Source organism: Loxodonta africana, chromosome 24 (genome assembly GCF_030014295.1).
Source record: "Loxodonta africana isolate mLoxAfr1 chromosome 24, mLoxAfr1.hap2, whole genome shotgun sequence".
NCBI lineage: Eukaryota > Metazoa > Chordata > Mammalia > Proboscidea > Elephantidae > Loxodonta > Loxodonta africana.
In genome coordinates, this window is record NC_087365.1 from 48178822 (window position 1) to 48241578 (window position 62757).

At 41.7% G+C, this 62757-nt stretch overlaps 1 protein-coding gene across 12 annotated transcripts; it reads right to left on the reverse strand.

The window, feature by feature from the left end:
• Positions 1-5101: 5101 nt before the first annotated feature.
• Positions 5102-58442, reverse strand: STAU1 (staufen double-stranded RNA binding protein 1). Of its 12 annotated transcripts, XM_064276189.1 has the most exons (17): positions 58243-58441; positions 46133-46229; positions 45548-45619; positions 38748-39036; positions 36961-37085; positions 33596-33752; positions 31521-31659; positions 30081-30246; positions 20202-20300; positions 14866-15096; positions 13520-13663; positions 11325-11471; positions 9962-10037; positions 9428-9747; positions 8698-8820; positions 7752-7837; positions 5102-6660 (listed from the first exon to the last, which is right to left on the reverse strand). In XM_064276189.1, exons 4-17 carry the CDS (start codon positions 38950-38952, stop codon positions 6645-6647), a joined length of 2034 nt encoding a protein of 677 aa, XP_064132259.1. In that variant the 5' UTR covers positions 38953-39036; positions 45548-45619; positions 46133-46229; positions 58243-58441; the 3' UTR covers positions 5102-6644. The 12 variants fall into 12 exon arrangements, with proteins under 12 accessions (XP_064132259.1, XP_064132258.1, XP_064132260.1 ...); XM_064276188.1 differs by lacking the exon at positions 46133-46229; XM_064276190.1 differs by lacking the exon at positions 46133-46229 and having other exon boundaries at positions 14866-15078; positions 58243-58439.
• Between the last annotated feature and the right edge of the window lie 4315 nt (positions 58443-62757).

The window sequence follows — 62757 nt, forward strand, 5'->3', positions numbered from 1 at the left end:
CAGGGCATGACTCTAGGGGGAGGTTCTTTATTTCAGCTTCTAGCAGCTGCCAACAATCCTTGGCATTTCTGGGCTTATAGGTGCATCTGCCATGTGTGTGTGTCTTCATATGGCATCTTTCCCGTGTTACTGCTATCTCTATTCTGCTCTTGAATCTCCGAAGTAATGAGACTTAGGACCCATCCTACAAGATTGGATTAATTAACACAACAAAGAAAGCCCTATTTCCCAACCCAATCACATTCACAGGTCTAGGGGGCAGGACCTCAATACGTATTTTCAATTCAATCCATAACAGGGATTGTGGGTAATTTCCAAATTTTCTGTAAGTTACTTTTTAAAATAAAAAGTCATTTTGAAAAACTCCCACTACACAAAGACTGCTTTTACTATTGTCATTGCAGTACCTACCTAGCAAGTGTTAGGACCAAAGTAGGTTTCAATGAATATTTGCAAGAGTGTGAAAAAGAAGTATTTTAAGATATTAAACTTTGGTTAAGCACATACTAAACAAAGCAGTGCTAATTTCCTAAATTATATATTTTTGCTAATAAAGAAAAGTTGGAATGTCATTAAAGGTCTGATTAGAATATGGTGTTTAAAAATATTAGTTTCACATATATTCTATATATACTGTATATATATGTACATACACATAAACACATATGTACATGTTTGTAAACACATAGTAAAACAAGTACACAGAGTAACAAATTCCAAGAAAATGGCTCCACGACTTTCATTAATCAAAACCCCCACCACCTCCTAAGCTATCCGTTGCCTCTTTAAAAAGCACATATTTCCTTCAAAGTCTATTTAAGAAAATGTGCCAACCCAGTAGTGCTTAAGTGCTTGGCAAATCCGTTATTGATGGATTTGGGAAATTTCAAATAAGTTTTTCTTGTCTGTTTTCAAGAACCCACAGAGAGGCATTTAAGCCCTAAAACCAGGGATGGTAATACCCGTTGCTGTGGTGCCGATTACTCACAGTGACTCATACTGGACACCAAAGAGCTGCCCCCATAGTGTTTCCGAGGAGTGGTTGGTGAATTTGAACTGCTGACCTTTTGGATAGCAGCCAAACTCTTAACTACTGCGCCACCAGATGGTAACAGTAGCTTTTAAAGTTCTGTCACACACAAAAAAGCAAGTTATGCATCTCTATCCTCAGGTTTGTACTTCTCCAACTTATAAATGGTCAGACTCTACTGAGCGAACATTTGTCTCCCCCTTGGCAAGCAGCACACTGCTCCTCGGGAACGGCCGCTTCCTCTTCCCGTTGATCACACCAGGCCTAGAGCCCCTCTTCCCTCTCCAGGGGGCCGTGCTGGGCAGCACAGGCAGCACGTCAGCTCAGTGAGCTATGGAAGGAAACCTAGATTCATACGTGACACATTCCTCTGCCTGAAAAAAAGAGGGCCTTAAAAGAAACGCCTATGGGCAGAAGTGTTCACACTGAAATGGTAACTAGGATTAATATTCAAATACTCCAGGGGAGGGTAAAACCAGAACAGCAAACTCTTAAAAAATGTAAAAAAATAAAAACCAGCTATAAGGAAATAATCTTTACTCACTAACATCTTCCTAAGAGTTTGAGAAAGTACTGACACAAATCAGCACCACCTGCTTTTTGAACACTGACCAGGCTGTTGTGGGAGGCCGTCCTCTCACCCTCAGCTTGCCTATCTGCAGGACCGGGCCTTTGGGATCCACTGACCCACCAATGTGAGCTAAGGACTCATTATTTCTGCCTATCCACAAGCACCTTGTGGGTCGGGTCAGTTACATAGACCTGCCGGGTTTCTTCACCATAAAGTCCCCCTTTCCCCTTTGTCACTGATGAGCATTTGTGGGGAGATATTCTGAAAACACTCCTGACCTGTTCCTCCTCACACATCCACCCGGTGCCCTCACCCTCCACTGACAACTTCCATCTCAACCAGCCACCACTGATGACCTTCCATTTCCCTCATTCCTTCTACATCTAATATCGTTAGCATTCTCCTGCTGCAGGAAAAGGCTTCCCTTCTCCATTTGTTTATTCATTTACTTACACTGCATCGACTCGTGAGTTCTTATTCAACGGGTTATAATCCACTAATGCCATTTACAATATTGCTCAAATTGCTCCAAATTTGACTATCAGAAGACCCTCCAAGGTGGTTCTTGTGTCCTTTCGGCATGTCCCATCATTTTCTGAGCCCCAATTTGCTTTCTGACACACTGAGATATTCCAGGTTCACCTTGTTCTTTTCTCTTCCCCAGTCCTGAATTCAGCCATTTCTCCAAGGAGCCCTGGTTCCCTTTAGTAGAAACCAAGATCTGGACACTAGGTGTGCTCATTGCCACTGGGGTGTCTCTGCTTACAGGCACTCTCAGCAGAGAAAGCCAGAAAACAGATCTATGTATGTGGTTGGATATAACCAAAAAACCCAAACCCAGTGCTGTCAAGTCGATTCCGACTCATAGCGACCCTCTTTTTTTTTTTTTTTTAATTAATTTTTATTAAGCTTCAAGTGAACATTTACCATTCCAGTCTGTCACATGTAGGTTTACATACATCTTACTCCCTTCTCCCACTTGCTCTCCCCCTATTGAGTCAGCCCTTTCAGTCTCTCCTTTCGTGCCAATTTTGCCATCTTCCCTCTCTATCTTCCCATCCCCCCTCCAGTCAAGAGTTGTCAACACACTCTCCAGTGTCCACCTGATTTAATTAGCTCACTCTTCATCAGCATCTCTCTCCCCCCCACTGACCAGTCCTTTTCATGCCTGATGAGTTGTCTTCGGGGATGGTTCCTGTCCTGTGCCATCAGAAGTTCTGGGGAGCATTGTCTCTGGGATTCCTCTAGTCGCAGTCATACCATTAGGTATGGTCTTTTTATGAGAATTTGGGGTCTGTATCCCATTGGTCTCCTCCTCCCTCAGGAGTTGTCTGTTGTGCTCCCTGACAGGGCAGACATCGATTGTGGCCGGGCACCAACTAGTTCTTCTGGTCTCAGGATAATATAGGTCTCTGGTTCATGTGGCCCTTTCTGTCTCTTGGGTTCTTAGTTGTTGTGTGACCTTGGTGTTCTTCCTTTGCCTTTGCTCCAGGTGGGTCGAGACCAATTGATGTATCTTAGATGGCTGCTTGTTGGCATTTAGGACCCCAGGCGCCACAATTCAAAGTGGGATGCAGAATGTTTTCATAATAGAATTATTTTGCCCGTTGACTTAGAAGTCCCCTCAAACCAAGTTCCCCCAACCCCAGCCCCTGCTCCGCTGACCTTTGAAGCTTTCATTTTATCCCAGAAACCTCTTTGCTTTTAGTCCAGTCCAATTAGGGTGACCTTCCTTGTATTGAGTGTTGTCTTTCCCTTCACCCAAAGCAGTTCTTATCTACTGATTGATCAATAAAAAGCCCTCTCCCTCCCTCCCTCCCCCCTTTGTGACCCTCTTCTACAGAGTAGAACTGCCCCATAGAGTTTCCAAGGAGCACCTGGCAGATTCAATCTGCCGACCCTTTAGTTAGCAGCTGTAGCACTCAACCACTGTACCACCAGGGTTTCCATGGTTGGACAGGTATATATTTAAAAAAACGAGTACTACTTATACCTCCAGCACCTCAGGACTCCTTCTAGCCTTCCCCCTTTGTTCTCAATACCATCCAACACTGAGACTGTAGCCTATTTCCCAGCTTCACCAGCCACCTCCTCCACTTGTTTCCTGACACCTCTGTCCTGTGTTCTTGGGTGTCTGTTGGAGGCACGCTGTCCCTGTCCAGCTCTCCCCTTCTCCCTGCCCCTTACCGTGTCCACTAGTGACTGTCCATGCTGTGAGGGGAAGCTGAGACAAGAAGAGCGATATGGTCTTAGAAGTGATCCCTAACCTCTAGCTGCCTGTTATCACTAATTACAACTGGGCCTCATTGACAGCACTGCCCAAAGGAGAAAGTTCCCCTAGTATCAGAGATGCTGTGAGAGAAGGATTTCTAGGTTTCTCTGACGAGGCATTTCAAAGGTGCTGCTCCTCTGGCTGTCTTAGAGATGTCTAGAGCAATGTCCATGAATGCTCTCAGACCCTCAAAGCACGTGGCTGCCATCTCCTGTTGATGAGAATGACTCTCACCTGCATGTCTCCAGTTGTCCCAACTGGGCTTTAAAGATCTGGCTGGGAATCAAGATTTTGCACTCCATAATTACCCCAACTGTGACCTCTCTTGGTTACAGTCACCAGAACCTCTGAGACAAAACTAGGTACTTCTGTTCTTGGGACAAAATATGCAGTCCTGATTTCCATACCTCAGGCGGAACTGAACTAAGGTGTTACCGTGCTCTCACCTGTGAGCTGGTATTTACACTGATGTTCTTAATGCTCAAAACCAATTACGCTGAATGAACTAACAAGTGAGCCCGGGCCACCAGCTCTTTCAATGGATATGCAGGAGGCGTTTTCACAGATCAAAAACCCAGAAGAAAGTGGCACGTGATGACTATTAGCGATGCCTACAAGTGCCTATCAGCCAGGTGCTGCCAACCCCAGGCACGCAGCTTCTCCTTCTAAGAGCGTGTGAACTGGGGAGTGGGGGGGGGTTGGGTCACAAGTTCGCAAATGTCTTTTTTTTTTAAAAGAATAAAATGATTGTCTTTTTTTCTTTCATTGTTTTTATCCCCGCTATGTTGAATCCCCTTCCATCCCTTAATGTTTTCCATAGCTTTCTGAGCACTCCTGGTTATCCCGGCAATCCAATCCATAGGCTGGTTTTACAGTGAAACCACCTTTCTCAGCTTCTGGTTCTTCTGAAGTTAAGACCACCGCCACCGCGCCCTTCAGCCAGGTGGGACTGCAGCACCTCCCGTGGCCTCCTCCACGGTACTGCTGATGGTCAGTGACCCTCAAGCACCCGTGGGCAGTGAAGAGGCCCTCGCAGGGTCAGGAGAGTCCCGTGACTCCTCGGTGTCAGTCCCCTGACAACAGCGGTGGATTCAGGGGAGGGCCAAACGTCCCTCACTGGCACTGACACTTCCACGCTGGCCCTGCGTCCCCACACGCCGCACCTCCATGCCACCTCTCACATCCTCCTCCCTTATCTCTTTAGTCACTGCTGAACATGACCAAAACATTCATTAGTAGCTGTTTATTGATCAATGGTTTGATATAAAGTGATTTCGTATCTTCAGATTTCTGCCCAGATGGAATCACAAGCATTACAAATTTTCTTAAAAATAAAAAATGGGGCTGGGGTGGTAGGGGAGCAATCTAGCAGTAGTGGCATTTAAGAATAAATTAACAAAAAAAAAAAATTTAGTATTACCATTTATTGGTGACAAACACTAAATTTTACTTACATTCCATGGGGAGAAAAAATTTCCAGCGTAAACAATGAATCAAAGCAGTACTTAACTCGCAAGGCTACCGTGCTTTTTATCTGGACCAAACGCAGAACCTTACCGCACACATCTCTGTGTACAATCACACGACATCAAAAGCAACACAGTTCTATATATAAACATAGGTCATTCTTCTCAGCCCTACATGGAGATGTAATTAACAGTATAAAGCACTCAAGGAAAACCAATCTGCAGGTTCATATGTACTACACGGAGATCATATCCTGTAGTGTAGTGAAAGCTATGGGTCCTGAAAAGCCATATATATATATGCACACAATTGTTCTTATAATCTTTAAAACAAAGATCAAAGCTCATTTAAGTCATCGCATTAACCAAAATAAAAATAGAAAAGGAACCAAATGATCATTTAAAGTTTAAAATTCCAAAAATGTCCAATTTATACAACTGTGGGAGACTTCATCAAGGGTTTCTGAAAAGTCCAGGACCGTTTCAGCTAGACCAGAGGGCACACAATTGGCATCACTGAAATGGTTCTGGGTTAGAACAATAAAATGAAAACTGATAACCACATACACATGGATATGATCTTTGCCTGTTAGATTACTGATAAAGTCAGTCTCAGACAAGTTTCTAAACTGTGCTATATAACTAGATACAATTGAGAAACTTTCCAATAAAAACTGTATATAGTGTCATTTTAATCGCAAGAAAATGAAACTAAGAATGTGTATCGCTGCTGGAAGAGAAAGCAGTGGTTATGGTGTGGGCGCTACGGAGGTGGAGGGCCTCAGCACACCGGGAAGGTTGGCTGGCGCTAAGTAGGAAGCATCTGATTTCTCTGGTGCTCGCAGCCCTGGGCCAGTCGCAGGCCCCTCTCTGGCATGGCTGTCCAGTGTTTATCCCCAAGTGTTTGACTGAGTCAGCCAGTTTGAGAAGGGGGTCGGGCTTGCTGTTTTTCCTTCTTTCACATAGCCAAAAACAAATCAAAACAAAACCAAGCGCTGAGGGGTGCTGGGGCATGGCCTTGTAGCTGCCCGGCGGAGCCGGGAAGATAGGCAGGAGTCTGGTGGCCCCGCCATGCCTGGCTGCGCCCTGTGTGTCTGGCCCCAACACAACAAACCCCAGGCACACTCAATCCCAGGCACAGCCGCCTCCTGTGTTCCCATCTTCCTCACCACTGCTGTGTCCAGTTCTTCAACCATCGTGTCTCTCAATCCACTGGAGGTATCAGAAATTCCAATTTTTCAAAACAGTTTCAGTATTTTCAGTATATATGCTGGGGTTTAATAATGGTTCATGGCCAGTAAGGGTTCAGCACCTCCCACACCTTTAAGGGAGAAAAAACGAAGATGCCACCAGTTTAGTAATTTAAGAGAATTAAGCCCACGTAAAAAAGAAATCAGCGAACACTGGAAAATTCAGCAGTGTAAGGCTCAGTTTGTGACTGGATAAAAGTGACACTTTCCCAGGATCTATTGTTAAGTGAAAGAAGCAAGGAGGACAGTGTTTGTACAATGTTACCTCTGGGGAAAAAAAGAATAAGTAAAAAAAAATGACGTTTTATATCTGCACAAAGGAACATACAGGAAGGGAAGATAAGAAACTAATAAGGATGTGATCTGTGGGAAATGGGGAGGACGGGAACTGTGTGAGGGTGAGATTTGGTCACTGTGTACCTTCTAAAATAATTCTGATTTCTGAACCATGTACTACCTATTCAAAATTAAAAAAAAAGGGGGGGGGGGCAGAGCTTTCTGTCCAGAGTTTGGAAATCTCTCAGGGGAAAGGAAGGGTCAGAAAGCTGCTCTGGTAAGTGTTTCATCACAAAACTGAGCAGACACTGTGAACTGAAGGCATACAAGGACAAAACTGAGCAGACAGTGTGAACTGAAGGCATACAAGGACAAAGCTGAGCAGACAGTGTGAACTGAAGCATACAAGGACAAAGCTGAGCAGGCAGTGTGAACTGAAGGCATACAAGGACAAAGCTGAGCAGGCAGTGTGAACTGAAGGCATACAAGGACAAAGCTGAGCAGGCAGTGTGAACTGAAGGCATACAAGGACAAAGCTGAGCAGGCAGTGTGAACTGAAGGCATACAAGGACAAAGCTGAGCAGGCAGTGTGAACTGAAGGCATACAAGGACAAAGCTGAGCAGGCAGTGTGAACTGAAGGCATACAAGGACAAAGCTGAGCAGGCAGTGTGAACTGAAGGCATACAAGGACAAAGCTGAGCAGGCAGTGTGAACTGAAGGCATACAAGGACAAAGCTGAGCAGGCAGTGTGAACTGAAGGCATACAAGGACAAAGCTGAGCAGGCAGTGTGAACTGAAGGCATACAAGGACAAAGCTGAGCAGACAGTGTCAACTAAGGCATACAAGGACAAAGAAAAGCCTTTCTCTTGTGAAACAGTACTCACACAGACAATGGTCCGTTTCCTGTTCTGGGCATCTCTGTACCTTGTTGGTCCAACTCAGACAGCAACTTTAGTATGTTCAGCGCAGCCTAGTTGGGGGTGGAAAGAAGAATAAAACCAAAGCCACTTCTCGGAGGGAGCCACAGTGTAACAGGGAGAAGAGGGAAGCCAGTGACTTCCTGCTGCCCAAGAAGACAGGCACACCCCTCACACTAATCACCCTTTTCTTTAATGTTTGGTTTTTAAATTTGAAATACAAACTTTTAAAAATAATTTGTCCATGGTTATCTCACTGAACCACCACTACTGTGAATTTTATATTTCCTTCTAGTATTTTTAACCTTGCACTGAGCAGACCTACAAATTTTATGTCCTGTTTTAAAACAAAAACCTATTATATAGTTTCCTTGTTCTTACGTTATCTTCAGAGACATTAATTTGATGGACTTATTATATTCCATCAGGCAAAATCTATCACAGTATACTTAGGTTAATTATTTTAATCACTTTTCTTAGTGTCTGTATTTCTTGCACCAGTAATTGCATCAAAAACAATAACAAAATACAGAGCTGCCAGAGCTGGGCCTGCAATCCCTTCTTCTGCTAAGACACGCACAAGGTACAGGGCTGGAAGACCAGGACCCAAATCCATCCTGCAGCTCAGCACAGGGAAGGAAGGGAAAGGCTGGCTAAAGCTGAAGTGTCCTGATAAACAAACAAAAACTCCATCCAATAAACTAAGAATAAAAGCCTTCTGAAATAGGAACTATGTGAAACAATCAGCTATGCTAACAGGCTACAGAAAATACTTTTTTTACCTTCCTGAGGGCAGTAATAAGCTGAAGCAAAGGAAGGCTGCAAATAACCACACAATTATCTCCAACCCTTTAGCCCCAGAGCCTCCTGGGCAGAGCCAGGCCCATTCTGAGGGGTGAGGGGGATCACACACCATATCATGGCAGGACTCCACATCCTTTCCAATGCCGTGGCTGATCAGAGGCGGCTGAGAGGAGCAATTGATTAGAGATACAAATTCATTCTTGTTGTTTTTGGGAAAGTCTTTGTATTCAACCTGTGGAGGAAAAGAAAACTGAGGACAGGGCAGAGAAGCAGGAAACACGACTGGGCCTGGGTTGCGGCCCTATGCCCAGAGTAAGCGGGAGATCCCCATGTCTCAGCTGACTGTAGCTACACTGACACCCACCAAGATGGTGCAAGAGGCTGTCAAAGGGAACTGCTGCTGAGGGGCTCTGAGGACCATAAGCAGGAGAGCAGGCACCGGCCTACAGAATCTTCCAGGAACCCAGATGTCCACCCAAACCCGATATAGATGAAGCCATGCCCTTTCCCACCAGGCAGAAAGAGTCAGCACAATGAATCTGTTCCCTCTCAAGTTCGAATTATAACCGCTATTAAATCAGAGGCTTTGTTTTTATGGCTAGCTTGGATTTTTAAAATTTTATTGCCAAAGAACAAGGATTTTCTCTTACCACATATGCTTGTAATATTTCCATCCCTCCCTCCCAGACGACCTGTTCTCCATCCCTCCCCTCCATCTCACCCGTGTAGACAAAGAACTTGATTTAAAAAGCAAAGAATAAAGCTGATTTTCTGAGAGAAACCCAGAGAAGGTGACCACACTGAGGTATGGACCACACAGATCAGGCCAAACAAGTTACCTGGAATCCCTGAACTCTGGAAAGATAGTCCAACTGCTCAGAGGGTCTTGTGAGAGGTCCATGGGGTGCGTGGCCTGAAGAGATGTTCTTCTTTAAAATGGTTTCGGCTGTGGGTGAGGTGCCACCGTACAACAACTCACGGGCTATCATGGCAGTCACCGTGGCCTTAGCAGGATTTGGAGCCACCCTGGTGAGATCTTTGGTGTGATGTCCTTGACTGACACCAACAGCTTGGGCAACCTCGGGCACCATGGGAAGAATTCCAGCAGGCAGCTGCTGGTGACTAAGATAAGGCATCCTAAACTCATCTTCCTTATTACCTAGGGAGGGACACACATACAAAGAAATGCAGCTCCACACCAGCGCCCAGGAAGACACCATACCACGTCGCTCCTCCACGCAGCACGCACACAAGCACAGGAAATGTTGCCAATCTGGACACAGCGCACATTTACTGGGTACCTGCTGGTACTCAGGATCCATGCAAATCCCAGAACCACATTTAGATCAAGACAATAATAAGATCACACTTACTACTTCCATTTTCATCCGTGCAGCCAGGTTCAAAAAAGGTTACTTTTCTTCCATCCCCTGGTTTCTTTACTGGTGTCTTTAAAATAAATAAAGGCCATAAATCAGACCACTGAAAAATTAGCTCCTGCTGTCTAAAACTATATCAACTCCAACGAGCACCAACCTTAAGTTTTAAACTTTTGAAATATGAAGAGGCAAGCAGCAGAGAAACCCTACTCCACAAGCTGACCACTGGTATGGTTCTGCTTACCCATTTCTCCCAGTTACACACTTGCTCGCACCAGCCCTGCCCACAAACACCACCTACAACATGCACGAAACTGTGCGTGCTGAGTCTCGCCTTTGCATTCACAGGAGACAGGGAAACGTTTAAGAACAAGGAGCCAAAAGATGCTAGATTGGTAGAGCCCAACAAAGCAGAGGGAGAAGCTTTTAGACTATTTCCTGGAATTAATACATAATTTAAAGTGACATTTCCAAAGCTAACATACTTGGAGAGAAAAATGTTACCAGATAAAAATTTTGCCAAATTCCAGGTCTCCTTTCCGAGAAGTAGCAAGTTGAGGGTTTATGAATGCTCTACAGGATTTTGAAATGAAAACCACAAAAGCCAAGCCCAGGATCTGGGCTGATGCTCTGGTGAGTGTTCAAGGTCTCGGTTAATAACTACGTGGCCACAGCTGATGCCATTTCTCACTGCTGACATGACCAGCAGATATGCATGAATCAGGCTTATCCTGACAGGACCATTCATCTGGGAGTGAGGGGTCAGTAAAGGCTTTCTTTCACTGAGGGTACTGCTTGCCAATTGCGGCAGAACTAAAATTTTCAATATGGGATTATTTTCATCTGGCATTCAACTCACATAAGAGAAAAGAAGTCCCAAACCTAAAGTTAAGAGTTTGGTCATGACTCATATCACATTTTCTCCGTGTCTCACAAAAACCAAAGCCTGCTCCACAACTATGGAAGCTAAGGTTTATGTATCTTTTGTGCAGGTTTCACTTTAAGAGCAAATGCTAGAATTAAACACTCATTAATCTCGAGTCCAATTACCAGCAACCTACAAACAGGGCAGAGCATGCCATCCTCCAGCAAAGCATCCCCAGACCATAAAGATACTAAAACAGTAACGGCTGAGCCCAGAGCCATGCAGGGGGCCGTGTGACATGCAACTCCCCTTCTGCCCACATCGTAACGGTTCAAATGGGGAAGACGCTGCTCAGTGGGGCTGCCTGATCTCCCGGAGAATGAAACTTGGCCCCGAAGGTGCCCCTGGAAGTGCCAGGCTCTAGGGATGAGGTAAGACGGTCATCCTGCAGTTACAGATTACAGAACAAGGACACAGAGCCCCAGTAGTCACCTTCTCCTCTGACTTGAGTGCCGGTTTGGTGGGCTGGGACTGTGGGACTTTGAAACCAAGGATCTCCAGCATGTTCTCGGCTGCGTTGCGTTTGGCCACCTTCTTATTGGTGCCTGCTCCTTCGGCAGTATGGTTTCCAACCTTCACCTGAATGAGGAAGTCAGGACACTGACCAGTGCTTAAAACTTCTGGGTAAATACTAGTCAGTAATTGATTTGTTGGTGAAAAATCCAGCAATGGTCAGAAGCTAAATGGCTTAACAGTGGTGCACCAACCTGCAAGAGCTGATTATTAAATACTTGAAACTTGGTGAGCTGGTAAACACAGCCATTATTGAGAATTAAATTATATCAGCTTATAATTAAATAAATTTTCCATAAAACAAAGGTAATGAATACTCGAAACTCATCACTTCCTAATCTGACTACATTTTATTATCACCTACGCTCCTGACCTTCTTTACATCTACTGCCTCCACCTGCTGCTGCGCATCCCAGCTCTGTTCGGTGGCAGCACTTTGACAGCCGGAAACCGACCGAGGCAGAAGCTCTTACACGGCAGAAATCAGCAAATGCTGCCTATCAAGGCATAAACTGTTTTGTTTTTTTTTAAGGAGCTCATGGAGAAAAGGTTAATCATGTAGATTGGACTTAAAAGTGTATGAAGTCTGCAGCCATGGCACTGTGGCTAGTTTAAAATATTCTTTCAGCATTCGAAAATTATTATTCAATTCAGCAGAGAAGTTGCTCGTATCACTGACAAATGAGTGAAGTTCTGACATGTCTTTTTTTTTTTTTTATCCAACTTGTAACATAAAGAAAAATGTCACCTGATATTCATGCTGGAACTACCCTCATTCGTCAATGACATGAGTAACTTCCTTACTGAATTAGACAGTAATAAAGCACATGTGTGCAGCCTGATTTTATAATGCTGTTGTTGATGACAGAGTTACACTGAAGTTACAAACGGATGGACTTTACAGTAAAGAGTACTGTGTTATTATTTGCAAACTGAGTGCTACACATCCTTTCTATTAGTAATATTTATGTGTGTGTATATGCACGCACACCCACGTGTACCTACATACATACATACATATACATACCTCCTCAGCCTGCTAATACACCCTAACCTCCCAAGAGCTAGTTGTCACACATACTCCAGCACTTTACTGCTTACACACTCCCTCCAAGCTGGGCTTGATCACCGATGCTTGGCTACTAAAAACAAAAGCCTCATGTGATGAGACGGGGAGTCAAGGAAATCCCTCCCTGGCCTGCAGGGAGTGGCCTATGATCAAATTCTGGCTTGGCCATCTCATCTCCTAGCCATTCGATCTCGGGCAAATTACTGACCCTCTCTGCAAGCTGCAATTTCTTCATGTGCAGAATGGAAGGATCTGCCCTTTCCCTACCTTCTGACTGGTTAAGCGGAGTACACTAGGTAAGTGACAGTGCTTTATAAATTGTCAAGTGCTACATAAGAGTTAAGTGTTCTGTTTTTCACCAGAAAACACTATTAAATTAAAATCACAATTAAATTAAGCTGGCCATATGAAGTAGCTTCACTTAATAGGCTAATGAAAAACATTCTGAACAAATCTGAAGTGTCACTTCAGTCTAAGAAAGAGCCAACCCTGGGTTCCAAATTCTACAAAAGGATTAGAAGCAGAGAGTAGATCTTTTTACATTACTTGTAAAAATTAACTTTTGAAAAGAACAATAGCATAAAACTTTAAGGAGACATAATGAAGAAAAAATTTCTCCCATAATTCCACCACCACAGCACTCTTGAAAACTCTGGCAGGATATACTATATTTTTCACAATAACGTACCCACTTAAATAATGCGCCCACACATTGCACAGCATTCCTGGGAAAATAACGTGTGACGGGGGTTATACAGTTGGCAAAAAATGTATAACGCACGTTATTCGAATAAAAATATGGTATCCCAATTCCCACCTGCTGATCCAGCAATACCTGTGGTGTGCAGACAGGTAAGAGTTTTTTTAAGTCATCAATATATCATAAGCAACGTGGCCCTAATAATAATGTTGGATGGCAGAGTGGCCCATTAGGCCAATGCAACAGACCTCTCCTCCTTAGGAAGGCGTCCAACCCTGCACCCTGAGCAGACCCAGAGGTTGATGTAGTCAGAGGAAGGGCCCTCCACAACCGATGCCGACCCACCTGCATCACAAACTCCCTGCGGCGCGGCAGGCCTCGCTCGGTGAGGAGCGTGTACTCTGGCTCCTTTTCCTTTTTCGCCTGCTGGATCTGGGCCAGTCTGCTAATTGGATTCATCCCCTGGCCATATTCTGGGCCTGTGTGGAGCTGCGGAACAAATAATATGGAAACTGGGTGCCACTATTATTCATGGGAAGGGTCTTGCCAATTCATAGTCAGGAACATGACAGGTTATTACTTTCATGTTGATTAATGGCTCAGAATTTATCAGCTCTCTTTTTTTAAACTATTTTTTCTTTATACAACAATTAAAAGATACTTTATGATTTTCTAGGATTGCTCTGAGCTGCTTTTAGGGTCTTCTGAGGAACTCAATGTCAACATCTTACTATGAATAAGCATCATTGTAACACAGTCTTTTTAAGTTTAACAACAAATTTGGACATGTGACAATTTTGAACATGTGACAATTTTGAACATGTGACAATTAACAGAAGTAGAAAAAATACAAACAATATCCTGAAACTCCCCAAAAGTCTGGATTATAAAATGAGCTTCCGGCTTTCTTAACAATGACTCAAAATCCAGACGCAAAAAAAAAAAATGCTCAAGCTGACTCCATGTGAAAGAATCTAAAAAACCCAGTTACTTCCTGCCAGCCTCCATCAGCACCAACCAATCCTCCCAAAAGGGAACTGCGAAAGAGTATATAGGGTATGCTTACTTTTGTGTAAGAAAAGTGTGGGTGTTGATATCGCATGAAAATATAGGAAACTATATTGAAAATCATGATAGAACAAACCTTAGCATCCATAAATGTCCCCAAATAGAATCCTGTTCCTTTTTGGGAGGTAGGAGAAAAATAGGAGAACCTATTTTTCATAGGTTTGTTAGCACGGTTCAAGAACCCAAGAGATTAAGAAGGGGCATGGTAGAAAGTCTCCATCCCACCCCGGCCACTGCTCCTCACACGTATCTCCTTCACGTTCAGAACGGCATATGGTCAACGAGATGGCCTGACTACGGTTTAACCATTCTCCCTGCAGATGGACACTTGGGTCATGCCTACCCCCCCTTCCCAGGATCACAGGGCTGTGATGCATACCCTTGTACAACAAATGTGTGCAGTTGTGCAGGTAATTCTGCTGAACCTGGCCTCAGTATCCTCACCGTTACCTCATGTGTGGCTCCTGTGAGAACTAAATAAGGTGGCATCTGTAAAAGGTCTAACAGGTCTGGTGTGTGGCGTGTTAGTTCCCACTCCCTTTCACCCTGGAGTCAGCATTCTAAAGCCCCTTACTACCTACAGTAGGCAATAGAAAGTGTGCTTTGTTCAGGAAGGCTCTTACTTTGACTATGGATTTTGTTTTCTTTTTGATTCTGGGCTTGACTCGCTCAACTGTAGGGAGGGGAGGTAACTTCTTCAGCTCCTCGAGAACGGCTATAGCAGCATTTTTCTTTGAAATCTTCTTGCTCTTCCCTTCACCTTCCCCGATGAACTCTCCGACTGACACCTTGGTCACAAAACTCTTCATGTGGGGTGGACCACTCTCTCGGGCAACCTGTTTCAGAGGGAAAGACTGAGTGAAAGCGTGATAGACACTTATTAAAAGCTGTAGGGCTCACTGGTTAGCAGACTGCACTTCACGTGAAACACAAGGGGAAGGGTAATGAGAAAAAGATGCACACAAGCACAGACCAAATGTGCACACAAAAATAGTAATAATTTTGAATGCTTTTTTTTTCCCCTTTCTTGTTATTTTTCAAATTTATTTCTCAATGTTCTTAGATCTGATGAGACCAAAGAAGAAGGTACCTTCATCCTACAGGTTAGGCATGGAATAGGGACATATTTCCTACCCCGACTTCAACCATCAGAAGGGCTCACTCCCCCCACCCCCCACAGGGTTATAGGTAGTTCTGAGCTGCAACCGGCAAAAGGCAGCTGGCCCAGAAAAGCCCAGAAGTAACTGCAGCACAGAGAGTTTAAGTTTAAGATTTGCTCTGAGCTTCTAGCCAAGGTTGACCTGATTAAAAATTGGCTGCTATGCAGCTGTAAAAAAAGAATTAAGGAAAACCTCTGAGCACCAATGAGTAATTTCTACCACGTATTTTAACTGCAAAAGGGTATATACAGTATGCTAACTTTTGTGTAAGAAAAAAAGGAGATACACACACCAAGAGACACACCCATGTGTGTGCTTAAGTGCTTATTTTTGCAAAGGGCAACACTGGTAGGATAAAGCAGAAATTTATAAAATTAGTTACCTATAGATAGGAGGGGTTGGTATAGAGACAGGCAATTCCCCAATATTAAAAACTGCCCATCAAATGATACCACTTAAGGAAAATAAAAAAGGCAAGCCAGAGAAAGGAAGAAAATATTTTCAATACACATATCTGACAAATTACTTGTATTCAGAATATTTAAATAACTCCTACAAAGTCAATAATAAAAAGACAAACTACTCAATTTAAGACATGGGCAAAATACTTGAACAGATACTTTACAAAATAAAATCTCTAAACAAGGAGTAAGTATCTGGAGAAGTGATCTGCTGCCTCTATTGACTTGGCGGTTACACGACTGTATGTATTTATCAAAACACACCAACTGTACATGTCAAAGTGGTGAATTTTACTGTATGTAAATTACACCTCAAGAAACTCACACCCTGCTCCCCCTCCACAATTAGGACATGTCAAAGAACACAGAAGCCAAAATGACGGGCAATTTGAATATTAAAATGAGTAACGATAATCATGTAGTTGAATAAAAAAAAAGAAGCAACAGGTCTATACTGACACAAATTAATGTAACATAAAAATCAAAAACCAAACCCACTGCCGTCGAGTCGATTCTGACTCATAGCGACCCTATAAAATGGGAGAAAAGAAAGTTTTTTCTTTACAGGAGATGGTCAACTTGGAAATGCAGAAAATCACTATCTGACAACAACACAGTACTAACTGATGGTGGCAAGGGTCATCAATGACTGCCAGACCCACTGGGGCAATCTGTTCAGCCACGGGATACCTGCACAGCCTTCAACCACCTCCCTGTAGGTAACGGACTCACTACAAAGGGAGAGAAAGTCTCCTTAGCATGGAACACATCTGATGTAGACCACTGAAGCCAGTGGACAACACGGGGGTAAAGTGACTTTATGTGATGCTCTCAGAAGGACTGACATCACTTCTGTGATGCTCCTGCCAAAAAAACAAACAAAAAACCCCATATAACCTGAATCTAATTAGGAGGAAATGATCAGACAAACTCAAACTGAGGGCTGACCTTTAAAAATGTCAATGTCATGAAAGACAAAGAAAGGCTGAGGACTGTTACTGATTACAGAAGAGTAAAAAAATGGGTCAACTAAATGCAACGTGGAATCCTGCACTGGACACCAGAACAAGAAAAAAATTTCTATAAGGAGTATCACTGGGACAACTGGCAAAGGGCGAATAAGCATGTATATCAGATAACAGGACTGCAGTAATGCTAACCTTCCTGTACTTGACAATCAGATCGTGGTTACTTAAGACAATGTCCTCATTCCTCAGGACACATGCTGAAGTATCAGGAGGCAAAGGGCATGATGTCTGCCACTTACGCTCTAATGATTCAGCAAAAGTAAAAATTAGAAAATAAAATAATACGTACATTTACAGGGAAAGAAAACACAAATGTGGTAAAATGTTAACCATTAGTGAATGTAGGTGAAGGATCCTCAGGTATTCACTCTCCTATTCTTGCAACTTTTCTGCAAATTAAAAATTTTTCAAGATGAAAAACTAGGAAAAATCAGTGAGCCAAAGAAAGGCCATGCCGTGCCGCCACAAGGAGAGCAAGCGCTGCCTCAGGACAGGGCCTTTACTGCCCTGCAGAGGCCAAGTCTGGGGAGGGGCCCCGCTGCTCAGGCACCTGCAGGGCTGACTGCAGAGAGCTTCCCCAGCCACCCTCACCCCTCAAAACACACACATCACTCTCCACACTAAGAGCTGCCCCGCTTGTGAAACACTCCTTCCTGAAAGGGTACTTCCCATCCCCTCAGATCAGATTCCAGTTGTAGAGGGCCGCCTCCCTGATGAACCACCTCAAACAGCTCTGTAACACTGGGCCCCCAGCACCAAGGCCCACTGTCTGCATACATCAGGAGTGCACCAAGCTCAATCTGGAGTCTGACCCAGGTTGAATTTAGTGTGATCATGTCACAACTGCCTCCCAACAACTGTATCACTCAGCATCATCACATTTTCTAATAAAAACCTAGGTATTTTGTAGAGAGTTTCAGACAATATAAATTTTTCTGAAAAACTGTACAAATGGTGCCTGTCTTCTCCTATTAACACCTGCCTGGCTTCCGATTTGACAGCCTTTACTATCAAAAACTTAGCCCAAAAATAACTACTCTGTTCATTCATTCAATAAATAGTTCCTGAGCACCGACCTACCAAAGAGCCCTGGTGGCACGGTGGTTAAGTGCTTGGCTACTACCCGAAAGGTTGGCAGTTCAAACCCACCAGCAGTTGCACGGGAGAAAGCTGTGGCAGCCTGCTTCCACGAAGATTACAGCCTTGGAAACCCTGTGGGGCAGTTCTACTCTGTCCTGTACAGTCGCTACGAGTCAGAATCGACTCAATGGCAGCAGCTGGTGGTGGCGAGTACCTATTATAGGCCAGGCCATCTTCCAGGTACAAGAGACAGAGCAGTGAAAGGAAGTCCTTGCTCAACCTAATAAACTGAAGCTAATATTAGCTTTATGTTGTGAGTTATTTAACATAAGTACTCATATCTACAAACGCAATGCCACCATCTACTATATTTTTAAACACTGCTTTAAAAGCTATTCACCACCAGAGGGTGCTCCTAAAATTTTTTATGTAACTATTTTTATGTGGCAATTCTCTGATTTTTATGTTACTTATTCCTGAACACGTTTGAAACACAAATCTAAAACCTAAACGGAAGTGCAGGGGAGGTAGGAAGGAAGAAACCTGGCCCCCAAATCCCACAGAGCAAAACGGTAATGCCTCACTAAAGTTCTAGAATGCTCTGTGACTCTCAGGCAGCCACTAGCGTGAGAGGGTGACAAGCTTCACAGGACTCCAGAATTCTGGCCCCAGGAGTCATTTCTGTGACCATGAGGTGAGCCAGGAGTCAGGCAGGCATCATCCACGTCTACTACCTTGGCACCTCTTCCTCCCATCTTTAAACCTCCATCCTCATGGCATGCTAATCCGTCAGCAAGGAGGTAAAAGGGGCATCTCTTCCCTCTCCTGCAACAGGTCTCCCCAGAGAGACCTCATGATTTCTTGCGGTGAAGTCCCCACCTAGTTTCTACCCAACAATTAGCCCAAGCTGACATCCTGTATGTCCTCTGTCTTATCTCCTCCCCAACTGCCCCCCAGTCCGCTAACTAGGAGGAGAGAAGGTAGCCAGGTTGGAAGGGATGTAGGGCCAGGTGAGAAGACACAGAACCGGCTCTGCTCTCCAGAAGGAGGCTGCTATAAACCTGGTCTTGCATGCTAGTGTGGGGGTTGGGGCAAACAGGGAGAATGTGAAGGGAATGAGGAAAATCTCTGCTGGCCAAGTCAAACCCTCCACCCCCACTTCTGCCCATCCAAGGCAGGCAAGAACCACCATGTTATAGGCCAGACATCAACACTACCCAGCCAGTGTGTTAAAGACTGAATTCTGAGCCAGCTTAAGGCACTTGCACACAACAGGGAAAGGTGTACGTTCTATGAAAGTCAGGCATGATAACAGCACATCAGCGGTAACTAAAAATGCTACAAAATTAAGGCCTTTTATAGGACAATAAACTTCAGATAGGCTTTTTTAACAGACAGGTTTTAAGGAGATATCCCAGCTCAATTTATATTTGCCTGAAACAACTATGTATGACCAGAGTTTAAGACTCTTTTAAAGTCTAAATATATACTCTTTATAACTTTGAAAAATAGAAGAATTGATTTAAGAAAAAACCTATATTGTATATTAAACCACTACCTTGCACAATCAAACACGTAAATAAAAAGAAAAAATATGCAAAGAATTTGCCATGAGTTAGACCATCAACGGAAACAAAAAAGTCTCCCTTTATCTCTTTAACCTATTTGGATTTACTACGTCTTTGAAGGAAACATGTTTTAAATGTATTTTGTATTTTGAACAAGCTATTAAGTACTGTTTTCACACAACAAAGGCTCCATCAATAAATGAAGTTATTAAACAGCTTAATGGGGCAGTGGAGCAGGCACTGGACGGTGGCAAAACCTGTGTCTTTTTAAAACTTCCTCTGAAGAGTTTTCAGGGCCCACTTAAGGAGATTCTTATCATTTTTTGGTAACATACTTTTGAGACCAATGAACGCAACGAACCCTCTTCTTCAGAAAAACACACATGTAAACGTAAGCACGTGTGTTCTCCAGACCATCTTACGAGGGTCGAAGACCCACTGATGCCATCCATGGACCATCTAGAAATCCCTGGATGTCCCAACTTTAGGACTCCTAGAGATGGTAATATATGTTGTTTTGCTAAATATTAACGTCTGAAACTTAAATTTGAGGTCCACATGTGCGTGAGTGTTCTTCAAATGTTATTTAGGAGAACAACATTCCAATGATGAATGCCACCAGGATTTTATAACATGGAGTCCTACTTGTAAAATAAGCTTACCTCAAAATTCACAGGCAAGTTCCGTTTAAGTGCAATCTCAAACACTTGACTTATTTCAGATTTATTGAGATTCTCTTCTTCTGATTCTCTTCCATTCACCTAAACGAAGAATAATTGTTTAGTAGTTAACTCTTACTAAAACCATGAACATTCCCGCTGGGATGACAACCTGTGAATGCCACTGAACCTCGCCTTTATGGATTTAACACTAGGCCAGTGAACAAAGTAGCATGAATAGCACGTATCACTGAATTTAAGAGGTTAAGGACAAAATATCCTATCAAACTCGGGTCTGATAAAAACCCACTGCCATCGAGTTGATTCCAACTCACAGCGACCCTACAGGACAGAGTAGAGCTGCCCCATAGTTTCCAATGAGTGCCTGGGAGATTTGAACTGCTGACCTTTTGGTTAGCAGAAGTAGCTCTTAACCACTATGCCACCGGGGTTTCCTGGGTCTGACAGCATCTCAGAAATCTACCATAAACAACCCACACATAACAGACCTTTGAGTATGAAGCAGCCTAATCATGGGGCAGCAAGATGCCACTACTGCTCGGGAGCAGGGACTTCCGGAGCGCTGCTCTTACAAGTAGCGTCAAGTCACGTTTTAGAAAAGGAGAACACAGATCGGTGTAGGGCACTGCAAGCCCAAAGTGTCTCCACATAAAGTATGCAGGTTTTTAATTTCAACATGAAGTTTCTGGAAACCACTTTAAAGAAAGGATGTGGTCAAACAGAAATTACAAAACTGTTGTGTCTCTCACACTGCTCCTGGCACAAATTTCAAGGTGCAAAGGAATAAAGTCTCCTAAACAAAGGCAGGGATTCTGTCTTTGTAAGAAGGCTGATTTACAATCCTCCAGTCAGGCCTGGGATTGAGGAGGGGCAGAGTCTCCCTGCATGTAATAACATGGATTTTACACTGTATTTTAGTGGTTATCTGAGGAACTACATAAACCCCCAACAACATGGTGAGAGAGCAGCATTTTTCTTCGTATTATTGGGGCTTTTTTGTCAAAAGATTCGTAAAAAATCCGGTGTCCGAGGTTAAACTATCTGACAGAAACCCGTGACTGAAATTGCTAACGGGCAAAGTTCCGAACGACGTAAGATTTGATCTGTTGTGCATTTCCCTATGTTCACCAGGTACATCCCAACTACCAAAACCTGCTGCCGTTAAGTCAATGTCATAGTGACCCTACAGGACAGAGCAGAACTGCCTCACAGGGTTTCCAAAGAGTGGCTGGTGGATTCAAACTGCTGATCTCTTGGTTAGCAGCCGAGCTCTTAACCACTGAGCCACCAGGGCTCCATCCTAACTACACTAGACCGACACTAAAGGAAATAAACTCTAGGCTAAAAACAAACAAAAATTCTGATTAAGGCAATCAAAGGTACCACCCTACACAAACAAATAAATTCGACTCTGTAATTCCTTCCATCTTTTCCATGATGGTAATATTCTCTCTCCTATCTGGTTTCACTTCTCTCTCCGCCCAGTCAAAACTATTTGTGTGGCACTTCTGTTGACTTATTAATTAATAACCTAAACACACGTTTATCTTTGTTTTCAAAATTCTGAGCAGAAAGAGGGACTGCCTTTTTATAAGTAAATCCTTAAAATGAGAAATCTTCAAGCAGTGTGAGTTAGAAGGCTGAGGTTCCATACAAGTTTGGTTTGACAATTTATTTTTTAAATGGATTTTTAACTAAAAGAAAAGACTATTTTAAAAAGCAAATATGTGCTTCATACCAAATATTAACACATTGGAGACTATCAACACGTTAACATGGGCTAACATACTAACTCATTTTTGTGCAAAATAGAGTAAAATCTTTGACAGCTGTCTCTTTGATGAGTATCCAAGATTTTTTTTTTAATAGGTGAGCTGCTTAAAAAAAAAAAAGGTCCATTCTCATGCTCAGTAAGTGTGTCAATGAGAATATTCTTAGTGTACAACCAGAACAAAATCTGGAAATAAACTGGGCGCTTTGGTTAATACAAGATCTTCATTGTCATGCATATACATGGTTTCCCCTTTCACATGTAAGTCAAAATGGTGTAAATGAAGTAAAGAAGCAATTACCATTAATTTATATGTGAAAAATTTTTGAGTGTTCCCAGGCCCATAAAATACTTAAGGACGTATCTTGCTAAAAGATGCACAAAATAAGATAAAGCACAGATGCTCACAGACATAGTTCAAAGCTATGATGGCTTGACACTGAGATGCTTAGTGTAGTTCCGGAGCTTGGTGATGCCACTCGCTACTTGGGGTGCATGCCACCTCTTTATCGGCTCGCTCCAAAACAAATGCTAAAGGCTATTTCCACTTTTGGTCTTTTTTCGTAAAACCGAAAATCCTCTCTGGATTTCTTTCAGTTAGTGGAAATGGGTACTAATGTAGGTCTTCCATAAAAGTGAAGTGGGGTAAAGCAAACCTTGGAAAAGCAAGGGATACTTGTACTCCAACTTTCAAAATATACCAGTTTTAACTTTTGTTTGTTCTTACTTATGACTAGTGTTGAATTCTAGATAATTGCCTGTTATCCAGAATTCAACACTAGTCAACATTATGTCCTACTGACATAAGAATTTTTTTTCTTTAAAAACAACAATGGAGTCCTTCTTACTCTGCTGCCCGTGGCAGAGTTAACCACTACCCTAAAGTGGGACTGTATGTTCCTCAACCATGGTTTTTTGTCTTTGCTTTATTAATGGGCAAAAGCAATACACAGTATCATTTTGTTTCAGAAATTCACATAAATGGTTCTCATTGACTACCTCTGTATCTATTATAAATTCAGACTTTTAAGTTTATACTACTGAAAAGCTACTTTTGTATTTTATATACTGAAGTTCCACATCAGATTGACAGAAAGCCCCACTTCAGAATGTGAACTCAAACCTTTGCAGGTAGGGCCTGGATATCCATTTTGTTTATAGTGTTCATCTGTTCACTGGTTCATTCATTTTTGTTTAAGCCCCCAGGTGATTTTACTAGCAACCAAAGTCAAGAGTCACTGTTATGATGCTTCCCAAAGAATTTCAATAGAGACAAAGCAGTCAGTAAAACAAATATGCAAAACAAGAAACAAAGACGTACACTTATGTGGAAGTGAGGTTATGTTGATATTTTACAGAAATTATTTTATGATATTACCTGGGTTGGACAAAAGGTTGCAATGGAGCAAATGGCTCAAAACAAATCCACTAACACCATTCCCAGTGAGATGGGGAAAGCCTGGTGGGCCACTAGTCTTACATTCACCAAGTGGGGATTACTGTTAATGTCAATTCCACAGTGTACTGTTCAGCCATAAAATCTAGGCACCATTAAAGAAAAGAAAAAGCCATCCCGAACCATGCTTAATATCAGTATGCTAGGAAAAACAGTCATTACCGTTTACCATCCGGCTCCAATAGGCCCTTTTTATTTTTCTATTTTTAAATTTACAGAATAAAAGAACAAAAACAATTTCAATATAAATTTTAATAAGAATTTGAAAATTGAAAATCCGATTTTATTCCAAATGTTTCAAGTTTGGAAGGTACATACACCCCAATGGGCAATGTCCTCTCAATGCAGCTAAGCGTCCATCAACTGGCATTCCTGAACCTGGAGTACAGCCATCTTGTACCAATGCCAGAGTTCATATACCAACAGGCTCTAGCTTGTCATGACGTCTGCATATTCTTGCACTTGCGTTGTTAAAATGCAATACCTTTGAAATTTTTTTAACCTTTGTCTGTTGGAGAGCAGTCATCTCTCTGCCCCATAATTGTAAAATATTTTAATTTTTAGATTTACAAATACCAAGAGAAGGATGAAAATACATATTTTTTATTTTTACATCAGCTATTTCCTTCCAATCACCTTCTACACACGCTTGTCTTTTGTATTGTCCACTTGTGACCCTTAAGAAATAAATTTTGGTGCCCAAACATCATAGAAAATGAAGAATGTTGTCACATGTACTTTAGCAAAATATCACATGACAAAGTTCCTCCCGTTGAATGACCGACTAGATGACAATACAGATTTCCCTTCTATGTACCACAGATATGTGTTGTCCTCTCAATTCTTGAGTTTGGGAAAATTCCCCTAAGATACCATCTGAAGACTCACAGTCTGGGATTTCACTTAAATGCTCAATTTCACCATCACCACTGAAGTCTAGAGTGCTGATATCTGTCTCCTTGCATTCATCTTCTGATTTGTCTAATAACTAGAAATATATTTCTGCAACAATTTTCTTCTCTTCCCCATTACATCTGGAAAAAGAAAAATTCTGAATTTTCAACTGGGTTCAATGAAAGCAAAAGCAGACTAGAAAGATGGTATGTCCAGTCTTGTCTTATATCTTCTTGAAAGAGACTGGTAGACTCTGTGACGCCAATAACAACATTAAAGGATAGTGCAAATAACGATTTGTTTTGCTACTGTATCATCCACTAGGGGGATTCCATCATTCTTCTGTTTTCCTGTCATCTGAGTCTTATTTAGTATATTTGGGAATAAATGATGAATACTGAAATAATATCTATGATGACGAACACCAAAATTTTTTAAAACATATGAAAACTGAGATCTCTAAGATTCCATAATATAAAGATTAAAAAAAGGGTCCAATGGACCCATATGATAACTATAAGACAGAATGAGTTTTATTTTTTAAATGCATGTTTTTTCTTCTTGTTCTTAGAAAGACCTCTAAGAAACAATAAAAGTCACATAATATCAATCCTTACAGAGTTAGAGCTACTGGAAAAAGAAGGTGAAAAATGAAAGCTGGGTCCAACGGACTCTGATGGCACACCAAGGGCATAGTAGTACTTTCAGTCCTACTTAACTGCACACCTGTCCCAAATGAAGATAAGGACTCAAAACCAGGAAGTGCTGCATTTATTTTTACAAAAGTAGTGTTCAAAGAAAAACTTCAAACAAAGCAGTAAAAACAAACAAACAAAGTCTTTCATCACTACCACAGCGGGAGCTACTTTTAAAGTCTGACATATCTTTTGGGGTATATCCTTTATATACAAACTATGAACATCCAAACATATACATATACTGTAGGCTTTTTTGATTTATTTAAACAAACAGGATCATACTATACACATTTCCACAGTTGTGAACTGTGATTTCCCCCTCACTCGATAGACTGTGGGCCTCCTCCCCTGCCCATGGATACAGATCTACCACACCTTGGCACTTCCTGGGATACATGTATTCACTTATTTAACCATTTCCTTACAAAGGATAGTTTAAGACATCTCCTGATTTTTCTATTACAGATACTACAGCCATGACCATCTAGCTCCTAACAGCTCGGATGCCGAATAAAAGCCATCCTTTACTAGCACAAACCTTAGATTAAAAAATACATAGAAAATAAAAACACTACTACCCCCACCCATCCGCTTTCCCAACTCAGGATCTTTGTACCTGCTGCTCCCTTTCTTGGAATGTACTTTCCCCTGTTCTTTTGCTCATCTTTAGTCTTGGCTTTAACAGCTCTTCCTCAGGGAGGACTTCTCTGATTATACTACTGACCAAAACCAAACCCACTGCCATCAAGTCAATTCCAACTCAAAGTGACTCTACAGGCCAGAGCAGAACTGCCCTATAAGGTTTCCAAGGCTGTAAGCCTTTACGGAAGCAGACTGCCACATCTTTCTCCTACGGAACAGCTGGTGGGTTCCAATCTTTCAGTTAGCAGCCAAGCGCTTTAACCACTATACCATCAGGGCTCCTTGAACTACCAACATTCTAATCTAAATGCGACATTTTATGCTCTCATACCACTTGCTACTTTTCCATCACAGCACTTACTACACTTTTTGATGGTACTAACATTAAATGTCTGCAGTTGCACTTAACTAACTCCACAGGGTTAGGGACAGCACTGGCTGTGTTCACCTCAGGGCCTAGCACGACGCCTGTTGCCAGGGGACCAGACAACACCTGCCTTGCAGACAGAAACTGCTAGCTTTATTAGCTATCTTAGAGAGAAGATTAATTGATCGCAAGCTCTACAAATTTCAACAGCAAAACCGGTTATTTTTTTACACAATAATTTCCAATGCTGGCAGGCTATGGGTAAACAGACAAGCTCATGCCCTGTTGGCAGGGGTCTAAAATGGTACCATCTTTCTGGTGGGGAACTTGGCCATATATATCAACATGCATACTCTTTGCTTGAGTAATTCTACTTCTAGGACTGTGGCTCACAGAAATAATCTTGCATATATACAAAGATGTAACTATACAACATTGTTTTTCGCTGCCCATTTTATATCGGGAAAAACCGTGAACCACCTAAATAACTAAGTCCCTGTTGTTGAAAAAATAAACTGGCATGTTCACACAATTGAATACTTTACAGCTATTAAAAAGTGCTTAGGTGCTTTGTTGAATTTGAGTCCTCCATGGAATTACAAGTAAATGACATAACATATCCAGGATAACACTCGCTGTATACAGTCAGCCATTGTTTTTGAAAGACACATGTATGTATGTATTCACTTGTATATGCTCTGACAGCCACCAAAATGATTATAACGATTATCTACGAGTGGTAAATTTACAAGTCATTTATTTTTCCCTTTGTTTTTTTGAATTTTAAAGTTTTTATAATTAACACGCATTATGTTTTAATTTGGAAACCCTGGTGGCGTAGTGCTTAAGTGCTACAGCTGATAACCAAAGGGTCGGCAGTTTGAATCCGCCAGGCACTCCTTGGAAACTCTGTGGGGCAATTCTACCCTGTCCTAAGGGTCGCTATGAGTCAGAATCGACTCGATAGTACTGGTTTTGGTTTTGGTCTTATGTTTTAATTTAAAAATTTAAAGTTACCTTTTAAAAACGTTTCTCTGTACCCCTACTACCTACCTAGCTTGGGACCTGGTAAAATCAGGCAGCTCTGCTATGGTGGAAGGCCAAGTGTTTCATTTATTATCTGAAGAAAAAGTCTTATTGTAGTTAATGACCCGTTTCTAAACACTGGTTCAGGCCAGTCTTTGAGCTGTTTCTGGAGAGAATTGCCTCTACTTCAAACCACATGAAACTAAAACATGAGCAAAAAGGAGGAAAGGCACGGCGCACGAGGTGATTTAAACTTTACTCCCCACAAGGCTCCTTACAGACCTCAGATAAGCTGATGAAAACAGCCCAGGAGCGTACAGCAGCCGCCGCTCTCAGGGTGCAGGGAACACTGCTCCAGTGAGCCATGGCACTGGGCTTGCAGACTCCAAAAGGCACTTTCTCTTTTCAGCAACACTGTAATTATTTCCACAGAGGATTCAAAGGGGTGGGGGGTGGGGGGGGAGGAACCGCCTGGGAACCGCTGATAATACTTAGGATTTGTAGTTTCCAAACCCTGGCTGTACTTCAGAATCACAAATTGAACTTAAAGCAAATGCTAGATTCCTGGGTCTCATCCCAGACCTACTGCATTATTAGAATCGTGTGGGCTGGTCCTAGGAACCTTTTTTTTTTTTTAAATACTCCTCAAGTCATTCTGATGTAGCCAACCCACATACCGGTGTTCAGCAATCATTTGACAACTGCTGGCTTGAAGGAACTGAGAAATATCTACTCCATCTGAGTCCAATTAGATTAGCAGTAAAGTCAAAAAAAAATGGAAGGCCTCCAAAACAAATCGGCTTATACTACCTTTTCATATTTTAACAAATCTCACTGCTGAGAAGTTCATCCTTGAACTTCACTAAATCCTCCTCTTTAAGTAACAGCCCATTCATTCTCTTTTATCTGGTCCTTAGTGGACCCTGGGAACAGATCAACTCTGTTAAAAAGTGTGATTGCACTGAAAAATAGAAACACACTACAACAAAAGAGAAACCAAAAGTCTCCTGTGCTGCCACAGCTAAAGCCTCAGAGCACCAGCCTGAGCTGGGTTTCACTCTGGGAGGCAGCAAGGCACCGCGTATCCCAGCAAGCACGCTGCCAACTGTCCACTCTGGTTTCTACGTCGTCATGATGCATTTAGCCCCAATGATCTGTGTGAGATCTGTCATTCTTGGTGAGCTTTTCCTTGGGGAGGAGTCAGATGCTACCCAGGGGTATTTTCAGGCGGCATTTCCTGCTGTGATTCAACAGGACCATTGTTATCTCAATGTTTTCTACTCAATGAATTTCTTACGAACTTTGGTGACTTGATTTGTGAGAAAACTCTGCCTTAGCAGAGATATTCACTAGTGCTGTGGACCCTCACTGGCAGGGAGACACTTGTTTCCTAAGAGTCAAACTCCCATTTAGTTGCCAACAGAAAATCCTTTCCCTGTCATGCCGGCTTTACAACAAGGCTCCCAAACCCTCTGGCACTCCACTCACCAAGAAATAGGGTCCTCAACATTGTGAATGTACTAATAAAAGCCACTGAACTGTATACTCACACAGTTAAAATGGTGTGTTTTACATCAGGTGAGTATTACCTCAATTAAAAAAAAGCACTGGGATTCTAAGTCTCCTCTCCCTGAATCTGGGCTCTGTGCCTGTTTATCTGTGAAACATGGCAGAAGCAATGCTGTGCTGATTTCTGGGCCCAGGCCTTCAGAAACCGGCAGCTGCTTCCATTTCCTGTCTCCTAGGATGTTCACTATTAGACCCCACCACCATACGAACAAGAGGCTTAAGCAGCCTTTGCATGGGTCCACTAAGAGGAACGGGGGTCCCCAGGGCTGCACCCCAGCTTCATTCCCAACTGACAGCCAGCACCGACTTGCCAGCCATTTGAGTGAACCCTCTTGAAAGTAGATCCTCCAGCCTTCTGTTGAGCTGCCTCAGTCAAAGCAATGTAGAGCAGAGACAAGCTACTCTGCCAAGTCCCGCCTAAATTAAAGATCCTCGAGCAAAAGTAAAGATTATAGATGTTTAAGCCATTTTGTTTTGTGACGGTTTGTTCTGCAGCAATAGATAACTGGTACTCCTATGTAAGAAAGAATGGCTGGTTGTGATTCCACAAAAAGATACTTGTATGCCAAGGTTCACCGCGGCATTATTCACAATAGCCAAAAGGTGAAGGCAACCTGCCACTCCTCAGGAGAAAGATGTGGCAATTTTCTTCCATAAAGATTACAGCCTTGGAAACCCTATGGGGCAGCTCTGCTCTGTCCTACAGGGTTGTTATGACTCAGCATCAACTCAATGGCAACAGGTTTGGTTTTTTTTTTTTTTTGGTTGCATACCTGTGATTATAATCCCATCTGGGAATCAGGTTTCTTTCTTAAGTTAAAAGGTCATATCAGCGTAGAGTGTTTTAACCCAGTTACTTTTGAGATACAGTAAAACCTGCAAAAGCCAGAACCTGTGTAAGGCGGAAACCTGCCAGAAAAAGAAAACTCAAATACTTTCCACTAAAATGAGTGACAGAAAAGTGGTAAGACTGCACCGTGTCAAAGGCAGAAAACTTAAGAGAGCCAGAAAAACAAGGCAATTCCATCAAGTTCCAGCCCTCACAGGTTTCACTGCATAAAAAGAGCAAATTAGGACAGAGAAGCAAGCAGAGATGGGGGTAGAAAGATGCTACACCACACGAAGGTCACCAAGGAACTGAGCCATTGCCCAGAAGCTGAGAAGAGACAAGGACCTTCCCCCTGAATTGAAGGAGAGAGAAAGCCTTCCCCTAGAAGCCAGCACCCTTAATTTGAACTTCTAGCTTCCTAAAACTGAGAGAAAATTAATTTCTGTTGGTTAAAGCCACCCATTTGTGGTATTTTTGTTATAGTAGCACTAGGTAACTAAGACAGTTGCCAACACACCTTCTTAGAAAAAGGTACTTGAGATGATGTGTTTCATACCACCCTCCTGCTCTGCCCCAAGGGCCAAGGAGCCTCAGACTCTGTCTTCTTACCTCCAGCCTCTCAGGAAGGGGCTCGTTCTGCAGAATTCTCAATGCTTTAGCAGCAGCATCGTGTTTCGCAGCCTGTCTCGTCCTTCCTTTTCCATTAAATTGCTGTCCTCCCACAGACAGTTCAACTTGATAAAGTAAAGGTGGAACTGGAAATGGGTAAAAGTACCTAAAAATAAAAGGAGTTTAGATTGATAAATCACAGACCGACAGTCTCAGATCGATAAACTGCCATATATTCTCTGGCAGATTCTAGGTATTTCCTTCCCCATGGGTCCTAATCATATTAATGTTTGATGGCTAATAATGACTCCTCATCAACGTACCCAGAGATTTCGTAAAAGTTTAAACTGGATTAGAACTGCGACACAGTATGAGCAAATACTATTTAGCAATTCTGACTTACAAATAACATGAGCTCAATTTTTAACGCTAACTTGTACTTAAAAAATCTAAAATGGATTGTGCTTTGGCTGAGACAGAAACTTAACTTGCTTTACTTTTTCTTATCTGAGACTTACCTTTGTGTGACGGCTCTGGAAATTTTATAACAAACATCTTTCAGAAAGGGTCCGCTATTCTGAAAATTCCAACAGCCTATAGCCTGACAGAGTCTGGTTTCTTACATTTCAGTTTGTATTTTCAAAATGCCTTTGCCCCCAAGGAGGGCAGGGAAATGAAGACTTCCATTCTGATCATCAATCTACCCACTAATGCCTTATTACTGCCAGCAGGAGGGTTTTAAAGCGTGGCGTTTTGGGATTTCAATTAATACTTTACTACACCTGTGCTCCAAAGTTATTTACAAAGCACACACGTTCAAATGTCAAAAAGCACCCAATAAACAATAATCAGAAATTCTATAAAGCTGAGAATAATGGCGTTACAAGAAGTGTTTTCAAATATGACTCAGTCACAAAGAGGAGTTACAAGTGTGATCTTTAACCAGACCTCCTGGGGGCACCAACCGCACTGCTAGTGAGGAATACTGTCAGGATGGCTCAGGCCCTTGCCAAAGATAAGAGTTAAAAGAGCACACCACAATACAGTTCCAAAGGCACCACCACAAATAAGGCTGACTTGCAAACCTGGAAGGCCTGAAGAAGACCAAGTCATTACTTGCTTCATATTCTATGGACCAAGCAAACCCTTGGCTGCCGATTCCGACTCATAGTGACCCTGTAGGACAGGGTAGAACTGCCCCCTAGGGTTTCCAGGGATATAATCTTTACAGAAGCAGATTGCCACATCTTTATCCCGTGGAGTGGCTGGTGAGTTTGAACCAGTGACCTTTTGGTTAGCAGCTGAGTGCTTAACCACTGTGCCATCAGGGTTCGTCCATAATGTATAGATAAATGCTCTTTGGTTATTCCATGTAAAGCATCGGATATATTCATTTTCACCTGTATTTTATAAAGAAAACACACACACACACACACATACCTCGGGGGATAAGCACCTCCTCTCATGTTGTAGTTGTAGGTGGACGGCATCCGAGAGTAAGGGTCAACAGGCTTGTACATTGGCTTTTTCCCAAGTTTCATGCACAGTGCATTTAGTTCTACAGTAGGAGTTATGCTTTCTGCAACACAGAACCAACACAAGGAACTGGTTTTTTTGGCTGATATGAGAATGACGGTTACTAAAATAAAGAACAGCATGCTTTTGACTAACTGGATTGATGATGTACTATAGACAAGGACCTAAGGACTTCACTGCTAAGCATCAGGTCAGGAAATCCAAGAATCTGCTGTGATTTCTGGGGATCAACCTACAGTCAACAGCACAAAATATACCGTAAGGGCTGTCAGAGGGAGAGCAATTTAACACAAGATGGTATCAGTGAAAGCCACACATTCCAGTTGTCAGAAACAAGTTTTACTACATGTCAAATTCCATGATTAAAACATCCCATGCAACTGTGCGAATTATTTCATTGCTCAGGAATATCTAACCAATACAAGTTTGATTATACCGACTGACTGGGTTATTGGCTGACACTTAGAATGTCTATACACACTACTTCACTGAACAATGCATTTATTCAGGACTAACTATATGTAAAGCACTGTGCTAAGCTGGAGGGACACAATTCCTACCCCAGAGGAGTTGCGAGAACATACAAGACACTAAAAGAGCCACGATATCATGGGGCGTGGATCATAAGTAAAGGTGTAGAATCCCTGCAAAGAGGCAAGTAAATTCTATCTGGAGAAGTCAGATGAGGCCCACAGAACATTCCGGTATTTCCATTCTTGACATTTATAATGGAATTTGACCTGTGGTAACGCTTGTTAGAAAAATGAGCTCCATTTCCATATACAATAGAAGCAAGTATATCTTAAAATTATCAACTTTAGAAAACATTTCTACTCATTTTTCAATTTCTTTTCTGTCAGCTCATCTAATTCATAAACTCGTACAAACCACTTAAAAAAATCAGCCTGGAAGATTAGTGTCAGTGCACAATCACATTTAAAAACATTTCATATCAAACACAGAACAACACTAGCAATGGCAAAATTCAATTTAAATGCACACAAAAATCCACCTTAAAATGCTTCTTTAGGATGTAGAGATGAATAAAAACGACTTGATTCTGTACTGTAACTGGTCTGTATAAATTTAGTGCACAAATGAAATTTATAACAGTATCTTTGGGGTTTGCAAAATCAGAGGGTCACACGAGTTACCAGCCTCTTCTCTTCCTCACATTAGAATTATATGTATTGAGACTTCACATAGTTGCATATTAAGCACAACCTGAATAATTTTAAGAACAGCTCTAATCCATAGAATATTTCTGCAATGGAGGATGGATATGAAAGAAAACAGAAAGAAATCAAAAGCAACAAAAATCTGGCCAAGACCTTCCCGGATTTGTTCCTGCGTACAAAGGGACTGGGATTACTTGATGTCCCTGAGGGTCAATTCTGCTACAATGTCCATTCTTACCAGATTAGTGGTTCCCAACCTTTCCACCAGACACTCTTCTTTATTTGTATCCTCCCCCGCCTTGGGTCCCTTGTTTGAGAAGATACTAATTTATATTTATGAAGTAATACATATTTAAGTTATTTTCTCATTCTTTTTAATGATCAGGAGACGTGTAACTGACAATCAGGGCCATGATCGCCGTGATATAATTGATACTACCACACTGAGTTGAAGCGATTCTAGTTAAAATCTACATTCTCGATAATACGAACAACCTGATCAAGGGAAGACGTATTTCCATGAAACTTTTCTGAAATCTTAGAAATCATTTGGTGAACCCCCCAGCCTCCTTACCCCCATGACTGCCTCTCCAGATCACTAGGAATCGAGGGACTATAGGCTGGGAACCACTTCTTTAGAGTAAGGTAAAGGATTCCTAAAAGATAAGCATTTGCCACTGGTAGTGTAGAATCTGTGCTTTCGAAAAAAACAAGTTAGTTAAGAAATAATTCATATACATACTAAATGGGTACCTCTAGACACACTTTTGAAAGGAACCTGTCTTGGCCCACGCATAATACCTGGATTCCTTCCTTCGCTACGAAAAGGGCGGACTATAGGTTTAGGAAATTTTGTTCCTTCCAAAGCTTTGGCAGCAGCTGTGTGTTGGGCTTTTTTAATACTAGTTCCTTCAGCTTCCCAGTGCTGATCTCCAAGTGTTAGCTGTACTGTAAACACCTACAAATGAAAATTGTGAGCTCTCAATTCATGAAACCTGATGTTGAATGTATTACGTCACTTGGACCTTGAATTCTTTTTATGGACATGATTTAAAAGGCCTGGTCATTATCTTGGTAACTTATCCCTTCACCCCTTTTTCCTTTTCTGTTGTTTTTACAAGCAGAAAAGGATTTTTAAAATGTAAGCATCATTGACAAAAGCTGTACAGCACTCCATTAAAAAACTATGCTTTGAAAAGATGGGGGTAAATGCCAGAGATTGAAAAATACTTTCTTACATATTAAAATATAAACCAAAAAAAATGTTGCCATCAAGTCAATTCTGACTCACAGTGACCCTATAGAACAGAGTAGAACTGCCCCATGGAGTTTCAAAGGAGCAGCTGGCAGATTCAAACCACTGATCTTTTGGTTAGCAGCTGAGCTCTTACCCACTGTGCCACCAGGGCTCCATTAAAATATTAGATCCTGATTATTTGGAAGCCACCCAAATAGACATTGTCTTCCAATGACTTCTCATGGGAGAAATGTAGCAAACTTGATTTAGACACATTGTAGTATCTCATGCAAATTAAAACAATGTTTGCTTTGATGCTACAACGTGTTTGTATATTCTTATCCGAAAATATAACCCTGATAAGACAAGAACTTGTACAAATTTGTAAATGTCAGCCAGGTTCTAAAGCGTTGCCTTCTACTTTCCTAAGACTGTACTATTCAGACGCTGCCTCCACTTTCGGAAGAAAATCAGATCCACAGCAACAAAGATCTACAATCATTTCTCATCTCAACTCTAAGGAGGCATACAAACAGCTCATTTTACCCTTAACACATGCCTACGATAGCAGCCTCTTTCTACCTTTTTAAGTATAAAGGCAACCCAAGTGCATCTCCAGTCTTAAAATTAGGTTACTTTAATCCACCACTTTCAAATTAATACTCTGTCAAAAAGAACCACAGAACAGTGATTCTTCCACTTTGGTGTGCGTCCAAACTATCACGTGGGGGCCCTCGGTGAACTACAGAAGCCCTGGCCCCACCCTTCAGGGATTCTGACTGACTGACCAACATGAGGGGGGAACCTGAGCATGTGTATTTTTAAGCTCCCAAAGGGATTTTGATGCACCCTGAAGTTTGATATCCAACTTTGGAACCTAGCAAAATGGACTGGAGCTTTTAATATTTTTCTGATTTTATCACTGGATATCAATTTATTTCACCTACGAATAACTTAAAAGGGAATCGTAAGTTTGAGCATGTCTAGGCCACTTCAATTTAGTGCCTAAGGGGGAGAAGGCAACTTGCCTTGATGATTTTTCTTGTAGGTCTTAACTTCAGGATTCCCTCAGTGCACAGCTTCCACTAAAGGGAAAAGCTAAAGACTCCTTCATCCCCCCTGAAACACTAGGGGTCTCCTGCACACATGCTGTAGTCCCTGAGGTTACTCACTCAAGTACCAACAGCGTGACCTCAAACCCTGGCTAGCCTGAGAAGTCAAACAGCAGAAGCCTGAGAAGCTGTGCAATCCATGGGTGTTTTTGGTGGTCCTTTCACAGAAAGACACTGAAGTGGGAAAAGGCTAGAAAACAAAAAAGAGTTAATCTTATTAACAATATCGCCTTTCTCCAGGGCTTTCCCCGTCCGGTGCTGTTGCCACTCTGCTGCGTTCTGTGTGGAGGGTTGGTAGTGAGGTTAGAAGCTTGGTTTTGATAGAATTAAAGGCACACCAGACCTCTGGCTTTTCAAATAGCCTAACAGTCACCCAGGAGGAGACAACTTCTCTTTGAGCAACTCCTGGGTAAAAAAATACGTGGTTATGGATTGAACACACAGCAAAAACTACCTAAAGTACTAAAATTCAGATAAGAAAGACCATTTTCCAAAAAATACCAAAAACATTTAATAAAGGGAATCCCAAAGTTAAGGTCTGCAAAAAAAATCCTGTAGGAGAAGCATAACAGTTATAGAAAATGACTTAACTGCCTTCCAAATAGAAAGAAACCCTGGAAATATAATTATGCTTTGGAATAATGTTAAAACTAACTTCGTGTGAGTGGAAAAGTTCTGTTTCTCTTAAACGCATAATTACTTACTAAAAATAGCTATCATTTATTAAGTCCTCACTAAGTGCCAGACATTGTACCCCAAACTTTAGCATATATTCTCTCATTTCCTTCTCATAACAGACCTATTCAGCAGGTATTATTTTTCCCGTTTTACAGATGAGGAACCGAGGTTCAAAAAAGGTACTAACATCCCAAGGTCACACAGCTAGTAAGGAGCTGAGACTCAAACCCAGATCTGTCTGACTCCAAAGTCCACTCACCTAGCCATGCTAGTCTACGGTGCCAACTTGGAATTGTGGTTGACGTTACCTTTAGTCAAATGAAACGAGAAACTTCACATGATTTAAGGCTTCAGGAAAATTTTGCATGCCAAGAAAATGAGGCATACAGAGGTTAACTCAACCTTGTACTATCTTTGCCGCAAGGCTACATCAGAAACAGGAGTCCCAATTCTTTACCTCTCACACTATATCCTCTTAGACTAGAGTCACAAAAGATAAAGCCAGATATGCAAAAATTAAGTCCCAACATGCAAATTGGCACAGATATCACACAAGTTTAAAAGACTGAATTCCTGAATGACAAATTACAAAATTTCAAATTATAGTCAGCCCTTCATTCTCTGCGGTAAGAGGAACGACAAGCATAACTGAAATCAGAGACAATCCAAAATACACACTTGGAGACTAATTTCTACCTTACATCTTCAGACCTTTTACTGGATTGCTAACAAGTGGCAAAACTGATTTCCCATTCACCTCCTCTCCGGGTCCAGTCTAAGGTACATGTGGAACAGCCGGAAAGGAGCCAGAGGTAGGCTGCAGCCAGGAGGAGGCCCAGAGCTGGAAAACCCATGGGAAATCATTCACAGGTACTTGGGAGTTGTCTCTACTCAGAATCCTAAATAACCACACACCAACTCAAGTCTTCAAAGACAAACATCCCAAAAAAGAAGGCTATCTTTCCTTTGACCCATTCTGCAACAACCCTTCAAAAATCTATACTTTTTCATCTTTTGAAGACAACCTCAGCGGTTTGAAAATATGTATTTTGACTCACAGCACCAATTTCAAAAGTGTAAAAAAACAGAAAACATTCCTGGTGGTTTATAAATGCACAAGCAGTATGGACAATATTTACCTTACAGTGAGCTGGACCTTGCTCACGCAAAAGTTTATACTCAGGCTGAATCTTGTTGAAACGGGCTAACTCATTCACAAGACACATTGGGGTTTTCTCTTTGGGGTGTGCCATGTTAGAAGGAACTGCAAAATAACGTAAGAGCGTTGAAGTCAACTAGCAGCACGTTTAAGACTGCTGCGCTCCCAGGGATAGGAAAACAAACTGAAGTGAGGAGTCAGAGCAGCAGGGATGCAAAACCGCAAACCATACTGGAGCACATGCCGGCAGAAGACACTACCATGGTCTTTTCTGAACCAGCTGAAGTCAGACAACCTAGAAGGAGAGGGTGTGTCTTCAAAAGAAAGAGAACAGAAGTCAGGGGAGTAACTAAACCACAATAGGCAAGCGAGATTTGGTATCAGAGGAACCACTGTTACTATAACCAACCAAGAGAATAACAAGGAAGTCTTTTGAGCAGACACACACTGGTTACCGCAACAGCTGTCAGCCCTACCCTGTTCGTTATTTCACAAAACTCGACATGCCAATACCATCTCTCAAACAATGACTGTCATTTTCCAGACAGCTAACTCCTCATTCCTGGGGCATCTCCTACTCTTTTCTCTAGAGGCTGCCATCCTTGTATCTTATTATCTATTCCTGACAGTTCTGTAAGTAAAATAAAATGGACTTGGTGGGAGGGAGTTTTACAAAGTCAACAGGATGCAGACCTAAGAACATACTAGAAGAAAAAGCAATAAATCCCAGAGGACTGAAATAAGTCTGTGCCTTTGTCTTTGACGATGGTTTCACATGGCAAACTGGTGGAAAAGTCAGTGTCTAGAGGACTATGACAAGCCAAGAATGCTATCGGTGAGCCAGTTTGAGGAAGCCTGGGGGCAGCGTGGAAGTTGCCTTGCAGTTGAGCGGGAGAAGTAAACACTCTAAGAACAGATTTACAAAGTAAAGGGTATGAGGCGGCAAAGGAGGAACTGCAAGGGAAACAGGCATATGGAAGGGGTTGAAAAGAATTTGTTTTAAGGTGACTCTGGTATAGAGACACACAATACTGGCACCCCATTTATTTAACTGGTCTCACCACTTGTGGGGGGCAGAATATTGGTTTTAGGCTTTTTTTTTTTTTTTTTTTAAGTCTCAAGTCTTTTCTAACCAATAAGTACTTTTAGTTCACTTTCTTAATAATCAGATTTGAATGCTTCTAAACTTACTCATTTTTTAAACCTCTGCTTCTTCGTTCAATTTCTAACTGCTCCTCACAATTATTTCTAAACTACCTCTGGAACCTCTTGAACTTAAACTTACTTGGTTGAAGTAAAAATTAACAAATGCCAATATACTTTTTCACTTCTAGTGAAATGTGGCTGCCCCCTTGCTTGGAACAAAATCTTACAAACGCACAAAAAGGGGGTTTGCACAAACAAGAGTTCTTTGTCAGTTCTGGGAAATAATTTTAAAAGTAGAATTTTCCAATACAACAATGAATATCCAAAGTGGTGTTAACTGTTGAATTCTTTCTGCCAGTCACCACTTCATAATAGGCTAGGCTTTCTAGTTTGAGTAGTTTTCAACTCCTTTTCTTACAATTTTGAAATGGTCTGCCAACTGAGATCTCCACCAACCCAGTGTATAACCAGCGTTTTATACCTAGGATAAAGAAGAGTGGATGGCAATACTTTCTTGAAGGTAAATTTGAGAGCTCCCTACATCTGCAAAGCTACGTATCAGATCAGAAAACAGGCTAAGAAAACATTTGAAATAGAAGACACTTGGATTCAGACGCTTACCTGCAGCTGCACTGGTGGATGTGATAGATGCAGAGGGTAAAGCAGAGTTTTGAATAGGTCTACCTGCATTTTCAGAGGGCAGAGAGCTAGCAGTAGAAGGAATACTCATCAAAGGCTGTGAGAGAAGAGACTGGTTCTTGTTCAGTATTTGGCTCCCTGAGAGAGCGGCAGATGGGTTCTGAACTTGCACTTGAACTTGAGACATGGTCACTTTCAACAAAAGTGAACAACTGCAGGTAAACAGCTTTCAGTGCAGGTTAATTCAGTGCTATGAAGTCTAAAGTTCTACCTAAAAGTTGTAAGGGAAAGAAAATAAAAAGGTAAATTATAGAGGAGATAAATAATCGCCAATATTCAGTCAAAATTGGTCTCACCTACTCAAGTATGAAAATAGCCCCATTTAGCATGTAGCTAGGTTAATTATTAGAAATATATTCCCCCTTGGTACACGCTAAGTTTCCTGGGCTTGTGACTCTCCCCACTGTTTTTGTTTTTTTTTTTAAGAGACTTCTAATACCCACATGTTCACTTTACAATGAGAATCAGTAGGGTATAATAATATTTATTACTGAGTATTAAGAATTTTAAACTACATACATTCAAAAGTGTAAATTTAAAAGTATGGAGAGGTTTTCCATAGTACATGGGATAGAGCGAAGCTTTCTGGTCTCAAAATGAGAAGCTGAAAGCAACCCAGGTTTGTAACACCATTAATAAGTGAACATAACACTGCTTTCATTCAAGGGCCACATGCTCAGATTGGCAGCCTTGGCACTTTTCTTTATGTTGACTAAAGAAAAGGAGGGATGTCTCACTTCTGCAGTATCTTTTTCCTTATCATCATAAAAGATGTATTTGTTTTCCTCTGAGGGCGTATGTGACATGGTCTCATTCAGTTACGGCGCCCACGTCAATGCTCAGGACCCTGAGAATGAGTTACACAGCACAGACCCTTCTACAGCATTCGCACTACTGAAAGCACAAGTGGAGAAGATGAAGAGGAGAGGACAGACTGGAGACTCCAGCAATTTAACGGTGTAGCTGGGACAGGGCAGGGTCAGAAAGGACAAAGCAGGAGACTGTTTACCTTCATTTTATAAATTAGGAGGACATCAAAGACATTACTTTGAAATACATTTAAACTTCTTCACAAGTTAAAAACAATAGTTCTGATCTTTTCACAGCTATCCGTCAAAAGCTGAAATGTTTCAAATGAGTCAAAACTACTTAAAAATTCCCAGTAGCAACAAAGAATAGAAATGACAGGTCTCTCAGGAAATAGACAACCAAAGCAGAAAACGGTGAACTAATTAGAAGTTCTTCTACAGAGTAATTGTTTGTTACTTTCATTTTTTTCAAAAGCCTCAACGTGGTTTTTAATTAAAGCTAGACCTCTAAAAGAGATGAACGACCAATTCAGTCACTGGAGAAGTCTCTTGCTGAGAGGCAAAAAGGGCTACAAAACGCAAAAGAAACTCAGCTGAAATGACTTTGGATAACAGAAACATAAATATTACCTTAGTCAACAAAATTCACCAATGTTGCAGTTGTTCCTTATTTACTGCTATGACTTTTGGAATAAGAACAAGATCAGAGGCGATCCATTGCAATCTAGATTAACAGTCTTAGCAGACAAGTTGCCAGAGTCAACAAAGTCCAGAACAGTTTAAAAATCAGCTATGACCTTGTTTCACCGCTGTTTTTTTTTTTTCAGCTGCCAAAATATAAATAAATCTCACTCACTCACTCTCACTCTCACTCTCCCCCTTCCTAAACTCTGTCTTGAGGGCATTTTTTCTATTAAAAAAAAAAAAAATCATTTATGATGTATTCACAATTTCACACCCAGGTCACAAGCTGAAAAAACAAGCCACACCGTAAAGTGTCTCCTCCAGAGTCTACCCACAGGGCAGAATGAGCAACCAACTCTGCCCTCTCTGGCTCCTAGAGTCTGAGACTCTGAATGAACTCCTAAATTTAGAAAGGGTGGGGCCCAAAGGGATCTTTTTGGCTAATGCTGTCTAAAACAGGCCCAGTGCCAAGCACTTCCAGTCAGAGACATCAATACATACATTTTCTAAAAAATGAGAAAGGAGAATGAGAACAAGCTCTCAAAACTGCCCAAAAACTTTTAACCTCACGTTCACCTGGAGAAATTACATCTTTGTTAACTGTTTGAAACAAGCAGTTAAAACTCTAATTAAAAAAAAAAAACTCCAAATAAGGCTGTGTACTTCACAAATATTAATTTTCCATTATGACCAATACTAAAATTCAACAAACAAATTTTTAGTCATTTGCTAATTTAACACTTTGTATGTCCTTCAGGAGTCCCAGGGTGGTAGAGTTGAAGGTGATCAGCTGCTAGCCAAATGACTGGAGGTTCAAGTCGACCCAGAGGGTCCTTGGAAGAAAGACCTGGTGATCCAATTCCAAAAAATCAGCCATTAAAAATCCCATGGAGCACATACAGAAGCAACTCGATGGCGACTGGTTCCCGTGTCTTTAAGCCTAAAAAGAGTATCTAAAGTAGTGGTTCTCAACTGGGATGAATCTGATTCCCAGGGGACATCGACTACGTCTGGAGATATCTTTAGGATGTCAAAACTGAGGGGGATAAGGGTAATGCTACTGGCATCTAGAGGGATAGGGGCCAGGGAGGCTGTTTCAAAAACACAAACACTAGTCGACAAAATAAAAACCTTACCAATGTAATAAGTAGCCTACATACTTAGACAGAAAAAGAAAAATTCCTTTTCCTCTCCAAAAGGCTCTTGATATTTTACCACCTCCTCCTCAAGTCAGGTAAGTCATCACAGCTATGAATGGGGAGGAATATACTGTTGACCCACATTTTCCCATATTTTTAAAGAATAAATAAAGCTTCTGATATTTATATAGTTCATAGCAGACTTCAGGGGAAGTATAGGATTTTGGTTTATATAGTTCATAGCAGACTTCAGGGGAAGTATAGGATTTTCGTTTATACAGTTCATAGCAGACTTCAGGGGAAGTATAGGATTCTGGAAATATTACTTCTGTGCAACTACTGAATCTGTTGCTCAACCAGTACTCTGACCTGAAGACTAAATTCCTAAATGCAAACCTTAGTCTTTTCCTTTAAACCTGTCCTTAAGGATTATTTTCTCCCAGGTAAATTAGGGACTCAAAAGAGATTAAAATGCTTTGTTAGAGCCTCCTTACTGAAGAACAATATTTCACAAACAGTAAAATTCGGTTGAGAAGTTAGAAACACAAAGATTCTTCAGCTTTCCCTTTGACAGCCACACCTGTGTTGTGTTAATTCCCTGACTCTGGCACAAACGAAGTCCTTGAATCTCCTACTGAGTTCTTCCTATTTGAAGAGCTTGAGACACCAGCTCAGAAAAACATGCTTATCTTATTCTCAAGTCCTATATTTCATGGCTCATCTGTAAGCGCTGTAACATTAAGAGGGGGAAATAATGGGGTTATAGGTACGCCTTTTAAAAGATTGCTTCATTCTATGTCCCCCTGGTCCTAACACTGGCATGGTGATACAACATCTTATCAAAACACAGTCTCCCTTTGGCTGGCAGCTTCCGTTTTAAAAGTGTCGAGCGCTTTCTAGTTGTGGGTTGTAGGAAAAGAGAATATGGGCACACGAACTCTACAAAGCATTTTTTTTTAATTATTCTTTATATGATGTGCTAACATGTGGTCAGGAACCAAATGCTTACTCCTCACTCAGCAGTGAATCTACTAAGACTAGAGCACACTGAGTGTGCATTTTGAGTAATCTGTTTAACATATAAGAAGACAGACCCTCTAGAAAGAGCTTACAGAATTACCTGCAGTCTTCCTTATTATTAGTCTTATTCACTTTGTTTCTGTTTAATTTTTACTGTGCTTTAAGTGAAAGTTTACAAATCAAGTCAGTCTCTCACACAAAAACTTATACACACCTTGCTACATACTCCCAATTTTTCTCCCCCCCCCTTTTTTTTTAATGAGACAACCCACTCCCTCCCTTCACTATTAGTCTTATTCACTTTTAAAAGACTGTAAATCTTTGTAGTATGAAATAACTACTTCAGCAATTATGGAATAACATCATTTTTATATCTGACTGGATTGATTAACACATGACTTATAATGAAGTATCTATACTGTTGTGTAGAAATCAATACCTCAGTCTCCTTTTTAATAAGTGATATGGCGCAACAGTTAAGTGCTTGGCAGTTAACCAAAAAGTTGGCAGTTTGAACCCACCCAGCGGCTGCATGAGAGAAAGGCCCGGTAATCTGCTTCTGTAAAAATTACAGCCAAGAAAACACTATGGGGTGGTTCTACTCTGTCACGTGGGGTCACTATGAGTTGGAATCAACTAGACAGCACCTAACAACCACATGCGCAAACTCATAAACGGCAATGAATATTCTCAAATCCTGGAAAAGAATCGTATTTGTTAAAACTTCTCCTCTAAGAAACAAGGAGAGATCCGTAAGTAACCAACTTTAAATCTATTAATTTGCTCTGTCTAGCTTTTGGGGGTTCCATTTCCAGAAAAACTTTATCAACAAACTTTTTAACAACAACAAAAAAGTTAAGAAATAAACCAATTTTCCTACCACATAAAGTCCTCTTCAATAGCCTTGAAATATACCTAAAATACCCACATCATCCCCTTACATCCAACAGTTATTTTTTCCAAGATCCTTTTCTGATACCTCTCTCTAGTCGCAATGTGGTTTTAGGTTTTCTTCAAGCAAACTTCCTACCCCGCCCTCACCTGGAAACAGCAATTTATTGACTCTAAACATCATCCCAACACCTGCAGGCAGGGCAGCTGGAAATATTTTTTTTAAAAAACCAGTGCCGCTGGAAGCATAGAGCATGTTAATCGATCTCATCCTCCAAAATCATTCCCAATGAGACTAGTTTTAAGGTCAAAGTCAAGCAAACAATGTTCAATTGTAGGCTCATATATCAAATCACACACTAACAAACGGTTCTTTAAAATAAATATGACCAAACTTTGAAAAAAGAAAAAAGGCCAGCCCACTAAGTGCTCAAGGGAAAGACACAGGAAAAGTAGCTCTGAGAAGTCACAATCACTTGCAGGACAATAACATCAGCCAAAAATAATGCCTGCAAACAGCCCATGCTGTTCAAGACCTTTGCATCCAATACAACTGGCTGAATATGGCCCTGTCTCCCACTTGGCCCAATGCCAAGGGCTGATGGAGGATTTTCTTTCCACACAAATGTAACCATTGGGTGGTGGTCCGCTTAAAGAAACATTTCCTAAAAGAGAATTCATTATTAACTGTTTATTTAAGAAAGACCATTACACCATACTTTGTACTAAAGTGAAGAGGCTTTATCTCTGTCGCCTAAGAAGTTGTGACCTTTATTTTCTCTTACAGCTTTAAAACCTTATCAGCCTCCCCTCTCCCTTTCCCTAAGAGGAATTCTTAAAATCAACTAAACTCAAATATGTTATTTTTTTTAATATGAAAGCTTCTTTTAACCTAAACTTAAAAAAAAAAAAGTTTTAAACCAACCAAAGTGAATACCTCTTCACGATCTCCTGGAGATTTTTAAAAGTAGAGCTATGCGGTATTTTCTTTAGTAAGAAGGGGCTTGGCTCAACATAATAGTTAACTGGCTTTCCCTTTCAGAAAAGAGAAATTGTATTCTGTAACCATGTGCCATCTACGTAGAAACAGGAATACACTTACCAGCATCTCCATGCAAAACAGACCCAGTGCCAAGACCCAGTTTCTAAGAAACCAGCCCTGCTGCTAAGTAGCAACCAACAATGTTAATTCAGATCAAACTTCTGAGTTGTGGCTTTCAGTTCTACTCCCAATTCAGATAGCAATAATATGCCCAACTCTTAGCAATCTACTTCCCTGTGCCTCAGTTTCCCAAAAAGCACTTTATAACAAGATATTTGACAAAGCTTAAGTTGTAGCAATCTGAGAGCAAAAACACTGAAGGAATCCTGAGGCATGGTAGCACAGTTATTCAGTTCTTTGAAAAGAAAACCATTATACATATTCAGCACGTGAGTGTAAATCCATTCCCTATGCTTCGTACAACTTCTCTAATTTCCTCACACTTCGATATCCTCATCCCAAATAAAGTGGAGTTAACTCGTCCACTAATTACTACCTCAGAGATAAGGTGTGGCGATGTGAGGGAAAAGTTCTTGGAGAGAAAGTGCTAAAAAAAAACAAAAACAGAAACAGGAAGCGTTGTTAATGCGTGTAGTACAATTTGCAGTGCACTGATGAAAGACTCTGAAGTCCCAAACACTCTTACAAAACTCTTTTTTTTTTTTTTCGTCTGGATGATCACAAGCTGCCAGTGGTAAAGGGGAGCTTGATTTATAACCCTATCTCATGACAGAAAACGCTGATTTAGTTCTACAAGTCTGAAAACCAAGTTTAACGTAAACAATCTGAGAAACCAAAGGCCTGAAGTAAAGCAAACTACAAAGTTGCTATGATCAAGATGCTTACTGAACAAATTCTGCTTAATGACAACTTCAGTGGTCAGCTTTCATGTTGCTACATTTAAATATATGGAGGCGCTGGCCTCAGGGTTTTACATTCTTGCCAGCAACTTTTTCTGTATTTATTTGATAATTAAATCTCAAGAGGAAAAAGAAACTCAAGTTACATAAAATTTCTTCTGTTTCTCTAAGATTACAGCTAGAAGTAAAAATCATCTTCCACTTTCCACACAAGTCATTAAGAATTTAAAAGTACCACCGATTACAGTCTGAAACTACAGAACCAAATTACGTGTACCTTAAAAAGAGGGTGATCCAGGAACAATGCTGTTTTGGTTCAGTTCTGAGAGGCTATGTGGTTAAGAAACCCCTAGAAAATAAGAAACAATAATAATTTACTAGAGTTGGTTTTTTTATGAAAATGAAGACACATATTGCTGAGGTTTCAGGGAAACCTAAAAGCTACAAGTAGGAAAGTTTCTGAAAGCATGATGTCATGGTGTGAAGCAGCACGCTGTGGAGTCTACAAAAAAACACAACTGCCTGGAGCCTGGATAAAGAGTACTCTGCAGACACATGTACGTACAATACTGCAGAAAGTTCCTTTCTTAGTCTTATCATCTCATAACAAGAGCTGTGAACGCCTAGGAATTACTTTTTTTTTTTTTTAATAATTTTTATTGTGCTTTAAGTGAAAGTTTACAAATCAACTCAGTCTGTCACATATAAGCTTATATACACCTTACTACTCCCACTTACTCTCCCCCTAATGAGTCAGCCCTTCCAGTCTCTCCTTTCGTGACAATTTTGCCAGTTTCTAACCCTCTCTACCCTCCCATCTCCCCTCCAGACAGGAGATGCCAACACAGTCTCAAGCGTCCACCTGATACAAGTAGCTCACTCTTCATCAGCATCTCTCTCCAACCCATTGTCCAGTCCCTTCCATGTCTGATGAGTTGTCTTCAGGAATGGTTCCTGTCCTGGGCCAACAGAAGGTTTGGGGACCATGATCGCCGGGATTCCTCTAGTCTCAGTCAGACCATTAAGTCTGGTCTTTTTATGAGAATTTGGGTAGGAATTACTTTTTTAAAAAAGGAGTTGGACATCTCATACTCTGCAATCACACAGGCCTGATGTAAAACCTGTGGGGTTTTCCCCCCTTTAACTAATAACTAAATATTTTATTCACAAACGTCCTTATTATATGTTTGATGATGCAAATGTAATTACGTGGAAAATTTTACCAAGAAGTACTTAGTATCTAGCTGTTCATATATTAAATTGTAAAACATGAAAAAGCATATTAACACTAGTGAATCTAAACCATAATCATTTTTTAGAACTAGACTACAGGTAACATAAGAGTTCAATTCCCAAACTTTCAAGTCTAATTTATCTAGAGGTTCCTTCCTTTTAAAGGGCAGTAGTTAGCAGCAAATAGAATTTCTTACCTTGACATGCTTTTAGCATTTTTAGAACATAAAGTGATTTCGTTCATTTCAATTTCTCAGTGTTACTGTAGCTTAATAGACAATAAAAAGTAGCTGTTCACTGTCCACATGATTTCGGAAATAAAATCATGCTCCCTCATTTGTTCTCCAGTATTTTCACAACAACTCAGGTTCTTCTTCTTGTGAATACACCCTAAGCAACTTTCCAGTCTGGAACCCAGCTGTTCCATAATCTCACCCATTCAAAAGACTGGCACAAATGGGAACTGAAAAAGGCCTCTGAGCATCCAAAAAAGATATCTAAGACCACTGATGCAACCCAGCACCGCCTAATACATGGGCTGTAGCCCATCCATGCCTTTTACCAATACCTCCCTCAATCCAAGCCCATCTACACCAGACAACTATGTTTGGGTATCCAGTTTTCTAGTCCAAAGTCGAAGTAAGAAATTAGAATGGGCTGCTAGGACAGACATAATGACAAGAGTAAGAAACAACAGCCAACAACTTAACAGCAAATACAAGAGAAGGAGAGACATGAGAAGTATGGCAGTCTTCAACCATCTGGAACAGCAGATCCCAACTATCTTTACATGATACACGTGACTGATGAGACTCATGTACACATTCACATTCCTATGAGCAAACCCATTTTTTTTTTAAATCCTCCAATCAGGTTCAAATGACAATCCAAAGCCATCACAATTATTCTCAGTGTATCTATCACTTACAGCCACTTACTCCAAGCAATAACAGATAAGAAAGACTGTGTTAAGTCCGACTCCCTTTCTTTCCTACTTAAAAAAAAGCAACTAGAATGCCAGAGAGTGAATTAAATTCACAGCATTACTCAATCTACAAATAATCATTAAACACCTACTGTTCATAGGCAATTTTCTAGGCACTGGGGAGAGGGGAGTTTACAAATAAGATGCAGTCCCTATCCTCAAGGAAGTCACATTTGTATAGGAATAACCTTGAATCTGGAGCCCTGGTGGTGCAGTGGTTAAGAGCTACAGCTGCAAACCAAAAAGGTCAGCAGTTTGAATCCACCAGTCACTCCCTGGAAATCCTACGGGGCAGTTCTACTGTCTTACAGGGTCACTACGAGTCAGAATCGACTTGACAGCTACAGCTTTGGCTTGGTTTGGTTTAACCTTGAATCCAACATAAAAATTTTCTTCCCTTTTTTTTGTGTGTGCTTTAGGTGAACATTTACAGCTCAAGTTAATTTCTCATAAGGAAATTTATAAACATATTGTTTTGTGACATTAGTTGCAATCCCCACAATGTGACAGCACACTCCCCTTTTCACCCCGGGTTCCCTGTGTCCATTCAACCAGTTCCTGTCCCTTCATACCTTCTCATGCTGCCTCCAGACAGGAGCTGCCCATTTGGTCTCATGTATCTGACTGAACTAAGAAGCACACTCCTCACGTGTGTAATTTTTTGTTTTATAGTCCTGTCTAATCTTTGCTTTAAGAGTGGGCTCTGGGAATGGTTTCAGTTCTAGGTTAACAGTGCATCCGGGGGCCACAGTTTCAGGGCTTCCTCCAGTTTCTGTCAGACCATTAAATCTGGTTTTTTTACATGAATGTGAGTTCTGCTCCATACTTTTCTCCCGCTCCACCTGGGACTCTCTCCCCAACATAAAATATTTAAATAAATAATTTACAGACAGTGGCATCTTAATTAGTAATAACAAGTCATTTATAATACACAGCACCTCAAAACTAAAGAAGATCTATAAGAATGTAAAAGACCATTTGGCTTCTAACTGCTGATACAGTAAAAGGCTTCAACCTTTTAATACATAAAATGGGTTTCCAAACACCTATCTCATTGCTGTCAAGTCAATTCTGCCTCACAATAACCCTGTAAGATGGAGCACTTTAACTACTGTGCCACCAGGACTCCTTAAAATGGGTTTGACATCACCTATTTCATATGATAGTAAACAGTAATCATATGATTATTGGAGGGGCCCTGGTGGCACAGTGGTGAAGTGCTTGGGTGCTAACTGAAAGGCTGGCAGTTCAAATCCGCCAGCCACACCATGGGAAAAAGATGTGGCAGTCTGCTTCATGAAGTTTACAGCCTTGAAAACTCTACGCGCGACAGAACAAAACGTTGCGCGGTTCAACACCATTCCCATGACTGGCTGCAGAAAAGACCACTGTGATCCACAGGGTTTTCACCGGCTAATTTTCACCAGTAGATCACCAGGCCTTTCTTCCTAGTCCATCTTAGTCTGGAAGCTCCACTGAAACCTGTTCAGCATCACAGCAACTGACAGATGTGGTGGTCGCGTGAGGTGCACTGGCATAGATTGGAACCTAGGTATCCTGAATGGAGGGCAAGAATTCTACCATTGAACCACCACTGCCCCCCTCCCCCGCCCCGCTCCAGGATACAGCATACCTGATATTCATAAATAATGCTGAAAACACACTATTTAAGAAAAAAAAATGCAGCAAATTTTAAAAAGCACCACATTCAAAGAAAGATTTTTACTTCATTCTTTTTTATATTTGGTGCTTAAATAGATAAATTCTCAGCTAACAGGGAAGTTACTATCTAGAAGTCATATACTAAATGTTCCAGAGTGTAAAGGTTTACTCTACTAGCAACTGAAAGGAAACTTATTTACCTAGATATGTTTGCCTGTCATCTAGGTAAAGGGTCATGGAGCCTCAGTGAGCAGGTGGGTTAAATTGTGCAACAAAGAACCTAAGCCTCTAAGCATAAGCAGACATCATCACATACATGTTGTCCTCTGTCTGACAGCAAAGGACTGCCTAGCATGCTGCACAAAATCACAACGCTATCAGCAGACAACGGCCCTATTTGTATGAGAGTGGAATCTGCAAGGGCAGAAAATTCATGCCTCAGTTACTTTTAGTCTATAGAAAGCTGGGCTTCAAAAAAGCAAAGATGTGAGAGAATCAGACAAGCTCCTCCCTGAAGGCAGCCACTATAGTAACAATTTAAGCATCATTGTCTGCTCACTTCAGCCCCAGAAAGGAAACATTTCCAACACCTTTTCAGGATTAATGAGACACAGACATGTCACTACAGACTACATGGCTGCCTCCATCAGGGTTAAATACAGAATGGAACCTCATACAACATCTCACTGAAACCCCAAATGCCAAGGCAGACTGAATTTCATTGGTCTAGCCTTTTAAAACTAGCCATAAAAGGATGACTACTGCCTAGCTGGAGAACCAAAAAGATATCTTATTCAGGTGATCATCAGTTTAAAGAAACAGTTCAGCAGGCAGTTTCATGCCAAACAGAAAGTTACATTAAATACTCCCAGTGCCATTAGCCCAGAACTGGATATTAAAAATGGCTGGGAAGCAAAGAGGGCAAAAACCACCTAGCCCTATAAAGTTAATTCATTTCCAGTAAAGCAGAATATTATAATTTGAAAGAGATTTGTTTTCTTAGCAACAACTCTGACTATGCTTAATAAATCATTTTTAATTAACTTCATAAAGGATCAGAGCGATAACAGGAGATACACTCTTCAGCACAAAGGTTAATAGAACATCCTCCTCATCATCTCCAAGTTCCACACGTGCACACACGTGCATGCACACACGCAAACCTTTAAATCAGCTTAAAAGTTTCAGCTTAATTTGACTGCACCAATCTATCACAACAAACAAAAGCAAACTGCAAATCTTCAAGCTAACTATTCAAGGGAATGGCAGATGGGGTTCATTTAAAAGACAGTATTACTTCATCACATTTTCTTTCAAACTGGTGTAAAGTTCTAGTGATCACTAGGCAGTCTATGAACAAAAATCATTCCAGCTGAGGGAGGTGGAGGGGAGAGACTGGTGACAATCAGAATCAACTATCCTAAGCAAAGTCACCTGAGCATAATGAGATATTAAAGTGTGGTTCTGTAGAAAGAGCACTGGCTTTGGAGCCAGACAAGACTGCGTTCCAGCAGTAACACTTAACGCCTTAGGACCCTGCGTCAGTTATTTGGCCTCTCAGATAGGCCTCGGCATCCTCAGCTATTATGACCTTTACTCTGCAAAGACATTTGGGAGTATTAGAAATATAACATCAAGGGTCTAGCTGAATGCTTAGCACAAAGGAAGAGCTCCATGAATGGCAGCTTTTCTATCATTAGATAAATCCAATCTGACCTCTGCAACTCCTCTTCTGCAATAAATAACTCTCCCCTGTAATTTTAACAGGAAACCCTGGTGACGTGGTGGTTAAGTGCTACGGCTGCTAACCAAACAGTCCGCAGTCTGAATCCGCCAGGCCCTCCTTGGAAACTCTATGGGGCAGTTCTACTCTGTCCTCTGTCCTACAGGGTCGCTATGAGTCAGAATCGACTCAACGGCACTGGATTTGGTTTTTCTTGGTTTGGTAATTTTAACAAAGCACATGGCAAAAGCTCAATAAATAGCAAATACTGTTATCTAGCAAATTCACTAATCTTGTTCTCAGTCACATAAACATGTATAAATATAAACATATAGCCACACACTTTAAAAAAAAAAAAAAACTATTTTAAATTGGGATAGAGAACATGCTGACTAAAATCAACCCACTCACTGAGCAACCAGTCCTGTAGCTACATCAAATACAGGAACAATCTGATGAGGTACCCCTCAGTAATCATTTTCGTTTAGGGAGAAAAATACCCACGATACTTAAATAGATTTTCTTAGCCTGGTTGACATAATAAAAAACATCTAGGACAGTTATGACTTCCGTATCATATAAAATAAAATGGCCTACTTTGTTCCCATTACTGTTTATCAACCCAAACTCCACACTTCTTTCCAAATTTAGATTCTAGATTAAACAGAAGTAGATGGGTTACAGGTTGAATATTTAGAAGACTAATTTTTAATTGAAAGCAAATACTTTCTTGGATAGATTTTTCCACTTAGGTTTTTTAAAAAAATACTTTTCAGCCCCCTGACTATCCTCTTTAGCAAATAAATGAACACGTACAATCCTAGGAAAGAGAATCAACAGTCTGGATAGAGTATCTGGTGACAAAAATCACTTTTATATCAACCTTACTTACTAGTATGGAACTGTAAATATTTAAAACATAAATTAAGCTATTTGCAGCAATTTCCCATTTTATCACTTTTTAATAATAAATTTTCCTTGCAGTAAGTTTAGTTGAGAGCATTAAGTTGTCCACAAAACAGACATCCATGCGATCCATCCATCAACACAGCTATATATCTTTAATCTTATTATCTCCTTACTAAGTAAAAACAAAAGATTTAGTCAACATTATTTAAGCTTTGTAATACTTGATTCATAGGTAAGCACACTTTGGTGCCAAAGTTCATTAAACAATTTTCGTTGAAAGCAAAGAGTTCTGGACTCCAAGCAAAACTAGAAATAAAAATTAACAAAGATTTGGCTTTTAAAGATCTGGGAATACCTGACTGGTTACCTCAATTTAAGACTAACTATACTAGGGTCACTATGAATGGGAATTGACCCAACAGCAACAGGTTTGGTCTTTTTTTAATACTAGACACGGGCACTAGGGTCACTATGAATGGGAATTGACCCAACAGCAACAGGTTTGGTCTTTTTTTAATACTAGACACGGAGCTCCGGTAGCACAGTGGTTAAGCATTTGACGGCTAACCTAAAAGCCAGCAGTTCAAATTCACAAATCGCTCCTTAGAAACCCTATGGAGCAGTTCTACTCTGTCCTATGGGGTCGCTATGAGTCGGAATCAAGTCGATGGCAATGGGGTTTTTTGGTTGGTGGCGTGTAGTTAAGAGCTGGTCAGCAGTTCGAATCCACCAGCTGGCTCCTTGGAAACCCTATGGGGCTGTTCAACTCTGTCCTATAGGGTCGCTATGAGTTGGAATCCACTCAAAGGCAATGGGCTTGGGGGTTTTTTGTCGGGGGGGGGGGAGTGGTACTTGACATACATGCTGAAGTATTTAGTGGAGATGTACCAAAAAAATTAAGTGGATTAATGAATTAAAAAAGGGATGGATAAATGGAACAGACATATGACAAAGCAAGTAAATCATTAATGGTAAAAAGTAGTGGTAGGTATACAGGTGTACACTGTAAAGTCCCTTAAACTCTGTGATATGTTTGAAAATTTTCATAATAAAATGTGGGGGGGAATAACCACAGCAACTGGCATGTGTTCTCACAGTTCAATCTCTAACTTGCAATTCATATTTTTTGGAACAGCATAAATGCTATAGGAGTCCCTGGGTGGCCCAAACAGTTAAGCACTCGACTACTAGCTAAAAGGTTGTCATTTGAACCCACCCAGAGGCACCTCGGAAGACAGGCCTGGCTATCTGCTTCTGAAAAGTCACAGCCTTGAAAACCCTATGGAGCTGGTTTCACGGGACATCTAAGTCAATCGGCATAATAAAATCTATTAACAAAACATTCTGCATCCCACTTTGAAGAGTGGCGTCTGGGGTCTTAAACACTAGCAAGCAGCCATCTAAGATGCATCAATTGGTCTCAACCCACCTGGAGCAAAGGAGAATGAAGAACACCAAGGACACAAGCCTATTATGAACCTAAGAGACAGAAAGGGCCACATGAACCAGAGACTACATCAGCCTGAGACCAGAAGAATTAGATGGTGCCCGGCTACAGCTGAGGACTACCCTGACAGGGAACACAACAGAGAACCTCTGAGGGAGCAGGAGAGCAGTGGGATGCAGACCCCAAATTCTCATAAGACCAGACTTAATGGTCTGACTGAGACTGGAAGGGCCCCTGTGGTCATGGCCCCCAGACCTTCTGTTGCCCCAGGACAGGAACCATTCCCAAAGCCAACTCTTCAGACATGGATTGGACTGGACAATGGGTTGGAGAGGCATGCTGGTGAGGAGTGAGCTTCTTGGATCAGGTGGACACTTGAGACTATGCTGGCATCTCCTGCCTGGAGGGGAGATGAGAGGGTGTAGGGGGTTAGAAGCTGGTGAAAAGGACAGGAAAAGAGAGTGGAGGGAGAGAGCAGACTGTCTCATTAAAAAAAAAAAAAAAATAGGGGGAGAGTAATTGGGAGTGTGTAGCAAGGTGTATATGGGTTTTTGTGTGAGAGGCTGACTTGATTTGTAAACTTTCACTTAAAGCTCAATAAAAATTATTAAAAAAAAAAAAACCCTATGGAGAAGTTCTATTCTGCACACATGGGGTCACCACGAGTCAGCATCAACTTGACAGCAACTAACAGCGGTATAAATGCTATACCTTGATTTTGCTAAAATTTATTTATTTTATTTTAGGCAAAACTCATGTAGAAAATTATACCAGAATAATTTCAACCAAAAAGGTCTCCTTGTCATAAGAAGTTAATTTTGTAGGCTCCAAAATCCCATTATGAGGGAAGAAAAGCAACTCCAAAATTTACATTTCCTCAAATTAAGCAATTCTATTTCACAAAGTATAACATCAAATAAGGTGATCCAGTTTGAAAGCTCATAAAAACAAGGCCTCTGAAACTGACCTACGACATCTCACAAAAGACTCCTTTTTCATGGAAGTTTCATCTATATGCTGGTGAATTTCACTCTTACTCCAATAAAAGGGCATCAAAGTCAAAAAGCATATGAAAAAATGCTCAACATCATTAGCCATTAAACCCACTGCCATCAAGTCGATTCCGACTCATAGTGACCTTACAGGACAGCAGAGCTGCCCCACAAGGTTTCCAAGGCTGTAATCTTTATGGAAGCAGACTGCCACATCTTTCTCCCATAAAAAACCTGGTGGGCTCGAACTGTGGACCTTTTGGTTAGCAGCTGAGCGCTTAACCACTGTGCCACCAGGACTCCTTTCATTAGCCATTCATTAAGAGAGATGCAAATCAAAACCACAATGAGATACCACCTCACCCATTAGTCCAGGAATGATCAAAACAACTGAAAACAACAGGTGTTGGGCAGTTTGTGGAGAAATGAACCTCCATCCATTGCTAGTGAAAATGTAAAATGGTACAGTCACTGTAGAAAGCAGTGTGGTGGTTCCTCGAAAAGCTGATTATGACCCAACAATCCCAATCACAGGTATACAATCAGAAGTGAAGAACGCAAACAGAAACCTGTACACCAATGTTCATTGCAGCACTTTTCACAATACTATAGGCAAAAGGTGGCAACAACCAAAACGTTTATCATCAGATGCATGGATAAACAAAATGTAGTGTATACACACAATGGAATACTACTCAGCCATAAAGATAAATGAAGTCCTGATGCATGCAACTACATGGCTGAAAAAACACAACATAACACCGTGTCTAATTATTATAGCCAGGATAATGTTAACAGTTTGAACTTTCAGAGTTGGGTAAAAAGTTCCATGAGTCATATTCATTTCTAAACTCAAAATAATCTATATATAAATGGAGTTTCTTGTTAAATCCCAAAAGAAAGCAATTTATTCTGAGGAAACTGTATTTATGGCAACAATTCTAAATACTTAAAGAGTTGCACTTTAAGCCTACTGGGAAGCACTAAGCATTTTTCACAATAAAATTTATTCTGTATCCTTTCCTAGATACCAAATCGGTTTTTTTCCCCTCTAAATTTATAAAGGCATTTCCTTCGCCATCTCCCAAGCTGTAACGACTAAAACAATATGAAACATTTCCACTGTACTTGATCAAGTTCAAAAGTCAACCTACAGAAGTGAAATAACAATGTTACAGGACTAAGAACTGGAAACTGTTCATGACCAGAAGTTTGAAAATTATGTAACAATGACATTTTTAATATTCTTGTCAACTTTCTATTCTAGGTTAGATCTCTTTTTAGACCAGAAAGAAAAATGTGAACACCTGTGCTATGATTTCATACTAGTCACAAAAATTAAGATTTCATTCCTGCTTAAATAAATTTGTTGTTTGCAAATAAGGCAGATGGGGGCAGTCTTTGGAAAATAATTCTACAACGGAGGGTACTGAAATCAAATACCCTTTACTTAATTCTTAACCTAAGCTGAGATCAACATATTTACACAACTACTATAAAGAAACTTTAAAGGTTTTCATTATAAATAATTAACTTTAACTTGGATGCAAAGTTAATTCTCCATAAAAAGTGGTTTAACAGGTAGGTCCCCACCAGATAGGATTAGGAAAATCTGTTATTTCTGACTGCTTTTCAATTACAGTCATTAATAGAAAAATTATTGTTTTCATATACAAAGAAACAAACCAATATTTTGGACGTGAGTTTGATGGGGAGAAACACTGAATTAAGCACTAATCAAGCTGCTGCTCTTTTTTCTGCTCTATAGTAACACTATAAAAAAAATTTTATTTTTTTTATAGTAACACTGTCTAAACAGAGATGAGAATCCTAACAAAACAAGAAGTATGACTCTGCTAAAAGTAAATTTTGTGACAGACTGGGGCAATCTGGTAAAAGTGGAAATCGTTAATGTTGTGATAGGATGTTTGGGATTCGTTTCAAAATAATCGTTTGGGGGAGGGGTACAATATGAAACAAGGCTGGCCTTGGCTATGAGGTAACAATTGTCAAAGATGAGCGACCAATACACAGGGGTTTTCTACAGTATAGTATTTGGCGTCTGTATGTTTTCCATGATAAAAAGTTAAAAAAAAACTTTACATTATTTACTGCAATATTAAAACACCATTTCCCCAGCGTTACTATTAGCGATGTGGGAGTAGAACACAGGCTTTGTGTTGTTTAGTTGTTTGCTCAGGTGTTTTTAAAAAGCCATCGAAGCCAAGATTTTAAACTAGAAACCCTGGTAAGGCCTTGAGTCAGAAAATTCTAAGAAAATGTCAAGAAAAGGGAGGCCACTTTGGATCATGCGTGTTATTATTGAGAAGCAAAAAAAAAAAGGCCCGTTGCCATCAAGTCGATTCCAACTCACTGTGACCCTACAGGACAGAGCAAAACTGCCCCATAGGGTTTCCAAGGAAAGCCTGGTGGACTCAAACTGCCGACCTTTTGGTTAGCAGCTGAACTCTTAACCACTATGCCAAGAGTGCAAACACACTCCTGACTCCTTTGTAAATCTAAACTTCCATGAGTTGCATTACCTTACTGATGGGTATACCTATACAACTAAGTACATAATTACAAAAACTCGGCATGCTTCAATGAAGTCACTGTTCTGAAAATCCCACCTGTCACCAGGGTGATTGAAAAGGCTCCCCCTAGGATCCAATTGTATTTTTAGTGTTAACTTCAACAAGTAGCAATGTCATTTACATTTGGTAAGCACTTTTGATTCCTGAAAGACCCAAATCATCTGAAAACCCAGTTTAACTCACTTCTTCTCCCACCCTCTAAACAATTAAAGCTAAAGGCAGAAGGGAAGAGTGACCTTAAAAACATCCCCACAGCCAGAGAAGGGCAGAACAGACTGAAGCACACATCTTTGCTGGAACAGAAGAAAACTTCCATACAAGCAATACTGCAACACGGAGGTGGGCAAGGGCTTAAAATGAAAGTCAGCCAACGGGAACGGAGGGAATAAAAGCAAAGCTGCAGTGACAAAAAGTTAGAAGTTCGAGATGTAGAGCAAGAAAGGGACAGACAGACATGTTTGTTCATATTTGTACACCATCTTCCCCCTCCAGAACCCGACCCCACAGCAGGTGCTGCAGAAAGGTTTGCTTCTGCCAGCAAGTTTCCCAGAAGTGAGATGACAACAAGAAGCCGGATGATGGCAGAAGAAGCGGACAGGTTGCTCTCAGTGGTGAAAATCCTGCAGTTGGCCACACGGATGAGATGGAAATAACAGCAGCTATCTTTTACAGGCTACCTACTGCAGAGTGTCCCAATTAAACGTAAGCCCCTTTGGGTTAACAACCCAAAACAATGTCCTGGCGCTGGCAGTGGGCACGCTGAGACATTTCCGCTTCCAAGGATCCCAACACGGGTAGGTAGGTCAGTTTCTGCGCCCTCTATCCATTTAATTACACCTTACTAATCGCGCGCTGGGTTTTGTGATCGCGCTAATAAATAATGTTGACGCTTTGAGACACTCTGGTAAGTGCTTTACACGCCCCGTTTCACTGAACCTTGAGAACCTTAAGGGGCAGGGGCGGTATCAGCCCCTTCTGCCAGCTGAAGTGACTGGCCCAAGGGGGCAGAGCGGGGTCAGCCCCCGAGTCGCACACCTGGGCCGCCCCTGCGCCGGCTGTGCCACCGGCCGGGCCGGCCGTGCGCGTGGACCTCGGGGCCCGGAGCCGAGACTCGCCCCTCCCCCGCCTCGGGAACAACTCCGGCATCCAGCGCGCGGCCAGGAATGAGGAAAGGCGGTCGGGGCACCTGTTTCTGGCCCCAGCTAGGGGCCGAGAGGGCCGGGCGCCCGGGGGCCAGGCCGCCCGGCGGCGCGAGGCGGGGGCGCAGGACGACCCGCCTCCTAGGAGAAGGCCCGGCCGGCGGGAGCGAGGCCCGGGAGAGGAGGCCGGCGCGCGGCGCCTCCGAGGCCTAGGCCCCACCCGCCGCCCGCCTCCCCGCGGCTGCGGCGCCCGCGCGAGCGCCTTCGGGCCAGGCCCGGCCGCCTCACCTGGCTGTTGCCCTGAGCGCGTCCCCCGGCCGGCGGTCCTGGGCGGCGGCGGCGAAGAGGGGAAGGAAGAAGGGATAGGAGGAAGGGACGGAGGGAGGGAAGAGGCGGAGTGGCCGTGGAGGGGCGGGCGCCGCCGGGCCGGGGGTCAGGGACCAGGGGAGCCGAGTGAGACGCGGCGGCGACCGCCGGCGCAAACGCTGAGGAGCCGCTGGAGCGCCCGCAGCCTGGCAGGAAGTGACGGGGGAGGGGCCGGCGCCCGCCCCCGGCCCCCGCCCGCCTCCAAGGCCGGCCCCACCCCCACCCGCGCTTGGACCACAAGTTCCGGCGGGCGCTGCGGCGGCGCCGGCGCTCGCAAGGCACGCCGGGAGCCCGAAGGCCTGGGTCCTGCTCTCTGCCCGGGGCGGCCGCGACCCGCCCTGGGCCCCGGGGCATGCTGGGAGTTGTAGTTCTTGCAGGCGCCGCCTGAGTCCGAGGTGGGGCTACTACCCGCTTCCTACTTTTTGCCTGTTTTTCCTTCTTTTAGTCCCTCGGTCCCTGCATTCTTCCTTCTGTAAATGTTTACTAAACGGCTACTATGTGTAAGGTACTGCTGCCAGACCTAAGAATAAGTAATGAACAGACAAAAATTCCCGCCCTCGTGGAGCTTACCGTCTACCAAACAAACAAACCTGTTGGGTTTCAGTCCATTCCTACTCATAGTGACCCTATAGGGCAAAGTAGAGCTGCCCATAGAGTTTCCAAAGAGCGGCTGGTGGATTTGAACTGCTGACCTTTTGGTTAGCAGCCAGGCTCTTAACCATTAGCCCCTCTACCCCTTGCCTTGATTCTATTCTGAGTACTGCTCCCTTCTAGTGGGGATAAAACTGAATTAAAAATAAATAAATAAATAAGTTATATGTGACAGACTGACTTGATTTGTAAACGTTCACTTAAAGCTCAATAAAAATTATTAAAAAAAAAAAAGTAATTTATATCCAAAAAAAACCCCGCCCAAAAAAAGCTATTGCCATTGAGTTGATTCCAACTCATAGCAACCCTATAGGACAGAGTAGAACTGCCCCATAGGGTTTCAAAGGAGTAGCCGGTGGATTTGAACTGCTGACCTTTTGGTCAGGAGCCAAGCTCTTAACCATTGTGTCACCAGGGCTCCAGTAAATTTATATAATTATATTCATATAGAGTGTAAAAAATAATAAATGCCTTAGACAAAAGGAGATACACAATAAATGATAATCAAATGAGATAAAAGAGCAATAAATGCTATAAGAAAATGAAACAGACTTATATGATAAATTGTGATTGGGTGGAGAGGGCCTGTCATGGATTGAATTGTGTCCCCTAAAAATATGTGTCAACTTGGTTAGGCCGTGATTCCCAGTGTCAAGTGGTTGTCCTCCATTTTGTGATTTTCCTATGTGTTATAAATCATAATCTCTTCCTGTGGTTAAAGAGGATTAGGGTGGGATGTAACATCCTTGCTCAGGTCACATCCCTGATCCAATGTAAGGGGAGTTTGCCTGGGGTGTGGCCTGCACCACCTTTTATCTTACAAGAGATAAAAGGAAAGGAAAGCAAGCAGAGTGGGGACCTCATACCACCAGGAAAGAAGCACCTGGAGCAGAGTGCACCCAAGGTTCCTGCGGGGAGAAGCCTGTAGGCCAGGGGAAGATGGATGATGATGACCTTTCTCCAGAGCTGACAGAGAAAGGCTTCCCCTGGAGCTGACGCCCTAAATTTGGACTTCCGGCCTGCTAGACTGTGAGAGAATAAATTTCTCTTTGTTGAAGCCATCCACTTGTGGTATTTCTGTTATAGCAGCACTAGATGACTAAGACAGGGTCAGATAGGGCCCCTTGAGAAGGAGACGTTGGAAGTAAGTCCAGAGCCATAAAAAATTTAAGGATAGAGCATCCCAGGCAGAGAAGGCTCTGAGGCAGGAAAGAATGTTCTGTAAGAAACATGTATAAATTTCTTAAGAAGAAAATATATTTTTAGAACTTGTTAGGACTGTTAACTCTTGACTTGGTTCAGTAGAGAACCTAGACATCAACCTAGAGATCTTTTCGATTCTTCAAATCCACCAAGACCATGATTTGTTTGTAGGTGAATATGCAATGTAGAGACCCCATTTTGTCAAAATTATTCTCGAAATCTCTTAGAAAGAGATTTGGAAAATGACAGATTCCTCTGTCTGTTTTTTCTCAAGCATGGCAACATACGTCCCTTTCTCTCACCCAGCTCTAGATAACCTAAGCTTTTTTTAGAGGCCCTGCTGTTCAAGAGTGGGGAGGGCGAAGGAATCTTTGACACCTGGAATCACCCCCAGTGAAGAATGATGCTCACATTGTAAGAAGTCCAGGAAGCTCAGAGTGATTGAAGCAACTGCAGAGTCACAGGCTTCCTCTCTCCTGCTCACTCTGGAGCTGTTCCATCACTATTTAAAACGTTCATTCTGTCTGTCAGTAACTCTCAATCTAACTGTTGCTCAGTCTTTTTTGCCATGGAAAAGCTGTTAAATTTGCATAAATCCATAACTTGAGATTGTGAGGCTGAAGAATCCTTGCCCTAGCCGTGGAGGACTCTCTTCTCTGGACTAGGCCTTATTTTGTTTCTTGTAAAACACAATGAGAAGTTTCAGGACATGAAAATCAGTCAAAAGACCTTCATCATCCTTTCAGTGCCCATCCAAGACTAAGCAACAATCAAGTATTTTTCAGCTCTCTGCTGAAGGTGAATTTTTTTCTTTCTAACGTCTAAGCAGTCTGGATCTCATAGCTCACTTGGGTAAAAGAATAGTCACAGAGGGGTTTCTCTAAACCCAAAACTGTATCTGTGAATACAATCAAACAATCTTCTCAAAGGTGTGAAGTTAGAAGGAAGTCATTCTGTCCCATTTTACTATCACCCATGGGAGGCTTAAACAATGGGCCTATGAATTCTCAATTTTCTCCCCTCCTTCCATACAGTCAGAGAGAGGTCCCTCTATTTTTTTAATAGAAACATGAAATAACAAGAAGTATAAGTTTTTGACAAAAATTGACTTCTCCCAGGGCTTTTATGAGATTTGCATGTTCACATTCCTTGTTACAAATACTTATAATTTATCCTCTGGGAGGGAACACAGAGAATTTAGTATAACTTACTTAATGGTCAGTTTCTTACTTCCCTCTTCTTCCCAAGAGAAAGAAAAATAAATAACTCCTTAATTACTTGGTGAGAGTCTAGAGGCCTACGGGCCTTTGAAAGAGAACTTAAGTGATGGTCCCTAGGTACAAATAGAGAAAAGCAAATCTAAGTGACTTCTCCCTGAACCCCAGCCAGCCCCATGGCTAACCTGTGCCTCAGTTATATACAATTCCTTGGTTGTACATCGTGAAAGTTCAGAGTAGTTCTCAAAATGAGGGATATTAAGTCTTCAGGTGGTTGTTGTTTTTCTCTTCTCTTTCTCTCTCTGTTTTTAGTTTTAATTAGTTGCTATCATCCTAACATTCACGTAATAATCTGGGTTTGCATCATCTCTTTTAAAATGAAGCAAATCTGCTGCACAGAACCTATGAATGGTGCTGAACGCTATAGATGGGGTAAGTTTTTTTTATCACAATCCCCAGCCTGCCCACCTCTCATTTATGTTACTTTTTCGTGCCTATTGGCTTTGAAGCTGTAATGCCTGGCCTACTGTATAAGTACATGGGTTGAATCCTGGCCTGAAGGCAACTGATAGAAAAGACAGACCTGGTCATATATCTCCAAATGTAACAGTGATAATACAGGAAGGAAAAGCAGATGGTGTTATGGGGGCACTTAGTGAGAATCTGACCTAGTTGCAGGGTTTAGGGAAGGAGTACCTTGAAACACTGTAGCTTTAGCGAAGATCTGAAAGATACTCAAAACTTGTCTAACTTCATGAGGTGTGTAAGAATCAGAATCAACACAAAGCTGGTTTCTGTGAGGTAGAGGTCAGACACACCTCCACTCTCCAAATTCTTCACCATTTCTCACACCAGACAGAACACTCTCTACAACACTCTCTACTTTTCTGCTGGGTTCCATAATTCGTTGCAATGCCCACACAGAATGCACAGACCATACTCACAGTTAAGGGGTTTATTAGGGAAATAATGAGCTACAACTCAGGATCATGATCAACTTGGAAGTAACTCGGGAGACGGGATGCAGTTGGTCAATCAGGACAGCTTCCAACCAGGACAGCTCCATCAGCTTCCGTATGCTATGCTAGCAGACCCTACTTGGCTGGGCTAGCAGTCCTCTCTGCCATGCTAACAGGCCTCTCAGGACAGGCCTCCTGTCTTAGTCATCTTGTGTACTATAACAGAAATATCACAAGTGGATGGCCTTAACAAAGAGAAGTTTATTCTCTCACAGTCCAGTAGGCTGGAAGTCCAAATTCAGGGCGCCAGCTCTAGGGGGAGGACTTTTTTCTCTGTCAGCTCTGGAAGAAGGTCCTTGTCATCAGTCTTCCTTTGGTCTGGGAGCATCTCAGCACAGGAACCTACT

What these genes read in the sequence shown, in the direction of transcription:
- STAU1 (XM_064276188.1), bottom strand. Translation starts at nt 38,952, where the DNA reads ATGTCTCAAGTTCAAGTGCAAGTTCAGAACCCATCTGCCGCTCTCTCA. An exon ending in CCCTTCCTGAGAGGCTGGAG is followed by an intron (nt 20,301 to 30,080) that starts GTAAGAAGACAG and finishes TTCTTCGTTTAG; the next exon opens with GTGAATGGAAGAGAATCAGA. An exon ending in ACTTGCCTGTGAATTTTGAG is followed by an intron (nt 15,097 to 20,201) that starts GTAAGCTTATTT and finishes GCTTTCACTCAG; the next exon opens with TCTTTCCCTCTGAAACAGGT.